At 40.8% G+C, this 69,209-nt stretch overlaps 6 protein-coding genes and 1 pseudogene across 10 annotated transcripts; 2 read left to right on the forward strand and 5 right to left on the reverse strand.

Moving 5' to 3' along the window:
• Positions 1 to 14,637: 14,637 nt before the first annotated feature.
• On the reverse strand, positions 14,638 to 19,465 carry LOC121996086 (replication factor C subunit 3-like). Its single transcript, XM_042549900.1, has 12 exons — positions 18,517 to 19,465; positions 17,829 to 17,939; positions 17,721 to 17,753; positions 16,457 to 16,625; positions 16,130 to 16,308; positions 15,883 to 16,019; positions 15,652 to 15,747; positions 15,493 to 15,562; positions 15,298 to 15,378; positions 15,149 to 15,212; positions 14,987 to 15,061; positions 14,638 to 14,901 (listed from the first exon to the last, which is right to left on the reverse strand). The coding sequence occupies exons 1-11, from the start codon at positions 19,156 to 19,158 to the stop codon at positions 14,991 to 14,993; spliced, it is 1,653 nt and encodes a 550-aa protein (XP_042405834.1). The 5' UTR covers positions 19,159 to 19,465; the 3' UTR covers positions 14,638 to 14,901; positions 14,987 to 14,990.
• A 325-nt stretch (positions 19,466 to 19,790) lies between these two features.
• On the forward strand, positions 19,791 to 23,586 carry LOC121996087 (UV-B-induced protein At3g17800, chloroplastic-like). Of its 2 annotated transcripts, XR_006115960.1 has the most exons (4): positions 19,791 to 20,040; positions 21,625 to 21,905; positions 22,054 to 22,953; positions 23,240 to 23,586. XR_006115960.1 is itself a non-coding variant. In XM_042549901.1 (3 exons), the coding sequence occupies exons 1-3, from the start codon at positions 19,897 to 19,899 to the stop codon at positions 22,838 to 22,840; spliced, it is 1,212 nt and encodes a 403-aa protein (XP_042405835.1). In that variant the 5' UTR covers positions 19,791 to 19,896; the 3' UTR covers positions 22,841 to 23,041. The 2 variants fall into 2 exon arrangements, 1 of the variants encoding a protein (XP_042405835.1); XM_042549901.1 differs by lacking the exon at positions 23,240 to 23,586 and having other exon boundaries at positions 22,054 to 23,041.
• A 396-nt stretch (positions 23,587 to 23,982) lies between these two features.
• On the reverse strand, positions 23,983 to 25,793 carry LOC121996089 (probable xyloglucan endotransglucosylase/hydrolase protein 30). The gene is made up of 4 exons (XM_042549906.1): positions 25,552 to 25,793; positions 25,367 to 25,467; positions 24,833 to 25,041; positions 23,983 to 24,733 (listed from the first exon to the last, which is right to left on the reverse strand). Exons 1-4 carry the CDS (start codon positions 25,736 to 25,738, stop codon positions 24,223 to 24,225), a joined length of 1,008 nt encoding a protein of 335 aa, XP_042405840.1. The 5' UTR covers positions 25,739 to 25,793; the 3' UTR covers positions 23,983 to 24,222.
• A 1,758-nt stretch (positions 25,794 to 27,551) lies between these two features.
• On the reverse strand, positions 27,552 to 28,955 carry LOC121994672. Its single transcript, XM_042548628.1, has 3 exons — positions 28,805 to 28,955; positions 28,458 to 28,699; positions 27,552 to 27,998 (listed from the first exon to the last, which is right to left on the reverse strand). The coding sequence occupies exons 1-3, from the start codon at positions 28,953 to 28,955 to the stop codon at positions 27,552 to 27,554; spliced, it is 840 nt and encodes a 279-aa protein (XP_042404562.1).
• LOC121996088 (carbon catabolite repressor protein 4 homolog 4-like) lies at positions 28,458 to 36,157 on the reverse strand. Of its 4 annotated transcripts, none has more exons than XM_042549903.1 (12): positions 35,954 to 36,157; positions 35,448 to 35,542; positions 34,832 to 34,872; positions 34,598 to 34,647; positions 32,614 to 32,683; positions 31,792 to 31,913; positions 31,200 to 31,321; positions 30,953 to 31,082; positions 30,439 to 30,586; positions 29,470 to 30,248; positions 28,809 to 28,889; positions 28,458 to 28,727 (listed from the first exon to the last, which is right to left on the reverse strand). In XM_042549903.1, exons 1-10 carry the CDS (start codon positions 36,010 to 36,012, stop codon positions 29,970 to 29,972), a joined length of 1,116 nt encoding a protein of 371 aa, XP_042405837.1. In that variant the 5' UTR covers positions 36,013 to 36,157; the 3' UTR covers positions 28,458 to 28,727; positions 28,809 to 28,889; positions 29,470 to 29,969. The 4 variants fall into 4 exon arrangements, with proteins under 4 accessions (XP_042405837.1, XP_042405838.1, XP_042405836.1 ...); XM_042549904.1 differs by having other exon boundaries at positions 28,809 to 28,963; XM_042549902.1 differs by having other exon boundaries at positions 28,809 to 28,982.
• Positions 36,158 to 36,316: 159 nt separating this feature from the next.
• Positions 36,317 to 39,859, forward strand: LOC121996090 (uncharacterized RING finger protein C4G3.12c-like). Its single transcript, XM_042549907.1, has 6 exons — positions 36,317 to 36,724; positions 37,277 to 38,212; positions 38,291 to 38,485; positions 38,587 to 38,741; positions 39,282 to 39,392; positions 39,564 to 39,859. Exons 1-6 carry the CDS (start codon positions 36,581 to 36,583, stop codon positions 39,628 to 39,630), a joined length of 1,608 nt encoding a protein of 535 aa, XP_042405841.1. The 5' UTR covers positions 36,317 to 36,580; the 3' UTR covers positions 39,631 to 39,859.
• A 14,128-nt stretch (positions 39,860 to 53,987) lies between these two features.
• On the reverse strand, positions 53,988 to 58,397 carry LOC121996091 (annotated as a pseudogene).
• Positions 58,398 to 69,209: the final 10,812 nt, after the last annotated feature.

The following is a 69,209-nucleotide window of genomic DNA, read 5'->3' on the forward strand; positions in this document are numbered from 1 at the left end:
AAAGGGATAGATGTCACTAGGGGTGCCTTGCATCAGTTGTCTAAGGACTTTGATCAGTTAGGACCTCGCCAGATGTCTTTAGCCTAGATTGAGCCACGTGACGGTGTTATGGTGTGGCGTCGCCGCCCTGGCCAGGATGATTCTGATTCTGATGATGATGCGGAGGAGGTTCCTGTTCCTGCTGCAGAGCCAGCACGTGCCTCACTACGGGAGTGTGTCTACCACTTGGAGGAGTTTGTTCGGGAGGAGTTTCGGAGCGTTCGCCAGCATCAGACAGAGATGTTTGATATGATGCGGCACTGAGATCTTTCCTACCAAGGCCCCCCTCCTCCTCCACCTTCCCATGATGATGCGTCGGCATAGGAGTTTGTTGTATTGCTATGGTGTCGGGTGACCTTTTGGCTTTCTTGTGCCTATCTTTTCTCACCTTGAATACTATTGATGCTGATGTTGTTGGATATTATTCACTCTTTTTCCTATGTTGTTTGAGACCTTTTATCTTTCTAGTTATGCATGCTAGTTATGTTTCTGGTATTATTTCTACTCTATGATTATGTGTTTTTATTTGTAACTATTCGTATACACATATGCTTCGGTTTACTCTTGTCGTGGTTCGATGAAATTGTTGCTTCTTCTTATTTTTTGATGTGTATCAAGGGGGATACAACAAGTTTAAGTTAAAAATACTTTTGATAGAGCATATGTTAAGGGGGAGTTTTAGATTATAAGGTTTTTTTTTTTTAATATAGTATATGTTAAGGGGGAGTGTATGTGGATCTCTTTATGCCTTATGGTTCATGATTTATATCATGTGATCCTGTCCGAATGCTGAATCAACGGACGCTGGGCACGGGGCACTCTTCGACTGCTGACGTGGATCTTCGACTAGTAGCACGAAGCTCCGGCGAACCTGCACAGAAGTCGGGCCGGGAAGGAGTTCCCGGTAGCGACCCTCCGACACTCAAGTCAGGCGAAACTCAAGAGAGAGAAAGTGGCTTCAAAACTCGTAGAATGCGTACCTCCGGCGAAGAATGAGTGTCTTTATATAGGGCAGCGAAGAAGTGAGTGTACACCTACCGAGGTGTACCCGTGTCCATGGCCCATACCCCAGTAAGGACTTGTCAGTGAGCTTCCCTAACCCCTACTGCTACAGTCTCAGCATGTCCTCGATGGGACAGCAGAATCCCCTGTCACAAGATTTGGAGCATGGCCTACACGTGAAACATACCTGCTGTCAGAAAAAGACGTCTCTTGTCCTTTTCTCCTTTGCTCCAGATCTGGCGTCCGGGCGGACAGCTCCCTCAACATCCGGCCGGACATATGCGGTGGTTTACTTGGGGAGATTCTCCATCACGTGCTTTATGGAGACTATTAGCAGTGTTACCTTATGGCTTTGGCCGAACGTGCAGTCCGCTCGGCCCTGCGACCTTTTCCACTGAGCGCCGGAACCCTGATTTCGACAGGGTGCCTTTAACCATCAGCTGAATACCGTCCGGTCGGCCCGCCGATCGGACCCATCCTCCGGACGTTCGATTCCACCGGACGGCCGGCCGGCCGGCCGGTCGGACCTGGCCCTCTCCGGACGGACAACTGCCACTGTGCCTTCCGCGTGGTGTTGACTCCACAGGGCGGGGTCCCTTGTTCTTACTACCGGATCACTTGCCTCCCCTTCAAGTCTAGTCGAAGGAGGCGAATAGTCCGACTGACTGGACTAAGAATCTGGCCGAGTGGTCCCTCCGTGCTGGTGTCCTCCGCTCGGCCAACCATAGAGGTAGCCTTAAGCGAATCAACAATGGCATTCACCGGATCTCCTCGTGTTCTGCGCCAATCTTCGACATTAAGGTTGAGCATGCTTTCATTAAATGCTCCGAATGATTGAATGCCACGTGGAGCACTGCCATCGGCGTACGACGGCGGTGGCATGGTGTTTTGATGTGATCGAAGCGATTCGAAATGGACAGCTCGATGCACGCTTTGATTCCCGTGACCTGGATCCAACGGTGGGGGCCGCCCGGCCTTCACCCTATAAATTCTTCGTTTCCTTCTCTCCCTCACTTGCCTCCGCGATTTCGACCATTGCCCCCTGCGCTTTGGAGCTCCGACGATCCTGTTTCTGCTCTTCGACGCTCTCCGGCGCCTTTTCCTTGATCCCTTTCCCCGCAGCAAGGTTTTATATCTTTCCTTCCTCCTTTCCGGTGTTTTCTCCGCATTTCTTTCTCAACTTCGACCCTTGAAATCTCCTTTCGTTTGCTGTTGTTTTTCCTCCTGCCTTTTTGCCTCTTGATTCCTTCCGATCGGCCCATGGCTAGCTCTTCCAATCCCGAAGATCAGTCGCTCGGCCCATGGTACACCACCATGCAGTCCCGATTCGAACAGCGGGACTTCGATATTTTGACAGACAATTTCGAAATCCCAGAGGATTTCGAAATTCGCTTAGCTGGTCCTTCCGCTCGGCCTCACAGGCCGCCGCGCGGGGCATTCTGTGTCTTCCGAGACCAGTTTACCGCCGGTCTTCGTTTTTCTGTACATCCTTTCATCATAGAAGTCTGTAACTTCTTCGGTGTGCCGCTCGGCAGTTTAGTACCCAATACCTTCCGTCTCCTCTGCGGTGTTGTCGTTTTGTTTAAGATCCACAACATCCCCCTCCGACCGGAGGTCTTCTTTTATTTCTATTATCCCAAGCAAGCCGAGCCGAGCACCTTCATGTTCCAAGCTCGGCCCGGCTTGGTCTTTTTCAACAAACTTCCTACTTCCAATAAACATTGGAAGGATTATTTTTTCTACATCCGTATGCCCGATCGGGCCAACTTCCCGACCCAGTGGCAGGTCAGCCTACCCTCCACTCCCGAGCTGAAGAAGTTCAAGACCCGACCGGACTATCTCTACGCTGCAAATATGCTAGCCGGTCTGCGACTTGACATCAATAAACTTCTCCACGAGGGAGTGATGTACATCTTCGGGCTGAGTCCTATACAGACTCCTCTTCCGACCGGCTTCGGTAAGAATTTTGGTTGGGCATTTGCTTTGATTTCTAATTGATTTCTTCCCCTTTCTTTGTAGCGGACATCGTCATGGATTCGGTCATGGCCGATGTTTTGAAGAGGAAGGCGGCCGCTCTGGAAGTCGCGGTTGCCAAGGAGATGGAAGCGCTGGGTATCCAGCCAGTCGGATCCCATGAAGGAGAGAGTGGAACTCAAGCTGAGTCGGCCACTCAAGCTTCCCAACAAAATGTGGCTAGCGGCGCCACCCCCTCAAGAGAACGAACTGCCCCCGAGGAAGGTTCCGCTCGGGAGGAGGAGCAGCCTCTACAAAAGAGGCGCCGAGTGGAGACTCCCCTGCGGTCGGCGACCTCAGCGGTCCAACCATCCGAGCGGGTCACTGCAACTGCTCGGGGCAAGGCGCCAGAGACCGAAACCATCTCGTCCGACCGGACGCCTTCGGATTGGGACGAGCCAGCTGCTCCAGTGGAGGCTGTTCCAATCAGCACCCTTCCGCCTGCTCGCCACTCAGGCCAGCGCTCGACCATTCATTCGCAGTTTTCTGCGCGTCGGACGACCTCGGTCATGGCCGCGATTCGGTCCTCTTCATCTCCCGTGAAGAGCGCTTCAGGCCGACCGTCCATCTGCACCCGAGCACACCATCACCTTGAAAGAGCCCCTAGCTGAGATGTGGGCCGATGCTCGGGCACGCACAGCGCTGATCCCCCTCGGAAACTTGGCCAATAGCCACATGCGGGAGGCCACGGGGGTAAGTTTGCTCTACGAAGTTTTGCATGCATTCTTTCCGATCGGCCGATAACAACTATAATTTTCTTTTGCCAGAGATGGGTGGAGGAAATTGCGGTTTCCAACCGCTTGGCCTTGGTGGATGAAGAGCTACGACAACTGAAGGCCGCAGTTGGGTCGTCCGGCCTCCAGGGCCCTTCCTATTTCGAGCTGCAAAAGGAGCTGAAGAAAGCTCAAACCCTGGCGGTAGGCGAGAAGAAGGCAGTAGGCCCATGCCCTAGCCGAGTCCGAGCGACAAGTCAAGTCGCTTGACACAAAAATAACCCTGGCCACCACTCGGAAGAATACAGCGATCTCCGATCTGGAGAAGAAAAACGTTGAGGCTCGGGGCCTGGAGCTGAAGATAAAGGAATTGACAGAGCAGCTCGACAAGGAGAAGGCAGGCCGCTCGGCCGACGCGACTAAGATTCAGAATCTGAATAAGGCCCTTACTGGCTCCCAGGCGGCGTTCAAAGAATATCAAGATGCCGAGCCGAGTCAAGTCGCGGCCTTAAGACAGAGCTACATCCGCTCGCCTGAATTCTCAGAGAAAATATGCGAGCGGATGTACACAGCCTTCGACTTGGCTATGACCGCCACCACCACTTATCTGAAGTCTAAGGGTCTTCTTCCGGAGTCTGCTGCTATTCCGGCCGGCGATCAGGTGGCACTTCTGAATAATATTCCTAGGGACCTTTATGATTATATTGAGTAGCTTTCTGTAATTTGGCCACTCGCCAGGATATCATCTTTTTTTGTAATTGGGCCGCTCGGCCTAAATCTTTAACTTTAATGCAATGTTTTCCTTATATTTGCTGTCTTTTTACATAACCAACATATGTGTTCATCCGCTCTCCCATTATCACCCCTCTGGTATTCGAAAGGGATTTTTACCAAGTGCCTGGCATTGCCCTGTCGTTCGGCTAAACATGTAATACTTTGCCTACTTAATTTTCCGCTCTGATAGCAGAGATCCTTCGCTATGTATCGAGCAAGTACTTTTTGGCTCTGAGCCGAGCGGAACGTAGAGACGATTTAATGATATTGAGGGTGAGTTTTTGGGGCAATTGTATTCTCTTTATAGGCATTCCCCGCTCGGAGGGTTTATAGACGCCGGCTCGTCTCTCGATATTTAACGTCGGAGCTCGACGGTCTTCCGCTCGGATTATTTATAGACGTCGGCTCGTCTCTCGATATTTAACGTCGGAGCTCGACGGTATTCCGCTCGGAAGGTTTATAGACGCCGGCTCGTCTCTCGATATTTAACGTCGGAGCTCGACGGTCTTCCGCTCGGAAGGTTTATAGACGCCGGCTCGTCTCTCGATATTTAACGTCGGAGCTCGACGGTCTTCCGCTCGGAAGGTTTATAGACGCCGGCTCGTCTCTCGATATTTAACGTCGGAGCTCGACGGTCTTCCGCTCGGAAGGTTTATAGACGCCGGATCGTCTCTCGATATTTAACGTCGGAGCTCGACGGTCTTCCGCTCGGAAGGTTTATAGACGCCGGCTCGTCTCTCGATATTTAACGTCGGAGCTCGACGGTCTTCCACTCGGAAGGTTTATAAACGCCGGCTCGTCTCTCGATATTTAACGTCGGAGCTCGACGGTCTTCTTAAGGCTAACTTCAATACAGCCGCTCGGAAACGATATCTTTCTCCCAACTCGGATAACATACTCCCGGCCGAACGGCTCGGGGTCTTCTTCGTCGAGCGCTTGGCTCGGCTACCATACATTAGGGAGATAGGCCGCTCGGCAAACCCATTGGCCATCCATTGAATTAATTTTGCCTCCTGCATTACAAGGGTACGGGCGACCAAAATATACGCAAAAATAAGTTACATTAGTGCACCTTTCACCCAGCTCGATAAGGCTGGAGATGATTTGCGCTCCACGACCGGTCCAGTTGACGCCCGTCTTCATCTTCCAGATAGTAAGCGCCCGAGCGGAGCTTTTCGATAACCTTGAAGGGACCCGCCCAAGGAGCTTCAAGCTTGCCGACGTCGCCGACCGGCTTGACTTTCTTCCAGACGAGATCGCCAACCTGGAATGATCTGGGGATTACGCGGCGGTTGTAGTTTTGCTTCATCCGCTGCCGGTATGCCATCAGCCGAACGGACGCCTTGGCTCGCTCCTCGTCGACCAAATCCAGCTCCATGTTCCTCCGTTCGGCGTTGCCATCATCATAGCTCTGGATCCAGACGAACTCAACGCCGACTTCGACCGGAACGACTGCCTCGCCGCCATACACCAAATGGAACGGCGTGACGCCCGTCCCTTCCTTCGGCGTCGTTCGGATGGCCCATAAGACGCCTGGCACTTCATCCGGCCAACTTCCTCTCAAATGGTCGAGCCGAGCGCGCAGAATACGAAGAATTTCCCGATTGGCTACTTCGGCTTGCCCGTTGCTCTGTCGTAGCTTTTGCACCAATCCTCTAGCATCTTCCCTGTGAATTGCCGCCCATTGTCGGAAACCAATCGGCGAGGGATGCCGAACCGACAGATGATGTGTTGCCAGATAAATTTTTTGACCATCTGTTCGGTGATCTTGGCTAGCGGCTCGACCTCCACCCACTTGGAAAAATAATCAACCGCCACTAGCAAAAATTTCCACTGCCCGGTTGCCATCGGAAATGGACCGACAATATCCATTCCCCATTGATCGAACGGACATGAAACTGTTGATGCCTTCATTTCCTCTTCCGGTCGGTGGTTGAAGTTATGGTACTTCTGGCACGAAAGGCACGTAGATACTGTCCGAGCGGCGTCTGCTTGTAAGGTTAGCCAAAAGTACCCGGCCAAGAGGATCTTCTTGGCCAACGATCGTCCGCCCGGATGCCCTCCGCACGATCCTTGATGTACTTCTTGGAGTATGTAAGCTGAGTCCTCCGAGCTCATGCATTTCAACAGCGGACGTGAGAAAGCCTTTTTGTAAAGCTGATCGCCGATGAGTGTGAACCGACCGGCTCTCCTCCTTAGCAGCTGGGCTTCATACTCATTGGATGGTGTGACACCCGAGCGGAGGAACTCTATGATGGGTGTCCGCTAGTCGCTTGGAAATGTGAGGCCTTCCATCCGGTCGACGTGCGCCACCAACAGTACTTTTTCAATTCGCTGCTGAATGGCGACCGACGTTATTGAGCTCGCGAGTTTGGCTAACTCATCAGCTGCTTGATTTTCTGCTCTGGGTATCTTCTGGACAACAACTTCTCTAAAATCGGCTTTGAGCTTCTCGAAGGCTTCAGCGTAGAGCTTAAGCCGAGCACTATTGATTTCGAAGGTACCAGAAAGCTGCTGAGCGGCCAACTGCGAATCAGCAGCCATACCGCAAGCTTACCCGATGCCGAGCTGCCTGCAAGCCGGCTATGAGGGCCTCATACTCTGCTTCATTGTTGGTAGCTTTATAATCCAGCCAGACGGATAAGTGCATCTTCTCTTGTTGAGGGGAGAGTAACAATATTCCAATCCCGCTTCCGAGCCGAGTGGACGACCCATCCACATATATTCTCCACATAGCTTTCGGTTCCGGCCTTTGCACCTCAGTCACAAAATCGGCCAAGGATTGCGCTTTGATCGCTGAGCGGGGCTGGTATTGGATATCAAATTCACTTAACTCGGTCGTCCATTTGATGAGCCGTCCGAATGCCTCTGGATTTAGTAGAACACGTCCGAGCGGGCTATTGGTTTTGACAATGATCGTATGCGCCAGGAAGTATGGACGAAGGCGCCGAGCGGCGAGGACCAGAGCGAAGGCTAGCTTTTCGAGCCCAGTGTAGCGAGATTCAGCATCTTTTAAAATGTGACTAAGGAAATACACAGGCTCCTCTCTGCTCGCCCTCACCAGTGCTGAGCCGATTGCCTGCTCGGTCGAGGATAGATAAATACAAAGTGGCTCCCCAATAGTCGGCTTGGCTAATACCGGGAGCGAATTTAGATATGCCTTTAAATCTTCGAACGCCCGGTCGCATTTTTCGTCCCAGTGAAATTTTGTAGCCTTGCGTAAGATCTTGAAAAAAGGAAGGCTCCGGTCGGTGGTTTTGGAGATGAATCTGGACAGAGCGGTTATCCGACCGGTCAAACGCTGCACTTCCCTTGTATTTCTTGGAGGCGGCATATCTTGTAGGGCTTTCACCTTGCTGGGGTTTGCTTCGATGCCCCGCTCGGTCACTATGTACCCCAAGAATCGCCCTCCTTTTGCTTCGAATAGGCACTTCTGGGGATTTAGCTTGACTCCATATTTGCGTAGCGTTCGGAAGGTTTCTTCCATGTCCTTGAAGAGATCGGCCGCTCGGACGGACTTAATGAGAATGTCGTCCACATAAACTTCTAGATTCCGCCCGATCTGCTCTCTGAATACTTTATTCATCAAGCGCTGATATGTGGCCCCCGCATTCTTCAATCCGAACGGCATCACATTATAGCAATAAGTGTCGTTGGCCGTCACGAAGCTGACTTTTTCTTGATCTTCACGGGCGAGCGGCACTTGGTGATAGCCTTGGTAGGCGTCGAGCATACAGATTAATTCGCAGCCGGCCGTAGAGTCCACCAGCTGATCTATCCGGGGTAGAGAATAAAAATATTTCGGGCAAGCTTTGTTGAGATCCCTGAAATCTATGCATACTCTCCATTTGTTGCCCGGCTTGGAGACCAATACTATGTTCGCCAGCCAACTCGGGAACTGCACCTCGCGTATATAGCCGGCCTCCAGAAGTTTTTCCACCTCTGCTCGGATGATGGAATTCTGCTCGGCGCTGAAGTCCCTTTTTCTTTGCTTTACTGGCCGAGCGTCCGGTCGGACATGCAACTCGTGCTGCGCTATGCTCGGCGAGATTCCGGGCAGCTCATGTGTCGACCAGACGAAGACATCATGATTTCTTCGGAGGCATTAGATCAGCTCCTCTTTCTGCTTCTCCTCTAGATCGGACGCAATAAAAGTCGTGGCCTCCGATCGGGTTGGGTGAATCTGCACTTCCTCTTTTTCTTCATAAATTAAAGAGGGTGGCTTTTCGGTGATGGCGTTTACCTCGATCCGGGGCGCCTTCCGAGCGGAATTGGCTTTTGCTCGGACCATCTCAATGTAGCATCGCCGAGCTGCTAGCTGATCTCCCCGTACTTCTCCCACTTTGTCCTCCACGGGGAACTTGATCTTCGGATGGAAGGTTGAGACGACCGCTCGGAATTCGCTGAGCGCCGGTCATCCCAAAATGACATTGTAGGACGAGGGAGAGTCGACCACCACGAAGTTTGTTGTCCTTGTCCTCCTGAGCGGCTCTTCTCCCAGCGAGGTAGCTAGCCGGATCTGTCCGACCGGCTGAACTTCGTTACCCGTAAACCCGTAGAGCGGAGTTGTCATGGGCAACAGCTCGATCGATATCTGATCGAACGCCTTCTTGAATATGATGTTGATCGAGCTCCTGTCAACAAATACGCGGTGAATAGTGTAATTGGCTATTATCGCTTTGATGAGCGAGCATCGTCGTGAGGTACTTCAACTCCTTCCAAGTCCACGGGCCCGAAACTAATTTTGGGTCCTTCCGCTAGTTCTCGACCGCATGAATCTGGAGCTGCCGGACGCTCGCCTTTCTAGCCGGTTGGAGTCTCCTCCGATCGGCCCGCCAGCAATAACGTTGATCTCGCCTCGGGAAGTATTGCTTCTATTTTCCTCTTCCCGAGCGGACGGTCGAGACCGTTCTCTGGACGCTCGGCGATTCTCCTGCCTTGGAGAACGATGCCGATCAGGAGTTTGTTGCTGTGGCCTATCAGCTCACGTCCGATCGGCTTCATGAGTTCTCTGTCGCCTGTCGACTGAGGGAGACCGTCGTCCGGCATTCCGGGGCACAGGATGAGCCATGAAGGGAAGACTTCGACAATCCCTTGTGTTGTGCGTATCCGTCCGGTGGAAGGAGCAGAACATCGGGGTCCATCTCTTCTTTGGCTTGGGCCGGGCGGCAGCTACCTCTTGCACATGGGACCTGGCGTGGGGGGATCGGATTGCTTCGGCCCTTGGTCCTCTAGGCGGCTGATGAGCGGCGTGCTGTTTCCGCTCGGCCGGAGGAGCCCGCTCGGCCGGAGGAGCCCGCTCGGCTGGAGTTTCCTTTTTCCTGGCCGCTTGCGCTTCTTCCACGTTGATGTATTCGTTAGCCCGGTGTAGCATGTGATCGTAATCTCGGGGCGACTTTCGGATGAGTGATCGGAAAAAATCCCCATCCACCAGGCCTTGTGTGAAGGCGTTCATCATGGTTTCCGAAGTGGCAGTTGGAATATCCATCGCTACTTTGTTGAACCGCTGGATGTAAGCTCGGAGCGATTCACGTGCTTCTTGCTTGATGGCGAACAGGCTCACGCTCGTTTTCTGATAGCGTCAACTGCTCGTAAAATGGTGGAGGAAGGCCGCTCGGAAGTCCTTGAAGCTGGTGATGGATCCGTCCTGCAACCTCTGAAACCACCGTTGAGCCGATCCCGAGAGGGTGGTAAGAAAAACTCGGCACTTTACTCCATCTGTGTATTGATGGAGAGTAGCTGTGTTATCAAACTTACCCAGATGATCATCTGGGTCAGTTGTCCCATTATACTCGCCGATCGTCGGAGGCACATAGTGGTTCGGCAGAGGATCTCTCAGAATAGCCTTTGAAAATTGGCGATTAATCCTCTCGGGTGATGCGTCTGCTCGAGGGGCTTTCCCCTTTCTGTCATCTCGTCTAGGCATCTCATCCGAAGAAGATCCCCTATCTTTATGAGCTGGTACGGCTTCGGGGGTACGGAATAGGGCTCGATGAAATGCAACGGTGGCCGGTGGTGCTTCCGCTCGACCACCAGACGCTGATGTTGCTTGCTGCTCCGGCCGCTCGGCTGTGGCTTTCTGTTTTTGCTCCACGAGCTTGGCGGCCCTTATCTCGATCAGAGCGTCGAGTTCCTCGTTCGAAAGCGTCACCATGTGTTGTCGTCCAGCCTCGTCCATTGCTTTCGATCGGATGCAAGAGCGTTCCCACAGACGGCGCCAAATTGATCCTGTCCGAATGCTGAATCAACGGACGCTGGGCACGGGGCACTTTTCAATTGCTGACGTGGATCTTCGACTAGTAGCACGAAGCTCCGGCGAACCTGCATAGAAGTCGGGCCGGGAAGGGGTTCCCGGCAGTGACCCTCCGACGCTCAAGTCAGGCGAAGCTCAAGAGAGAGAAAGTGGCTTCAAAACTCGTAGAATGCGTACCTCCGGCGAAGAATGAGGGCCTTTATATAGGGCAGCGAAGAAGTGAGTGTACACCTACCGAGGTGTACCCATGTCCATGGCCCATACCCCAGTAAGGACTTGTCAGTGAGCTTCCCTAACCCATACTACTACAGTCTCAGCATGTCCTCGATGGGACAGCAGAATCCCCTGTCACAAGATTTGGAGCATGGCCTACACGTGAAACATACCTGCTGTCAGAAAAAGACGTCCCTTGTCCTTTTCTCCTTTGCTCCAGATCTGGCGTCCGGGCGGACGGCTCCCTCAACATCCGGCCGGACATATGCGGTGGTTTACTTGGGGAGATTCTCCATCACGTGCTTTGTGGAGACTATTAGCAGTGTTACCTTATGGCTTTGGCCGAACGTGCAGTCCGCTCGGCCCTGCGACCTTTTCCACTGAGCGTCGGAACCCTGATTTCGACAAGGTGCCTTTAACCATCAGCCGAATACCGTCCGGTCGGCCCGCCGATCGGACCCATCCTCCGGACGTTCGATTCCACCAGACGGTCGGCCGGCCGGCCGGTCGGACCTGGCCCTCTCCGGACGGACAACTGCCACTGTGCCTTCCGCGTGGCGTTGACTCCACAGGGCGGGGTCCCCTATTCTTACTACCGGATCATCATGTTTACAATCTTCAAAGTTATGAGTTTATATTTTTTCATGATTTTATGCTTCATGATAACAAATATCAAAGTTATGTTTCATGCCTATATTATGATTGTAACTTTCAAAGTTGGTTTTATGTCTAATTTAAACATATTGCCACACATCAAAAAAGGAGGAGATTGTTGATACAATCGACCTAGGATTAAATATGGCGATCTTTGTTTTTGATGTGTGCGTCAAAGGATTTAAGTTAGACTTTACATTTGTTCTAATATGTACTTAAGTTGTGCAGGACTTGGTAGATTGCACAAGCTTGGAAAGTTTCATGGCTCAGGTTCTTAAGATTGGTGAAGGATGGTGCATCCGATGGACCACGGACAAGAAGCAAATGGAGTGAAGGGAAGTGAATCTCAAGGCAATGTGAAGGATGGCATGAAGAATAGCTGCAAGCTTGAGTGCATCTGAGGGACAAAGGCTGAGGAGGAAGACTTCAAGAGCAACTCCGGACACCAGTCGACTGATGCAGTCGATTGGGAGCGAACAGAATGCCTCTGTTCGCTCAGTCCACAGTCGACTGGTATAATGCCGTTGGGATGATGACGCACAGGATCTCCGCAGATTTGATTGAAACAGTAGCCGTTGTGTGATACCAGTCGATTGCATGTTTTAGCAGTCGACTGATGTCGCGAATTCCAGCATACTGTATATAAAGTTGAGAGCTTGGAAAGAAAAACTCAACTGATCCAAATTACTGTTTAAGCTTTCCAAGTGATCTTCAAGTCTTACAACTCTGATTCTCTCCTCCCTAAGCTCATCAACAACTTGTAAAAGGAGGAGATCATCTTGTAAAGGTTTCTCCACCATCACTCTTGGATTGAAAAAGAGAAGATCTTAGTGAAGCTTGATTGGGTGTGTGTGCGCCTTGGATTAGTCACATCAAGGAGGTGGAGACCAAGTAAATCTAGGAGTTAGCCATGTTCTTTTATTGTTTTTCAATTTCATTTCTTTTCGTGCTTCCACTAATAAATTGTAGGTGAAGAATTGAAGAAAGGCTATTCACCCCCCCCCCCCCCCTCTAGCCATACTCAAGGTCCTATCAAGTTGAACCTCTTGATGTAAGCTCTCAATGTCTCCTTGGACCCTTGCTTTATAGCGAACAAGTTAACGTTTGTCTTCTGGTAACGATAGCTATTGGCAAAATGGTACAGAAATACCGCCCGAAAGTCCTTGAAGTTGTGGATTGATTCAATTGGCAAGTGTCTGAACCACCTCTGTGCCGATCCAGAGAGAGCGGTGAGGAAGACTCAACACTTCACTCCATCGGTGTACTGATGGAGTGTGGTCGTATTGTCAAACTGAATTAGATGGTCCTCTGGGTCGATTGTCCCATTGTACTCTCCGATCGTCAATGGTGTGTAATGTCGTAATAGTGGGAATTGCATGTTGATCCGTTGGGAGAATCATCGATCCTTGGCGTCTTTCCCTTCCATCCGTCTTGGATAGATGCGTTGTTCGAGGAGGATCCTTGCTCTCTATCCGCTCGGCTTGATCCTCTGAAGGGGTGTGGAACATTTGGTAAAAGGAGATCGGTGCATTTGGTGCATCTCCATATGTGTTGGTCGGCTTCTTATTTGCCCTTCGAGCAAATATATTTTCCACTTGGTCTCTATGGCCGACCTGCTGTCCCATTGCTGATGTCGCGGGTTTATATACTTGGCGAGCGGTCATCACTTGCTATTGCTGCTCTACCATCTTGGCTGCCCATGCTTGTATCAGCATGTCCAATTCTTCCTTCGTCAATGTCACAGTCATAAGTTGTCCAGTGTCCTCCATCTTCACGTCTCAGGTACAGGTTAAGTTCCCACATATGGCGCCAATATGATCTTGTCCGGAAACGGTGAAGATAGCTGGCTGGGGATATGGCTTTGTGATTGACCGTGTGAAAACTTCAGCTCCGCTTTGCAAAACCAATAACGTCAGTGTCGGGCTAGGTGAAGGGGCCCCCGACGTTGACCCTCCGACACTCAAGTCAGTCATCGAAACACTAGAAAAGCAGCAAATAATAGTAGCAGCAATGAGAGCGTAAATACAAATAGTGAAAACCTCCGCCGGTACATGGACCCCCTTTATATAGTACCCCTTAGCAGACGTACACACCTTTCAATGCATGTGGACACTTTTCTTAATAGGACAGGTAAATCTCTGACATGACAGTGGAAGTTTATGCCGTACAATTTATCGACGGATCATACCTTATTCTTAACGACACTAACTTCTAGAAAGACATGAGCTACGCAAGGGGTTCCACTGTTTGATCGAGCGGAAAAGCTGCTCGACCAAGATTCCCCACTCGATCACTCAAGGCTATTCTTCTCCACGGTCACTCGGCCATCTTTGATGACCTGACAATTTCTTACCTTTAATTGCCTTAATTTTAATCTTTATGTCAACTATTATTCCTACCTTTAACTCATACTTGGTGAGCTCATTTACCACGGCATCATAAATGTTTTAGTTTAAATGGGATCAAATATTTTGCCATTAAAATAAAATTGTCGAACACATTTTGAGTACAAAAAAGACAGAATAGATTGCAAGAGTATGTTGGTGGATATGATAGTAGGCTGCGTTTAATTATTATTCTTTCAAAAATACATATACACACTAATTATCATATATTATTCATTAACAAAAAAAAATATCATAATCACAATGACAATCACTGATAAAATCACCTACTGCTAAGCCACTTTGAGTTGAATATTACATATTGTTCTACATTTAAAATCATTTGCATTTTTTTTAAATATATTCTACTAAGCTTTAGTAAAATTATTATTCTTAAACAAATACGGTCAGTGAATGATTTTATCTAATATTTGAATATTATAAATACTTCATGCATTTATCATTTGAGCTTATTCATTTCCAATACATTTAATAGAATAGGAAGCAGTGAATCCATTATAATTTTATTCAATACATTTAATAGATCTTAGCTTAATTTGATCTAACAATAAATTTTAACTAACACAATGCATTTCACGCAATTAATTAGCACATAGCATACTCGCAAACAAATGTAAAATAGACATGAATAATAATTATGAGGTACCACTTCTCAGCTACTGCAGTTAAGCATTTAAGTAGAGAAAATACTTGGTTCGATTCTGACAGTTTATGACGGGCAAAACCAAATTGCCAGCCTACCCATCCTTTCGAACAAATTACTGATCAACCCCAAAGGAGGAACCTTGAGTGAGATGATCGCCAATTCTTATTGTTCTACCGATTCGTACTGTGCCTGAATAAGGAATGTGCTTGTGAAATCATATAGAGAGGAAGTTAACAGTTCCAAGAAGCAGGGAGGCTGGTGCATTTGCTTTTACCTGTTCAGTGCTTGGGTTCGGTGTCGGTCTTCGTGATGAATGACTTGTACAAACTCATAAAATGAGCAGTAAATTCTGTAAAGACAAATCATACGCTACAATAATCTATTCGAATTTGATAATGCTGGTGAGAGTTGTGAGATAAATAAGTGAGAAAACTACCTTCGATCCTCATGAAGTAACGGAGGTTCTTCTTTGAGTCATTCCATTTGTCAGAATCTTGTTGCTACACAGTATCATATATGCACCAGGGCAGCAAAAGTTAGAGACAAAGAAGTACTAAGGTACTGAAATGAAATTTTCTGGCTTACATATTGGTATTTATGATAGAGGAATTCAGCCTTGGCTTTCAGATGTTCATCCAAATGTTTCTTCAGTTCCTCAAAAAGGGTCTGTAGACACAGGAATGGAAGAACATTAATCCTGTTCTCTTTGAAAAGGGAAGAAAAAAATTATTCTCGCTGTCAGCTGAAGCGTCAGAAGTCTAGGAAAAGCAAACACAATACGCTGAATATAAAATCTGGTGAAACATCATGCTCAATAAGATTCTTGAGCTTCCCACGGATGATATATAATCTGTCCAACAAAATGCAAAATCAACCCCTTTTCTCATTACAATATCATAGTTGGTGACAACGAGCACCATAGAAAGAACATGCGCATACTGTTTAGGGCTTTGCTCTTTAATAAGACTTTTGGCTATTCCAGCAATGACATCTTCCCAGCCAGTTAGGATGTCCTTGTTCTCTTTCAGTGAATAGCTATAATTATCAATCGCACAAATTCAGATATAAAGCACTATATAGGATGAATAACTAAAAGAAACAATTCCTCAATCTACATTGAGAAGGAAAAATAAAAAAAAAAATTCTCTTTGATAATAGCTAGTTGAATACTTTGATTTCCAGGATGCTTCGAATGAGCGAATTGCCTGTCGAAGATTGTTCTTTGAGTTCTCAGCAATTATCTTGGACATATGCTTTGGCAAATATATGGACTCTTGGTTTCCAATATATTCCAGAACTTGAACAATCTGAAAGACATGTCTTATCACCTATACTGATGATAACTCAATAAAAATTGATCGAGCTAAAAAGATTTTGTTGATATTCTTTAGGGAGAAAAATAGATGCATCAAGTTACCTCGTCGTCCGATGGTGGTTGGAGTTTTACTGTCTTGCAGAGAGGCTCAATGATGTGAAGCTTTGAGGCCTCTGAACAGCAGAAGAAAATCTTATTACAACCCTGGTACTTTTCCATGAGCCAGCTGACATAATGTTGAGCATCTGTTGAAAGATTGTCTGCATCATGGATAACTATCACTGCAACCCACAAGGATACCAGACAACAAATTTCATTAAACCTCAGAACATGCCTAATATCAGCCTAAGAGAATCCTCTTAGCATTTCAGATTCTCAATATTGATACCAGCTCACACAATTCATCAGACTTAGAAGAGAGATACATACCTCTGCAATTTCTACCATCACAGATGACATGCTTTTCTGATGATATATGAGACTCATTTATCAAAGTAACTAAGACATACTTCTCATATCCATGCATATCGGACAGATTAACCTCAACATGCCGTGAAGATGTTCCCATGCTAATTTCAATACTTGAAACAAATTCTCCCTGGAGATGGGACCATTCACTTGTAAGAAAGTAGGAGATTCAGGGAAAAGACATTAGTGATTAGGTAATTCCTGTTATAAAAAATTTGTAAAGTTAGACTATGTTTGTTACGATTCATTTAAATATTAACTTTTCACTCACTAAAGTCACTTAAAATTCCCTGCTTTTCTTTGTTCTATATGCTCCAAACCTGTAAATATCAACTATTGCATTCCAGGGAGACTAAGTAAACAATTAGCCAATTAGTCATGTGAATCAATGTTTTTGAGTTCATAAGTTTTTTCCACCTAAAATGACAATAAATCTGAATATTAGATAAAAGGAATCTTAGATTTACCTAGTCTAAGGCATACATACTCAGCTGTAATCCTATGATAATACTAAAAATATTTCATTCTTAATTTGTTATCAAAGATGATTTTCTTAGGGCTAAGTGTTTTTTTCTTTTCAATTTCCTTAGTAGGGCACCGCGAGTTTCATATGATAGTGCAGTCTCCCCTACCATCAATCTCCATGTCTCCTAACTAAAGTAAGTTCCTTATGATACTTACTTTGTGGTAACCATCTATTACTTACCTCGCCAACGAAGAACGTCTGCATGTCCCACCCACCCACCCACCCACCCACCCAAGGTATCACAAACCTATTGGTTGTCATCTCAAAAACTCAAGCTAGTAGGAAAAAGGCTAATATATGCATTTATATTCTTGACATTAAAGCCCCTTGATGTATGGATAGACAAACTGGGATAATTGTCAAGCCCAAACCGAGCACATGAGAGCTGATAAGTAAATTTCAATGACATAAAATTTGAATACAAGACTATTGCTATACCATGAGAAAAGATAGGTTTTATTTTGATAAAAGATATAAGGATTAAGGATTAATCTCTCTCATTTATTAGTTGTAAAAGTTAGGTCGTTCAATAACGCATTCAAATATTGCTTTTTCAAACACAACTTATTCCACAACTTGCCAATTTGAAATTTATATTTGTCTCAGAAGTGTCTGTAAACATCAATCCAATTTTTTTAGCATAATATATCTTGCAAATAAGCTTTTACCATGAAAAAGACAAATGTAATAGAGAAGTACCTTCAACTCAAACTTCCTTAGTTCCATTTTCACCTGTTAAAGGAATAGTAAAAGATGCATAAAAGGCTAAAATGTACACCATTTCTTGTCAACACAAATAATTATTACCTTAACATTCTCTGATCCAAACATTTCCCTTAATGTTGCTAAAATCATAGTTTTCTTCCCAACACCAGGAGGACCTTCAAAAATCAAATGACTGCCCTTTCCTGAACTGACCTATAAAGTAGCAAGAGACCAATTATGTCACTGAAAAAAGCAATTACAGACGTAGCTTACTCATTTATAATCCAAGATTTGTTAAAAAATTAAATGACTAATCAATCGGTTAGTAGTTCTTGCCAAAATTCAAGGAACAATATTCTAACAGTTCATTTTTAGTTAGAGTTTCTTGTTCTTCAAACGTAACAATAACTTTAGTGAGATAATAATACACAGTTCATTTCTTAGTGAAAGTAAAAACTGATCAACATTCCTTTCTGCATGCATTTATGACAGAGTTTCAGCATATTCAATAACTACAATACAACTATCATTCTTCATGATTAACTATTTCAAGATCTAGTTGAGAGAATAAGCACAACCACCTTCTCAACTTTGAAGTTTTACGATTCATAATTTTTATACAGTTAAAAATTTCATTTTGGTCCGACATAAGATTCTTTAAGTTCAGAGGAAAAGAATCAGTAAATTAGAGTTTTACCGTGGACATGCATTAGTTGATTCGGCAAAAGCAGTTAAGTCCTGTTTGAGTTAAGGCCCACTATGAAAAAGCACACAAGATTGTGAGGCATACCATCTGATGGAGCTCCAGTGCCTTGTCCTTGTTACAGATGAACTTGGTCAGAATATTCGGTCGGTATTTGTCTGCCCAAACATATCGCTTTTCCTCAACTGAGCCTGTGCTCCGGGCAGCCGTCATCTTAGCAGTGTCCTTATTTCCGGAACTGGCTATGGCATAAGCAGGACCATTGGAATCGTCCGATCGAGGGAGTACCAGTTCGCTCTCCATCAAGGACTTCCTCCCCGGTGAAGTAGAGTCAGTATCGGCCTTCGACCCACTCTCCTCCCCGCGCATCGAAAACTTCGGAATCGGGGCAAGACCAAAAAGATTGGCTGTAGGAGAGCTATCCAAGAGAAGTGAAGCCCCGCCGGAACATCGGTCGAAGAAGAAGGACAATCCGAGACGCTGGATGTCAACGGTCGATGCAGCGGAGGTGGGCACGGCGGAGCCGGAGCCCGGGAGATCCTGGCGGCGTCCAGGGCTGAAGCCTAGGCTCAGAAGGTGTATAACGGGGTGCTTTCGGAGGAACCGCTCCTCCGACAGAAAGGAGGAGCGGGCGGCGGAGACCTCGAAAACCAGACTTCCAAGCTCGGACGAAGAAGCGATGACGGGTTCGGAGGAGAAGCGGCGGATGGTATCCACAAGGGTGTTCATGTTGTCTGCGGAGGCGCCGGCGATGGTGGGGGCACGAGAACGGAAGAGCGGAGCATCGTGGGGAGGGGAGGGTGGTCCGGCTGGGAGGGAGAAGCTTTTGAAGGCGAAGACCTTTCAGTCACATTCTGTACCCTTCTTTCCATTGGGCATAGCTGTGGGGTCCAACATGGGTTCGCTTCTACAAAAGCTGGTATCCCTTTGAGTTACCGTTGAGGTTGTAGGTTGGAGGACATCGAGCCGGCGCGGAAAACGAGGTGAACTAGCAGAATGGCGGAATGATCGGATGCAGGCGTGCTTTCTTAAAATGATCCAAAGCTGTGCATGCTGTCTGACCAATTTTGTGAAACTTCCATGCGCCACAGGAGCAAGTATTGGAGCGGATCCGACTCCAAAATGTTCGAAAATGTTAGACAGTGACGTCTAACAGTCTCCGCTAATGATTATTTAGAAATTAATTATATAGTAAAAGGTAAATAATATTATTTATTTTAGTTAAATGTATAATTTATTACCTCTCATTGCCTCATTGGAAAACTAGCCCCTTGCTTAATATCAAAAGGAAGAAACAATAATAATTATTAATAAATAATAAAATAGTAAATATATATAATATTTATTTATTATGATAAAAATTGTCGATATGGCTGTTTCTTCTCGGCGTTTGACGCCCAGATTAAAAGAAAGAAACGAGACGAAAAAGAAAAAGAAAAAGCAAAAAACAAAGGAAAGGGGAAAAAAATGCCGGCTGGGAGTGTCGCAGCGGTTAGTTCAGTGTTACTCCCACCGTCTTCCGTCGCCGGATTCAGAGCGCCTCCGGTGGACTTCAAGCTCTTCGCCTCCTCCTTCTGTCGATCCGATTCCAGGATCCATCTCTCCAACAAGGTAAATTTGTTTCCAGCTTCACGGCTTTTTGTTCTTTCATCCTCTGGTTTCCACCCTGTTCTTTGAGAAAGGGGATGAGTTCCATGAAATCTGATAAAAATAAAACCTTCACGTTTACGGTTGGAATTCATTGAGTCTCTGTTGGTTCATTCGGAGACATCGGAGCTCAACTTTGTCTTTCTAGGGTTCAGCTTGGACCGAAATCCTTGGATATCTCTTTTTGCTTGATGCCTGCTGATTTAATTCTCCTTCCTTTTTACTTGGGTCATTGTGTTTTTTTTATTAATCATGGATATTATTCACCTTTGTTTGAGAAGTGTGTGGGGGCGGAGTTTACTGAACTGGAAGGTCGTTTTGCCCTTTTAGTCATGTTATGTGAGCAAAAGATATAACTTTCGACTACTCTGTTTGAATGCGTATATCAGTTTTCAATTTCTCAAATTTCAGTGACTTTTAAGCATTCGCTACGTTGTATTGAACGGAAATCCAAGCGATGATACTAATTGGCAGTAGGCGTAACTTGAAATGGGTTAAGAGTTGTATTATACCTTGGTTTCTAGATTAATGTGTAAAGTTTATGTGTATGGATATAACCATATATTTTTATGTGATTAGGTTTCACTAGTTGTATTACATTAAGTTCAGAAGAGGAGTAAGATCCATATAGTTGAGCTCAAATGATTGTGAATCATGGCTTGCTATTATTGCTGTTATTTGATGAAGACATTGTCTTGTTAACTAAATTATTAAGACCAAGGCATGCATCTACGAGTATGTGGAGTTAGATTTCTAGAGAGAGAAGAAAACGTTTTGGTTCTTGAATATGCACCATTACTTTTCATTTTCTACACCATGGACTGATCAAGAATACAAAAGAATGCTTACATCAATCCGCTAGACCATTAGTTAATTTCTCTACATCTTGAGACATCCTATCAGAAGAAAGTTAGCTAGAACTAGGGGGGAAGGCCATCTACCTCCAAATTTACCCAGTAAACCAATCAAGGGAAGGCCATCTACCTCCGAATTTACCCGGTAAGCCAATCAAGGGAAGGCCATCTACCTTCATGATTAGTCAGGTGACACCTGCATCATCACAAAAAATAACTACTTGGGGTTGATATGTTAATGTATGCTATTTCCCTTTTCAAGTAGCAATGTGATCATTCAAAAATGTTTGCCTGAATAGTTGCTGAATGATATTCAAAGTATATGATTGTGGCTTGGATAAAATGTGCCAGAAATACAAACCATTATGGAAGCCATAAAGTTTCTGATGCTGAGTGCTTATATCTATCCCCCACTTTTGATTGTACTGATGGCATATAGGAGAAATTTGTACATTTATACAATAACAGGAAGTATTGTTTCACAACTAGTTCAGCAAGCATTGTTTCACAACTACTGGGGGTCCATAGGATAATATAAATATTTTATTTTCTCTTTTTTCCTCTTACATCTGTGTCTGACAGTCCAGGTTTAAGTTCTTTTACCGGGTCAAAGAACTCGCTTCCTCTTTCTGTCTTTTGTTGATGTAATCTGTTCATTATTTCTTATTATTTATTGTCCTCATGTTTTTTCAAGATTTGTGCATCTATTGGGTGGCCGAGAATAGGATTTTATGGCAGAAATCACAGGGCAAGAAGCTTAAAGTTGAGGGCAGTGGGAAATTCTAGTGATGGTCAAACACCAATTGCTCCCCTTCAATTTGAATCCTCAACAGGTCAGTTTCTGTTTCAAATAATGCAAACCCACCCACATCTACTCCCTGCAGCCATAGATCAGCAGCTTGAGACGCTTCAATCTGATGTTGATGCTGAAAAAGCAAAAACTCCATTATCTTCCCAGGACCTTCTCCTTTACAGGTTGGTGAATCAGTTAGAGAATTGTTAACCTTTTTGGATATAATTCCACTTCCAACAGTCAGGGAAGTGTAACAATATATTATGTTTCCCAAGGTTATATTTATCTGCAGGCAGCTTATTAGTGAGTTGTACTCCTGACAATATACAGGAGAATTGCAGAAGTTAAAGAGAAGGAAAGGAGGAAGACACTGGAGGAGATTATCTACTGCTTGATCATACAAAAATTTATGGAAAACGAAATTCAAATGATCTCTACTATAGTAACCTCCCCAGACCCTACATATGTAATGGACTCATGGCCCAATCAAGAACATAAATTGGAAAAGATACACTCTCCCGATGCACTGGAGATGATACAAAATCACTTATCTCTTATTCTTGGAGAAAGAGTTGTCGGTCCCCTCATTACTGTCGCCCAAATTAGCAAACTAAAGCTTGGGAAGCTTTATGCAGCCTCCATCATGTATGGGTATTTTCTCAAAAGGGTTGATGAAAGATACCAGCTTGAAAGGAGTATGAATACCCTTCCAAAAGCCAAGGGACCGAGAATGTTTGGTGAATTAAAACCTAACCCACTATGGGACTGGGAATCCATGGTGCAGATTTCAACAGACGAGGATGATGATAGTAGTGACTCCAAGGCTTACAGGTTGAGATCCTATGTGATGTACCTAGATGCGGAGACATTGCAGCGATACGCAACCATACGATCGAAGGAGGCTATTTCATTGATCGAAAAGCAGACACAGACCTTGTTTGGGAGGCCAGACATTACAGTGTTAGAGGACGGATCTCTCAAAACTCAAAATGATGAAGTGGTGGGGATAACATTTTCGGGTCTGACAATGCTGGTCTTGGAAGCAGTTGCACTAGGGACTTTCCTTTGGGAAGCTGAGACCTACGTTGAATCAAAGTACCACTTCGTCTCAAATTGAATTGGGTGACAACATTATGGTTGTTATTCCGAGCAAGGACTCATTCTGGGAGAGTTTTCATCAGTACAACTGATCTTACTGGAGAAAAGGAGGGAGAACTAATCATGTTTAAAGTATCCTCTTTGCATTTTGTTTGTACAAAATATATGACTGCAAAACTGGCACAAAATATATAAATGTGAATTACTTCAAAATTTCAAAGTGTTGTTGTTTTTCAAATTTAATAATTGCTTGTAAATTGGTTTAGGAAATTTCAGTTGTTTAAACTTTTTGTTTTTAGGAATTAGTTCATTTAGATAACATATAATCATACATTCTAAATTTTCTCAAATGTTTTCTACTGGCCTTGTATGTTTTATTAGATCCACTTGCCTATTTGTATTTCCTAAAATTGTACAGGACAGATTTGCTACTCCATGTTCCCAAGCTTCCCTCCATCCCCCATGTTCATCTTTTGGGGGCATTTTTCTCTACTTGATGTGGACTGCTGTGCGATACATGTTCAGCAGTTGGCTGATACCTTCAACGACACGAGTTGAGCAAGGGAGCATGTTGGTTGCTGCGACGATATATGCATGTTCATGCTGATAGCTTCTGACTCACTTAAGCCTCGTGCTATGACCCACATGTATATGGTTTAAGGGAATCATATCATATGGAATGTGATGAAGCCAGGCCAATTTGCAAAAAACAAAACAAAAAAAAGGTGAATAAATGAGCAAGGAATTAGTTAAAGAAGTAACTCACATGAAGAACAACATCATCTTGCCTCAACTGCCAATGGACGCAATGAATTGAATGGTGGCAGCAGGAGGAATAGGGTCCACACCACATGGATTGATTTGTCCTTCCTCATCCTGTCAGTTTTGCGATCAAAGAGTCCAGAAAGCAGTTGATTGTTGAGTCAGCATTTGGAAAAATAAAAGTTGCCAAACTCAAATTTGTCAACCTTTCAAAGAGAATTCCTGTGAAAAATACTTCCTTCAATAGACTTTGAGAAAAAGATGGAAGTTCATATCAAAATTGCATAGTAACAATCTACTCGCTTTGTGGGGTGTGTAGTTCCTACTTCTTTGTTTTCCATTCAATTCAATCCCACCAACTTGCAGAAGTTAGGAAAGAGAAAAAAAGGCACATGAACATGTCAACAACTATCCACCAATCTTTAATCATCAATTTATTGTCCGACAAGTTCTTCACCATCCTAACAGCCACCCACCGTCTCCTTTACATAAATTAATTTAGAGGACCGCCAAGCAAGAAAAAATTGAAGAATCAAGGAATCCAATAGGTATTTTTAAATACTATGTAACAAAATAAAAAAAAAAATTACTATGTAACAACAAAAAGAATATGCGCTAATTCACAATTGAATTGAGGCATTAATTGCTAATCTCGCCGTCGGGCGTGGGCTTCCGGCTCTGGCGGCGGGACCTCCGGAGGTCGTGGCGGAATTTGGAGTTGCCGGAGTCGAGGAATCGGGTCTGCTCCGAGGGGACGATGTCGCAGTCGGGGAAGGGGACGGGGTAGCGCTTGGTGTCGTAGCAGAAGGAGTATGTCATGTAGCGTTTCCGGAAGCGCCGCATGGCGTCGCGCTTGCGGGGGGTCATGACGGCGATGGGGGAAGCGCGGAGTTCGTCCTGCGCGTCCGCGCAGCGGCGGGCAGAGTCGACGAGTTGGATGGGGTCGACTCGGCAGCCGCGGAGGACGAAGTCAGAGAGGTCGGCGGCGAAGGGGGCGTACTTGTAGTTCACCTTGTACTTGCCGTTGGCCGTCGCCCACGTGGAGCCGTCCCAGATGGTGGCGTAGACCGACATCGGCTTCGACGGGTAGTCGCCGCCCATGGCGCCGCTCCGCACCACCTCGCGGATGGGCACGTCGTCGATGTAGAACCTGCAGAAGGGCAATCCGTGAACAATTTTTAACTACCGTTCGATCCAGAAGCTAGCTGTTGAAGAAAAACATCAAACAGCTTCGGTGCGGATTACTTACATGATGCGGTCGGCGGTCCAGAGGATGGAGTACTGGTGAGCCTCGGCGGTGGGATCAAACGGGAGGACGTAGCGCTCCTCGCGGCCGCGGCTGGTGCTTCCGTTGCCGTAAACGTTGGTCTGTATCCTCCAATCGCGGCCGCGGATGTTGCCTAGGAACTCGAAGTCGAGCTCGTCGTGCGTCTTTTCGAACACGTCGCCGTTGGAAGTCTGAATCAAAAATACAACACCGCACCAAAACATTCAGCATCACAACCAACCTTGTCGGCAAAATCGATCGATTAATGTATTAACAGAGTCATGTGCCAAGATTCCTTGATGTTTACAGTTGCCTCGATGTGTTTCATACGATGTATGTTCAAGAATCCATTCAATTTCTAGGGTTTCTATGACACCATTCAGCCGATTTCAGTTCTAACTTGTTTCGATTTCAATTCAACAAAAAAAAAAAAAAAACCCTTTCCCATCTACTTCGATTCTTAACCGAACAATTTTCTGGAGATTAAAACACAAGAAAACAGAGGAAAATACTCACATAGAAGGCGACAACGACGCCGGCGGTGTAATCGGAGGGCAATCTGATGGAAGCGCTGAAGAACCCGTGATGGTAAAGATCACTCGAAATGAATCCCGATCCTAAACCGCCACAAAACGCCTTCTCAATCACCAAACCAATATTCGATTCGATGAAAACGCGAACTAGGGACCGAGGATACGTACCGGAGTAACGATTGAGGGTGAGGCGGGCGCCACGGCCGTCGCCGGAGCGGACGAGATTGTCGTTGCCGAAGAGGTGGGAGAAGCCGTCGTCGAAGGGCAAAGTCGTCAAGTTAAACGCCGCCGTCGCCGCGGACGCCGTCGCTACAAGCGAGAAGAGGAGGAGGAGGAAGCCCGTAAACATCGCCATCGCTGCTGCTGCCGCCGCTCGGCTTCGCTGGTTTCTGGTGTCATTTCAGCGTGGTCCGCACCGAATTTATATACGCGCACCGATAGCCGCACTGACCTGGCTGGCTCCCACTCATTGAAGATTCTTTTTACTGGACAGTCCACCGTTTTCGGTTTGAAATTCCGACTCTACCCCCGCGCGCCGTGCGGTGGAAGTTCGAACTGTAACCCACGACGCGTTCGACAGCGAGTCGTGATTGGGCAAAACGCGGCTCAAAATGTTTGATTTCCGTGACCGTTAATTATAATCCTGGGGTGTAGCTTAAATTTAAAATTTATCTAAATGGATCGTCACTACGAACCCTTTCCTCATGTGAGAATATATTTAAAATAAGAGTATTTTTTAATAATGATAAATATATTCGCTGTAAATGATGATTTTCCATAAATAAACAGATTTTGCATTAAATGTTTGACGCGTGACACACGGCAATGCTTTCTATTTCAAAAAATAAATCAAATCCCGAATCAAATTTAACCAATCAGCAGTAATTGAAATTCACTAAATCCATGGGCGTATCTTTTATTCTCAATTTTTCTAAAAACAATATAATTAAAATTAAAGCCAGTTTGCAAAGCGAGATTATTTTGACACGTCTTTTTTATGGCCAAGCCCTTATATTATTGCACAATTTAGAGGGTGAGGTTGAAAATAGTTTCAAGATTACTCCCTCCCTTCGAGCGACAGTCAGGGACAGGGGACCCACCCAATTGATGAGTTGAAAGTTTGGGTGGTTTTAAATAAGAAGTGCTTTACAGATGACCTAATAAATAAAGGATGATATATCGACTTATTTGACGAAATAAACACTTGACATGACGTGAATTTTAAAGCAATTCAATAACAGATTTTGATATATCAACTAGCAACTAGCGTGGCTATTGCTTGGAAAGACAAGGCAAAGGAGCGATAGCTTCTTCTGTATTGGCGCACTCCCAAAGCACGACTACCACAATCTCGTGTTGATAATGATCCCGAAAAGCCTGTTGTCGATACACACTGAGGCCCAGGTTCAAAGTTGTGTCCAAGATGAGTACTCGAGGAGACACCTAAGGTGTCGACCCAACTTTGCCTGAGGTCCCGTAGTGAATTAGACTTTGTGAGAGACGACGTAGTACGCCAACTACAAGTCTTCTACAGTCCAACAGAGGCGTGGTATTTTGAATTGAAGCGACGGCACATTTCAGCTTTTATGGTCAACAAATGCATGTATAACAGTAATAAAAATCAAGGAGAGAACAAGGTGGTTGCCTTCACATGGGCAATAATTAAGTCTCAACCAGAAAGTCATACCTGTGCACCAAAGCCACTAAGGTTTTTTTATGGTCAATCTTTAATACAGCCAGCCAGCCAGCCAGCCAGCCAAGCAAGACACCATGATTTGTTCACGCTGTTGACAGAGAACAAATCAGATGAGAAGTGTTTGTAAAATAGTGCTTCTTTTCTGCCATCTTAAAACCGCGCGACAAACTGAAACAAATTGAATTTATTCCTGTAAACTCATTCATAATTAATACACGACGATTCAGTCATGGAGATGCTGAAATTATTGAAGGGGGACAAATACCAACTCTGGCGAACTAATCTCAATCAATAGCATATCGAAGGGGCTGGTGGATTCGAGGTGTTCCTTGGCTTAAGGGAGAGAGGATCCCATGATACTTCATGGCCACATTGCCCTGTCTTTGTAGCTGATATTAGTGTTCTGGTTTTGAGAATTGCAGGGTTTCCTTCGCCAGCAGCTGATGCTGCCACTGCCTTTAGCCTAATACGCTCAGCTCTCGATCCGATGGTCTGACCTAGGATTGAGGCTGCAATCGTAATCGCCGGCTGCCTTGGGCATCAGCACGGATTTCCTTAGCATTGCAATGAAGGGTACAGCCGCATGGACTGCCATGACCCATTGGGGGGAGAACTTCTTGGTGTGCTCCCGCCAGACTCCAAGGGGAACATTTGCAGCCATACCCAGCAAGGCTATGGCTAACATTTTTGCTGGAAGAGGTTGTGGTCGGAGATTCTTTACAAAAGAAGCTCGAGCGAGCGCTGCACGGGCAGCCACCACAACTGGTGGACACCTTAGCTTCATGCTGGGGGGAGGCTTTAGAACATTTGCAACCAGGGGAAGTACAGCACTGACTGCTCTATATGACTTTGCTATTGGACATTGTCCAGTTTCCAGCCACTCATTGCTCCGTGACTCGTGTGCTGAATCGCCTCTTTTCTGTAGCATTTTCCAAAGACATGTTAACGACAAAACGACTTATGGAAGGACATTGCGACTCTGATTGAGATTAAAGACAATAAAAATATTCCACCAGAACCAATTTGGGACTCAAGTTAACTGCAGAAAACAATTAACTAGTATACCTTCACAGTTTCAATTCTTTATGAAAGTTGGATTCAGATTTACATTTAAAGACAAATAATGACAGAGCAGTGAGAAAAGACAAGGATGCATCGAGTCCCAATAACTATCTAAACAGAGAAATATTTGCATCATATTGAAGAAAAAAATATTATACATTTATACTACTAGCTCTAACCCTGACATGATTTACGTTACACTTATTAATGGTTCACAATCTATGCAAACAAGCACTAGTAAGATGCAGTCAAAATGTGTGCAGGATGTTCAGGAATTAGTTCCACTCTAAAGGCTAAGAAATGACAATGGAAGTACCTGAGAATTGGATGATCTACCATTCTGCTTCTTCCACTTGTTTGAGAAGAAATCAAAGCCAAAAGGTCCTCCTGGTCCAAAAGCTGAAAGGCTGATTGTGGCTGCCTTTGCTGCTAAGGGATTAAACTCAGGTGAAATCTCAGGCTCTAGTTTCTGATCAGGCACAAATGTTCTTCCTGAGAGGGGAACGACCCCATTATGTCCATGGAAAAGCCTGAATGCATTGTCAAAATTTGGTCCATCTTCAAAGATTGGACCATGGCCTCATACCTAAATGAAACCAAGAGTATGTATGAGTTATTAATACATCTAATGAATATGTGAGCTATCCTGAAGTTCATAACAACTTACAGGGGTAGAAAAATTGACAGCTGAGAAGGAGAAGCTAGTAGGTTGATGGATGTTTCTCAAGAATGGACATCTCTGAATATCCTGGTTAGCAAAGGAAATATCAGAAGAGGACGATTCACTAGGTTTTCCCCTCAAACCAACCTCCATTACAATGCCTAGCAGTAGAAACAAAACCTACAATAAGAGGTGGATAAGTATGAAATATAGCTTCAAGAAGAAACCAGGAAAAAAAAAATCCTAATTCTGTTCAACTCAAAACAATCATACTTCTTAAGATATAAAATCGAATATGATCAAGCAACTCCTCATTGCAAATCTACGCTAGAACCGATAAATTGAAAGAGATAACAAATTGTTGTATGTAGTTAGATGGCATCAGTCGAAAAAAGTTCTTTTTTCCAACCAAAAGATTTGACTATGACATGGAGACAAGCAACACCATCTAACGAAATCATAATAAAGGCGGATCCAGCTTCCTCCTTAGAGGAACGATTAAATCATGCTTTTTTACATCTACGTCCGAACAACACATACACAAATCAATATCATGGAGAAAACCATAATTTTCGCAATTTCTTTTCTAATCGGAAAAAGAAGGAAAGAACGAAAGAAAGAAAAAACATACTTTAAAAGGGAAATCAAGGAAATAAGAGAAGAGTACCTCACGCGACGAAGAACGTAGTGAGATCGCGAGAGGGAGAAGAGCGGCGAATCGTAATCCCAATTCCCAAATCGCGTGGCCGACACGACGAAGCCTCAAGCCCTTCCCAACTGCCCATTATTAGAGCCGCGGCCACGGGGCCGGACAAGTTGACAGCCTACCCGCGGTCATTGCTGACCCGGCGCTTGGAGAAGGATAATCAAACCTGGGCCCAGCCGATTTGATCAGATTCAACCGTCAGATATGGGTCGTCGGATGATGATGGACGGTCGTGTCCCGACGGCGGCCGCCTCGCTCGCCCTTGTCCGGGTCCCTCATGAATAATAGGGGCCACCTCTAATTATTAATCTCTAAGGCACTCCTAACTTTGTTTTTCACAATAATACACCCGTGAATTAACTCAGTGAAGGAAACAAACTGTCATCAAATTTCTGTTGTACAAAATATGGAACGCAGGTTCCTACCATCAAATTTCTGTTATACAAAAAAGCAAATATATATCATGAAGAATGGAGGACTAAAAACTCGGCACCGATTGGTAAATGATCGCTGGGATGGTGGTAGTTGGGCAACCCTCCAACGATGTCGGGCGAGTCGCGGCCTGGAACTTCTAATAGGCTTACTGGTTTCAGACGACAAGCTGAGAAAAAAATGTAATCCAGTGTTCCAGTGAAATCAGGGGTGCAGTTTGTAAACGGTGGCTCTCCCCCGTTTGTTGCATAAAGACTGCTCAATTTGATAGGGGCTGCTTCTGAAGCTGATACAATGTACTGATAGACCTGAAGGAAATCAAGAAAACGAGGATTGTACAGGCATACTTCAAATAGAAAACTGATCAAGGCATGGGAAAAGAAAACTTCATAAAGGCATTCATATCTTTGTACCGACCAATGATATCATATAACTAACTGGGTAGAGAAATTAGAATAAGCTACTGAGTTAGGCAAAGGAAGTATAATGAAAACTGACCTCATCTCCAGGAGTAGAATTGAAGTCACCAGCAACAAGCACTGAAGGGGTACAAGTGAACTTAGTTGAAACAAGCTCCTTAAACTGTGAAAGTCTTGATAGAAGATACTTAGCCTGTGCAAGCTTTACATCGATCCAGTTTGGATCCCTGCGAGTCCCAGATTTAAATTAAATTAATCAAGCTTCTAGGCTCTGGCACAAGTAAACAATCTGTAAATAGTCATTAATAAAAAATATTCAAAAAAAAAAGATAGCCCGGTGCACGAAGCTCCCGTCATGTAGGGTCCCGGGGAAGGATCCATTGTACGCAACCTTACATTGCTTTTTGCAAGAGGTTGTTTCCAAAATTTGAACTCATGACCTTTTGATCACATGGCAACAACTTTACCGTTGCGCAAGGCTCCCCTTTAAAATTGATAAAATTAGCAAAAAAAAAAAAAGAGTAAAAAATGGGCAAATATGAAATTAATATAAAGACAATTGGCAATTATTAATGCATGTTGACTTCCATTACCAGTAAATATGAGTGTCTGCCACTACAATAATGTGGCCAGAAGGATCATTTAGCTTAAAAGCTGCTAATAATCCCACACAATCACGTTTTAATCTCACAAGCGGATCATTAGATTGCTGCTTCTCAGAATCTGTTGAAGTAGATTACCCAGTGATTCCAAAACTTATATTCAATTTGAAGAACACAAAAGAGCTAATGAACATAAGATAACATTGTGCACAAAGTGAACATCAATTCATAAGCATACCTTGTATTTGTGCATCCTTTTCTTCAAGATCCAATATTTTATTGTTCCTAATTGCACTAACCGTATTCGCACAATTGGCAAGATCATTGTAATCAATTTCCTCCATTTCAAGCAACTGTGCACTGAAGAAACAGTGGGTTGTTGCATTACTTGACCAAACAATATAAAAACATAAAACATGCAATAAAAATTTCAAGGAAGCTCTGACGTTAATTCCTTATTTTGACATAACTTTAAACATAACATTTTCTTGTATTTGCAGGATTTAGTAGGATTGACCAGGAAAGCTAGTAACTGGTTAAGAGTCTGACCAACTGGGTGTTGTGTATGAATCGGCAACATACTAAATAAGGACCAGATTAAGAGAGCACGCTAAATAACCAAAAAGAATTGTTGAGTGAATTATTTTGGTCTCCAGTATAATAGGGGAACTAGAACAAAGAGAACTCCATTAAAAAAAAAAATAGTAATTAGAAGGTACTTCTGAACTCCAAAAAAAAATTACAAGGTCTTTCTGAAGCATTACTTCCACATCAACAGACAATGGAAAACAATTGTGCAGAGTAACAATGCAGCCAAGAGTTGATAATACCTGCTTGGCTTGTAAAAGATTCCACATCCATCGCGTTTCTTCCCAACTCTTTTAATATAAAGGCTTGAATACCCAAGGCTCTCCATTTTGCTTTTGTAGAAGCTATTATACTCATCCAACTCCTATAATTACAGACAACAATGCATGATAAACTAGGGGGTCTGTGAAATTAGTAGTTGAAATTATCAAGTGGTGAAAAGAAAAGACAATTTAATCAGCATGCAAAGTGAAAGCAACAAATGAGACCAACATTATGTTCATCATCATCCTTGTTTGTCCCAACTATTTGGGTTTGGCTACATGAATCTTATTCCTCCATTGAACTTTATATAAAACTAAGATCACTAATAATATTACAATTAATAAAATTATTTTTTACTATATGACTATTCTTTCAACCTTTCCTACTTTTTACAAGTTTTGACTCTTCTAATTATATAAACTATAGGTCATCTTTGAACATATCTATACCATCTTAATTTTTTCTCATTTTGACTCTATAGGTCCAGCTTCAGAGGAAGTGCTGGAATTTCATATTGGAAATATGTTTAGTTCCATATTAAATATTGTTATAGGGTGTTATAGTTGGTGCCTAAATCTGATTGTTCTCAATAACAATACCAAATTTCAGCACTCTCAACTCTATTCATAAAATAACATATTGGAAATGCAACAAATTGCAGTGCTTAAAGTGCTATTGGATAAGGGATCTCATGATCAATGATTCTAAAGACAGTTTTTTAATGATCAAGCCATACAAGATCAAAATAAAGGTGTGATGTCTTATTTTCGAAAGGAGACATAGAATGACTAGTAAATCACCTGTATACAGAAAAAATCAGCATTTAAGTTCTTCAAGTCAGTTAGAACAGATTCTGAACGTGCTTTCCACCTGTAACATTATCTGCTTATTAAGCAAACATCAGCTGGATGAAAGAGGAAACATATTGATTGATTGATTGAAATTTAACACAGAACATTTACTGGAGACGGCCATCATATAATAGAGGTAAGTACAAAATTCACAAATTAAAGTATATAGGGATCATCACTTAAAGTTTGAATCATTACCCAAAGTTTATCCTCTTCTTCCAAATTCCTCCAAAGTTTCAAAATCATCAAAGTACCACAATAATTCTCAAACTAATATTATTTCACCCCAAGACATTAACACCATTATTTTAATCAACAGAGAAGTGACATGGCACATGGCATACCTGCCATGTCGTTCTTCCATTAAAATTAAGAGAGTTAATGATTATGTTTGTGATTAGATTTTGAGAACTCCAAAGGAATTTTGATGATTTTGGAACTCCCATACATTTCTAAAAAAAGGTAGAATTTGGAGGGGAAAAGAAAATTTTCCTATTATACAATATGATGAAAAAAATTGTAATGAAACAGGATTGTGCGTCCTGTTAAATAGTATAAAAATATTAGATGTCTTTCCCTGACTGAAGGATTATGTCTCTTGTATTTAAGTTTTCTCTATAAGAACAAGGAGCACGTGGCATGACAAATGGAGGGGTCGTACTTCAGCTTCTCTAGGAACAAGGAATGGGTTTCATGATCAACCCATCAGGGAATGAGAATATCATTGGATTTTTTTTCTTAATTATGTGCTAATATTAATTAATAATCAGTTTTGCTTAAAAATAAAATTGAACTAGATAAAGTTAAACCCCAAGATCTTAACTCATCCGGTGTAATTGGATTGGGATATCATGGCATGATGGATGGTACCGAGCCATCACTAGCTGATGGTTTTGCCTTGCACCATTGATGGCTGATCACAGCACCGTAATGGCTGATCGTAAGTTGTCTGGACACACGGAGAAGAATCGGGACTGTGGAGTTGGGAGAGAGGAAGGAAAGTGATTATGATTTTGAGTGGATGAAAAATAAGGAAAAAAATAATCCGCTAATGGAATTAGAATTCATCTAATTTTAAATTACGTAAATGAGGGAAAGTATCTCGACTCTTGTGCAATCCTCTTCCCTCTCAATGCATTGTGTTCAACCAATAGGTCATCAAAAAATAGATGAAAAGGAAGGCCAAGCCATAGAGAGAATTTAAAGGGATGAGAAATAATCAAATCATAGAAAACAGATTATGATTTTGTTTATGCAACTTTATTTCTTGTTCTAAAACTTAAATGATGGTCTTGGGTAGAGAAATTTTCACCTACAAATATTGCTTCAAAAAACAAGCATCATTCCAAGAATGTTTTGTTGACTGAAACATAAAGAATATCTACCAAATGAAAACATACATCACTAACAAAAGTAATAACTAAGCAATTGGCACTTCAATTAAAATATGAGCATGCAGATCAACTAACCACACAAATGAAATCATAAGATTGTAGCATTGCATCAACAAGCTATTAAACAAAACTTGTAGTATATTAAGCATAATAATCGAAGTATATCTCACATATTATGAGAAGCACAATCGTGACTGAAAACACCCGTCTAACTGATCAGGAAGTTCTTTTTGTGCTCTCAATGTCATCCATAGAACAAAGAATATTTCGCTTAAAAAAAAACAAGAACTTGGAAAACAATTTTGAACTAGACATCAAGAATACGTTCTCCACAAAACTAATCTTATTTCCCAGAAAAATATTGTGTTTCTTCATCCTTCGATTAACAGTCAGTAAGTTAGGGAGGTGGTGACATCTTGCTGGCCATTATAGAAAAGCCTGACTAGCTAGATTAGATGTTAATATCAAATTGCTAAAAAAAAGTAGGAAGCTAATAACTTCACTCATGACTAAGCAGAGTAAAAGTGATTCATACTTACTTGAGACAGGAAGATGGAGAATGTGGAAAATAAGAACTCTTTACATAAACCTGCAAACCAAGACAGTTTAATAGATAATCCCTTGGAGGATAACTACAAAACAATGGGCTATGGCATTGCAACATGTTAGAACTAAAATAAAACAAAAGATCTGAAGTAAATCAATTCAGATATCAACAACATAAAGAAAAACAGATTGACAGTTCAATTTGGAATGACATGTTCATAGAATACCTGGGCCAAAATATTATAGGAGATGAAGCTGAACTTGAATCCTAGAAGAAAGTATAGACTGAGTGAAAAGAGAATCTTTTATTATCAAAAGACAACATAATATGTATATTAGCTGAAGAAACCCTCCGAATTATGACAGAGAATAGGGGCACCAAAGGGATAAGAGTAAAAACAAACAAGATAGGAAATGGGTGATGCCTTCCCTAAAGAGACAAGTGTACCAGAACAAAAAATCTAGAGATGTATAAATCCCAAAAGATCTCTTATTGTAGTCTACCGGACACGCAGCTCTAACCATAGATGACTGAAAATAAAACAAATTGCTAAATCAATAACTATGACTTTTACTCTCAATGCATCTGAAACAATTACCAAGTCATAGAACCAGTTCTAAGCAAAATTGATATCAGATCTTTAGATGTTCTTTTATGGTGACCAAGTTAAATAACTTGTCAAGCAATACAAGCAGAGATATATGGATTTGTTTAGGTTAATCATTTGTCAAGCATTACAATTGCAGATACATAATTTTGCTAAAAAAGAATCCATAAATGCTCCCTGAGAAGGCAAATGCAACAATAAAAATCCACATAGAGTAGTACAATGCAGTATATACCATCTGAAGTATTCATTACGCCTTCATAATTGTCAAGAGGAACAAACTTTGAGCACACAGGCTTAGCCATTGTACTTACTCCATTGCTGCAAACCCTGATTCAAAAGTAATGAATTCGTAAGGTTCACTAGATACAACCACAATATAACTTTTAATGATCCAACAAAAAACTAGAATTAGAAGCCAACAGGAGATTAAAAATCTAATAATCCTCAACCTTTAACACATTGAGCTTAGAAAATCGCGTGATCTATGAAACCGAGACATGACAACTTTTGGGGAAAAAATAGTTTTTTATTGACTAAAAATATAGCCAAATCAAGTGTCCAAAGGTTGCGTCTACAGAGATTGGGTGGTTGCACTAAACGACGCCAAAAGCGAGAAGCTCGGGCAGAGATTTTTCTAATCAAATCCCAACATAATCTGGAAAATATCAAGTCAAGAAAGCAACTGAAAAGAGGTCTCATTCTAGCAGAATCAAGCGATTGGAAAGAAAAAACAGTTACCAGGGCAGCGTCGACGCGAAGAAGGGCGGCTTGCGGAGTAGATAGGAAGGTATACGCATCACGCAATCTCTGACCTGTCTCCACGGCGATACTTATTTTAGGGTTTCAGAGTTGTCAGGCGATAAGAGTTACGATTGAGAGGCGGCGAGAGCAGGAGAAGAAGGAAGCCGTTTCCGCTTCAATCTGGAAGCCCAGTTAGGAGTTGGGAGCAGGGATAATGGTTAGCGGAGTTAAAACGTGTTCAGCCCGATTATAGATGCCCGACCCGTCAATGAGTCGGATCCGGGTCGGTTGATATCTGATTCTCGAACATCGTAGTCCATTATTATACTATCGCTGTTGCCACTATATGAATCCGTCCGCATACTTAATTACTCGAAAAATAACAAAGACAGAGACAAGGGTTCCCCTTTCCCTTCGTTACGCACTCCTCTCTCTCCTCTCTCTCTCTCTCTCGTCGTCCCGCATTTCCCTCTTCGGTGGTGGATCGCGCTGTCCCCTTTCACCTGCGCTTCCTCTTTCTCGTCTCCTGCTTCTTCACGTCTTAGCTCCTATGGGGATTCTTGTCGCATTGCGCTTATCGCATTCGTAGTTGCGGCGTTAGCCAAGGATTGCGGCGGCAGACGCATGGGATCCGGGAGCAGCAAGGATGCTTCAGCAGAGGCCTCTTCCTCCGTCGGGAGCTGGAAGTCGAGATTGAAGGGGCTTCGGGTCGTCAACTCTTCCTCTTCCTGCTTTGGTCTAGCCTCCATCCTGTCGGATGGCCGTCAGGTGGGCGATCGCTTCGTGTGCCTTTGATTTAGATCTCTGTCCCTTTCTTGCATCCTGTCTGGATATTCACTCCTGATCTTATTTGTCATATGCTCGATCTACCGCCGACAGGGCGGGTGTGTTTGCTTAGTAATCTTGTTATTCCGTCTGAAAGGAAATCCATGTTTCTTCCCCTTTACTTTAAAAAGCAATCTTTGTTATTCAAGACTTGAACTCTTAGAATCATCTCTGCAATATCCACTTCAATATTTGCCCTTCTGTGTTGCTAATATGATTGTACTTAGCTCCATTCAAAAGATAGTTGGCTGGATTCCTTAGATGCTTTCCACCAATTGATTATTTTTGTGTGAATGGAGTTTCTTTGTCTAATGGCGTCTAAATGGATTCCCTTTGATTTCTTTTTTTCTCAAATCTTTGAGCTTAAAAAATTCCTCTTTCTGTCAACAACCTATTCAAGTTCCTCTTTCAATTTCAATCCGAATGATTCTGTGGCTGTTGTTTGTCCATGTGCATCTCTATAAACTAAACTATTGGCATCTCCTTTGCTTACAGAAGATAGAAGTAAAAGCAAGATCCAAAGGCTCCTATTGTGAGGATGAAGCAGAGAGTAAAACAGTTGAAGGAAATGACCATGCTTCTGAAAAAGTTGGGCTGCCTCGTTATGATGGCTTGCCCTTGTCACGTGCTTCTAGTGGTGAACAGTTTGGAGAAGAAAACGAGGGTACATCACGGATTAATTTTAATATCAATAGTAGTTCTGTTATGAACTATAGAGGTGATCGATTGTCAAATACATCAGGAAGATCACATTCTCGTTTTACTTTTATACCTGATGGGATTAGCTATCGGCTCAACAGAGCAGTCAGTTTAGGATCACCGGGAACCCATTCTCTTTTCTCCACTGGTGTGTCTGTTCCAAGTAGTGATCTTGGACAAAATGATAATGCAGATCACGATCATGTTGATAGTATACAAAATTGTAGCACAATGGAAACTAGCTCTTCCCTAGATGTGGCTCAGCTTAATGAAGGAACAGAGACTACAATCGACAGGTGTTCTAGTGGTAGCTTTGTGGAATCAAGAAATGCAAGGCATTCTCAAAGAAGACTGGGAACACAAGAAACTATAGAAGGTAGTGTACGATTTAGTAGAACACGTAGTGTAGGAAGGCTCCGAGATAGAGTTCTCAGAAGGACTGCTCTTTCTGATGGTTTGTTTGATTCTTCTTCCCTGGACGATAGGACTGTGTGGCCCAGTGGGCAGCCTATTAGAAGACGAGCACTGGGTGGTGTTAGAAGAGCTTCCTCTCCTAGAAGGACTAATGATTTGTTGCCTGATTCCTCAAGTAGTGTGTCTTATCAGGAATCTAGATCTATGAATAGCAATGATGAGAATGTTGCAGATGCTCAACAGCGGAGAGTTGGGAATCATGATGTTTTTGAGCACAGATCAGCTTTCCTTGAAAGGAGAAGAAGGATAAGGTCTCAGGTAGGATTATTTGGATTATGGTTTCTAATTGCTTATATACTCGTTATATTCTTAAGGAAAATCAACTTCTATTGTTAGGTTCGTGCTCTTCAGAGACTTGGTAGCCGATTCGAAAGTTTATCAGGTCATGATAGATCATGTATACTATCTGGCCAGCATAGAACAGGCCGCTGTGCATGCAGAACAAGTAACCAAAATGCAAATCCTGATGATGACACAAGTGCAAGGGCAAGCATATCAAGAATCGTCGTGCTAGCTGAGGCACTGTTTGAGGTATGACCAAAGTGAATACCAAACTGGAAGAAAATGTTGGCTTGTTGACTACATTTTCCTTGTTAGGGAAAGTCAAATAACTAGTGCATTCTTTTTTTTAGGTTTTGGATGAAATACACCAGCAGTCTGTTGTACTATCCTCTCGACCATCTTTTTCATCTATTGGGTCTGTTCCTGCACCAAAAGAGGTTGTTGAGTGTATTCCAGTAAAAATATTTAGCAAGACATCGAAATGTCAAAATGAGGAGGCTGCACAGTAAGAGTCTTGTACCTCTTTATCAGGAACTTCTATCAAATACCCATGGAACTTTCCTAAATGCTATGAGAACACCTTTTTTCCTGATCAAAATAATTCAACTGAAACTCATATGAAATGAATGATTAGTCATTATAGAGGACAGTGCATTATTGAGAATTCTCATGCAGCTTTTCTGTATTTAGATACTTCAAGACTGAGAAGACTACTTTTTTTGGTCTCTAATTGTTATTGATTCTGCTATGCTGAAACAAAATGAAATATAGTGGTTGCATTGCTTTATGCAAAAAAGCTCATCTGATCTTTATCATATCGCCTCCTCTTAACCTGAGTGTTTTTTATCCATTTCAAATCCACAATACTAGTGTTCGCTTTCATCAAATTTTCTTAAATGTTATAGATCTATCTTTCTGTTTTTTTTTTTTTATTTTAAATTTTCTTATTTGTCTAAAGAGTTCCATGGAAATTATTTTGTATATGATGAATGGGTATTTAACTCGAAGTTTCATTGTTCTCTTTTTTATTATTTGTTTTGTACAGATGCTATATTTGCCTTGTGGAGTATGAAGAAGGAGATTGCATGCGGTTGTTGCCTTGCAATCATGAATTTCATCGAACATGCATTGATAAATGGCTGAAAGAAAATCATAGGTATTCTTATAAAACAATCCTTTCATGGTGAACTGTCTTCTTTGTTTAACATGTTCTAATTTGCAAAACATCCTTGTTACTACAACTGAATCTTGTAAATTTGTTTAATATATTCCTTCACATAAATGTGATAATTCTTCTCGAGTCATAATTTTACCAATTATTGTCTAGGGTGTGCCCTCTATGTCGCCGGGATGTTTGCACATCAAATGCATCAAATAAACAAAAGCCCAGCTAGGGAAGCAGCTACATCCTGGTCATGATTCTTACCTGAAGGGTTCTCAGCTTCAGCTTTGGATTTCATCCGTCTTGGTGCACAATTCGGTAAAGTGTGCAACTATCAGATAAAACGTGTACTTTCTTAATTAATCTTGTATTTTGTAGATGAAACAATGAGAGGTTCATTGATTTGTCAACGTCATTGTGTTTCTCTTCAAGCTTATTTATGTTTATTTCCTCCCTGGAATTCTATTTCGTAAAAAGGCAACCACGGGGAGAATTGTATTTGTACCTGCACTTGGTGTTATCAAAATCGTGGACACTTTTTCGTAAAAAATAGTTTCCTGTTGCTGTAATTATTTCTTTCTTATTCATCAGCCTTCTGTAGAATATATATATTATATGCTAATCCATCAGCATGTGGGAAATAAAAAATAAAATATCTGTTTATAAAACGATTTATTCTTTTATTTAGTTGGTAAGATTGTTATTAGAGATATATAAAGAATGATTTTTCTTTAAAAGAATCTACATGATTACTGTGGTCGACTGGCATTATTTACATGATTTATGTAAAACTGCTTCTCAGCCTGATTGACTCTATTGATTCATTCGATCCAATAAATTTGAAACTTGTAAATGTAAATTATTTTCTTATGTATTTTAGTGTACGGTTAAATAATATGTTAGCATTTAAAAAAAAGTGGATTCTCAAAACCCTCTGAACAACGATTCTTACATCAAGAATTTTTTCCTCGAGAGTGAGAAGTGAATCTAATAAAATTAACAGGATTATTATGACCACTTTTTAATTTATGTTGATGATCATAAATTTTTTTTTTCTAATTTATGTTCATAATTATTAAAAAAATTTGTGAGACTCGATGGATTAGATTAATTGATTCAAATAGTTGGATAGTTAATGTCGACTAATTCATATGCTAGTAGATTTAATTATCTTCATAGTCATGTTACTTTTTTAATATATTTTTAAAAGTGTAAATTATTTTTTTTTAAATATTAAAAAAAATTAGAATTTGTTCAACGGACCTAAGAATACTGGTGATACAACGTGAACGGGTCCAAAGGTAAGGTGTGAACGGGTCCAAAGGTAAGGTGGAATCAACAGTCAAGATGAGTAGCGGTCAAAGTTAAGATGAGGTGGCAGGTAAATCAAGGTGTACATGTCGACTACCATCACTGGCGAGGGCTCCTAGCATACATCAGTCCCGTCTCATAGCCGATCAGACATCCAGATTCAGTTCCTCATCTTTTCATAGGACGACACCCAGCATATATCCGCTCTGCTCCAGAGTCGGTCAAACCTCCTGAACGCGGCTTCCAGCATATATCCGCTCGGCTCCAGAGCCGGTCGGATCTCCAGAGTTGAGCTTCTCACTTTTCTAAGGTGCGGCTCTCAACCTACATCCACCCGACCTCAAAGTCGGTCGAATCTCCTCTATGAGATAACATTATAAATGAATCCTAAGAATATTCTTTTATATATATATATATATATATATATATACAAAGATGTTACGCTGCAGACTAAATCGTGCGGACCGGTGCGGACAGCCCTCGTGGCAAAGGCCGCGTCACGCGTTTTAATTTCCTTCTCGCCACGAGTCACGCGTTTTAATTCCTCCCGACCCGACGCGGTGCCATAGCAACCCTCTTCCTCCCCCGACGCAGCCCCAAATCAGTATCCTCTTCCTCCCTGTGCCCTAGGGCACTACTCGCCGCATAGAAGCCCTCCTCTTCCTCCTCCCGACGCTAGGGCACTACTCGCCGCAGAGAAGCCCTCCTCTTCCTCCTTCCGACGCTAGGGCACTACTCGCCGCAGATCCTCTTCCTCCCGACACTAGGGCACTACTCGCCGCAGATCCTCTTCCTCCCGACGCTAGGGCATTACTCGCGCTGCAGAGAAGCCCTCCTCTTCCTACTCCCGACGCTACCCCCTGCAGAAGCCCTCCTGTTCTTTGATCCGAAGTGCAGAATCACAGCAAGGAGTGGAACCTCTCACAGGCGCAACATATCTCGCGGTCCTCCTCTTTGAAGCTGTCCTCACTAGCTTGTGTAACACCTCGCTGTCCTCGTCCCTTCACAGCCGGTAAAATTTTTTAAAAAAAAGTTGATTTTGCATCTATGTTATACCGGCATAATAAAGTCCAAGTTTTTGGTAACTAATTGATCAAGAAATATATTTTTCCGCGTCATGTTTGGACCTATGAGGTGATGAACGGGATAGATCTCAGTTTTTTTAGCTATCAGTTTTTTATAAATTGTTGTTGATTGATAGAGTTCTTTAGCTATCAGTTATATATTTTTCCGCATCATGTTTGGACCTATGCAGTGATGAACGGGATAGATCTCAGTTTTTTTAGCTATCAATTTTTTATAAATTGTTGTTGATTGATAGAGTTCTTTAGCTATCAGTTATATATTTTTCCGCATCATGTTTGGACCTATGCAGTGATGAACGGGATAGATCTCAATTTTTTAGCTATCAGTTTTTTATAAATTGTTGTTGATTGATAGAGTTCTGTAGCTATCAGAGTATGCTAAAATTCCCTCTCTTATTTTTTGATAATTTACAAGATTATGTTGAATGTCTATTAGTTGTTCTATATTTGAATTCAGACCTCCTATTAGTTGCAAGATTATGTCAAATGCCTATTAGTTGTTCTGTATTTGAATTCAGACCTCAAAAGTCAACTGAACCAACCGATTGTTGGAGCTAGTTTTAAAAATTAACTAATGATCAAATTTGTTTATATTTCTGTTGCAAATTTCATCAAGCCATATTTGTTTACGATATTATTTACGATCCAATTTATTTTTATTTATGTTGCAAATTTCATCATATTGTTACAACAGTTTTATTGTTACCATAGTATTTCTGTTTCTATTTTACATTATCTACAATAAATTGTATTTTTTATTTGTTTAGCTAATTACCTATTGTCAATTATAATGTGAGGGTGTCCAGAAATGGAAGAAAATCGAGTTGATGATCAGGAATATATTCCCCAAGTTTCAGATGATCGAAAACCAAAAATTGGAATGGAATTCTTATCACTAGATGAGGCATATTCATTTTATAATCAATATGCACGAGAAGCTGGGTTTAGTTCAAGGATGCACATGAGCAAGACAAATAAGATCACAAATGAAGTAACGGGGAAACAAATTGTATGCTTTAAAGAAGGACATACAGATCTAATGCGGTGGAATAAACATACAAAAGTTGATCAACCGATAAAAGAAAGAGCACGTGGCGCAGTTAGAACGGGTTGTAAATCAAATATTACATTTGTGAAGAAACAAACTGAGCCTAATTGGGTTGTTTAACTTTATAGAAGCCCATAATCATCCACTTTCTACTCCATCCAAGGTGCATTTGCTACGCTCACATTGTAATGTTTCGGCAGCAAAGAAAACATTGACGAAACAGTTTTCAGAGGCCAATGTACCTACTTGTCAACAAATGCAAATATTGGAGATAGAGTATGGAGGACCTGAGAGAGTAGGTTGTACAGAAAAAGATATTAGAAATTTTGAGAAAAATCTAAGAGATGAGCAAAAGGGTATTGATGTTGAAACACTGATCGAGTTTTTTATATCTGAGCAAGAGAAGAATTCTACTTTTTTCTTTGATTATGAGACTGATTCAAATAATAGATTTAGTAGGTGTTTTTGGGCTGATCATATATCTAGGCGTGCATATAGTGTATTTGGTGATGTAGTTGTATTTGATACAACATATAACACCAACAAATATGACTTGATTTTGGCACCTTTTGTAGGAGTTAATCATCATCACCAGACAATTCTATTTGGTTGCAGGTTTCTAAGTGATAAGAAAACTGAATCTTTTGTTTCGTTGCTTAAAAAGTTCATAGAAGCCATGCCTAAAGGTTCACCAAGTGTTATCATCATTGATCAGGATCCTGCTATGACAAAAGCAATTGCACAAGTTTTCCCTCAAACAGTGCATCGATATTGTTTATGGCATTTACTGAACAAATTTCCAAAAAAATTAAATCCTTTGACTTTTCAAAACCATTACCAAAGTTTAAAGAATGTCATTGCAAATTCTACAACACATGATGATTTTGAAAAGTCATGGGAAGAAGCAATCAAGTGTGCTAACTTAGAGAATAATGATTAGTTATTGTTGATATATGAATTACGACACAAATGGGTGCCAGTATATTTTAGACATTTATTTTGTGCTGGAATGTCAAGTAGTCAAAGATCTGAAGGCTCACATGCATTTTTCAAGAGATATGTCTCAAATAAGAACTCACTGATGAATTTTATCACCCGTTTTAATAGAGCACTGAGACATCAAAGACATAATGAGTTAGTTGCTGACCATATTGACATGAATGAGCATCCGAAAATTAAGACAAATTGGTCAATGGAAACTCAAATGGTTAAGCTGTACAAAAAAAAATGGCTGGATTTTCAAAGTGAAATGAACGAGAGTCATGATTATTGTGTGCAACAAGCATTTACAGGAGTTGATTCAGTAGTTTACCATGTGATGAAATTTCAAAGTTCTTCCTCCTCGAAACCAAGGGTACTTATGCATGACAAACAAAGGGATTACATATCGTGTAGTTGCACTAAATTTGAGTTTGAGGGCATTCCATGCAGACATATGCTAGCTTTTTTCCGTATCAACCAAGTGTTTCATTTGCCTGATACATATATACTCAAACGATGGACACGAGATGCAAAAATTGGAGCAATATATGCTTTGGGAGAGCAAAATTACATTAATGATCCAAATCCAGAAAGGTGTTTGATGTCTAGACACTCAAGGTTATCTTATAAAGCTTCAATATTAATTGATGATGCATCTTTGACTAATGAGGGGACATCCTTTTTGGATGAACAATTCGATTCTATCTACAACAAAATTCAAGAGATGAATATTAGTAGAACATGCAATGATAGAAGTCAAAAGAAGAAATCTTTGGATAAGGGCCTTGGTATTATTGATCCTTCTTTAGTAAGAACAAAGGGATGTGGGAAGAGATTGAAATCATCAAAGGAGAAATCAACCTCAAATTTCAGGCTATGTCATGGATGCGGACATCGAGGAGTGTCACATGATAAACGCAATTGTCCAAATTTACAACAAGGGGGGTATGTGTCGATTAATGATGCATTTTTATTGTAATTTTACTTCCAAACATAAATTTATTTCATTACATTTTGTAAGTATGACAATGTGCCAATTATCAGATCGACTAAGATACTAATCATAACATTGTTGAAGACACGTATGAACCAGATTTGAGATCTATAGCAGGTACTATTAAAATTTTAATATGTTAAATTATAGTGATTCTTTGAGAAAATGAAGTTAATAATTGTATTTATTGTTGCAGGTTCTAACAATATGCACTAGGATGATACAGTAATGATTCATTGCACTATAGTTGCATTTGAAGCAAAGGTATGATTAAAAACTTTCACATCCTTATTTGCATCCATATTTTCTGTACATGGAATTGTATTTTCAGAACATAAAAATTTTAATCATATTTTCTGTATATGATTAAAAAATTTCCATATTTTTGTTGTAGTGGCTGAACATATCATTATCAACAAGACACGTTCTGTACTAGTTGTCTCAGCTTTTGCTCATTGTCAGAATTCCTTAATGCACAATGCACAAGTAGCAACCACGCTTGCAGGCCATGTTTTTTCTGTTATTATATAAGTGCGTGCCATGGTTTTTTAATTAAATTACAGAGATGTTAGAGCTAGGACTATGTTATTTAAGGATCTTCCATTTATATATTCTTGAGTTTTGTTATAGGATTGTAATTTTTTTCCTTTTTTGGCAGAAATCACAGACGACTTGGACACTACTGAGGCTCCGAGTTCACGGTCAGCACACAAAAACTACTAGAAGGAGGGGAAAAACTATTGATGTCTCTAAGAAGCGATGAACTTGATCTTGTTTTATTTTCCATTGGATCTTTACTTCCATGTCATGTTTGCGTGGAGCTTGTAGCTTCAGACTGAAAGTTTTAGATTCTCATATTCTGAAACTATTTGAGAGCAATGTTTATGTATTCTGAAACTATTTGAGAGCAATGTTTATATTGGTGATTTTCATTGTCAGGGATCCTGATTTCTCATGAATACGTTGGACTTAAAATTTTTCCTTACAATATTTGAAGTTACGGTATTATTCTACAACATTATTAATTTGAAGGTAATTTATGTCAGTGTCCAGAGTTTTTGATCAAATACTTGAGCAAACTAAACGCCAGCATCAACAATCTGTTTCATTTCAGCCTCTTGCTGAATGACAGAGAGCTTTGCTTCCACCAATGTCTTAGAGTCTCTTTTGATCTTTATAAGTTCTTCCTCTGCAGAATCAAGCTCCATGAGGACAACTGCAAGTTGTTCCTTTGAACTATCCAACTTCTGTTCCCAGCTTCCATCCTGGTCAACAATCTCGACAGAACCCGCATCAAGTGTCTTGATTTGATTTTTGGCAACTTCAGTTGCTTCTAGAGCTTGCTCCTTTCCCTTATTTGCAACATTGAGTTTCTCGGTGAGTTCTTCAACAATTTTTTTTAACTCTCTCCTGTTGGTGCAATATTCCCTAGGTCAAGGTTGACCAAGTTGATTGAGCTTGAATTGAGTCATGCTCGAGTCTTGATGTTTGGATTTCGATATTTGACAATACATATAGACAACACATGAAGATTGCAGGTGCAATTGTTCATGTGGGGAGATTATGAAGAAGAGTCAAGTAGGTCAAGGTTGACTGGATACTTGACTGGAAAATCCTAGTGAGTGAAGCTAGGTAAAAGTCTTGGTGAGTGAAGCCAGGCAGAAGGAAAATCCTAGTGAGTGTAGCTAGGTGAAAGTCTTGGTGAGTGAAGTCAGGCAGATGAAAAATCCTAGTGAGTGAAGCTAGGTAAAAGACCTAGTGAGTAAAGCCAGGCAGAAGGAAAATCCTAGTGAGTGAAGCTAGGTGAAAGTCCTAGTGAGTGAAGCTAGGCAGAAGGAAGTCCTGGTAAATGAAGCCAGATAATTGGTAAAAGTCCTAGTGAGTGAAGCTAGGCAGTTGAAAGTCCTGGTGAGTGAAGCCAGGCACAGGAAATCCAGATGGATCAAGTTTGATCAGACATCTGGTATTGGGAAGCCCAAGTAGGTCAAAGGGATTGACCGGATACTTGGCACGGGAAATCCAGGTGGATCAAGGTTGATCGGACACCTGGTGAAGATAAGTCCAAGTGGGTCAAAAGGATTGATTGGACACTTGGTGAGGGAGTCCTAGCAGGTCAAGGGTGGCTGGATGCTAGGCATGATGTACCAACAGATCATGGTTGACCGGATGTTGGTTTAGGGGAGTTTGGACTTGGTTTTGGGCAAAAACCATGAGCTGGATCGATCAGTCGATCGATTGGCTCATGCCCAATCGATCAGCTGATCGATTGGGCGAGTCCCCACGACAAGCCTTCTCCCAATCGATCAGTGGATCGATTGGGAAGAAGTGTCGCGCAAACAGAACAGCTCTGGATCGATCGGACGATCGATCCAGAGCCCCCAATCGATCAGTGGATCTATTGGGAGGTTCGATTCTGCGCGATAAGCCCTGGATCGATCAACTGATCAATCCAGGCAATTTCTGAGAGCACAGAGGCGCTCTAGATCGATCAGTCGATCGATCCAAAGCCTCCCCGATCGATTGGGAGCAATCCAATCGATCGGGATCCGACCGTTAGCGTCGATTAAAGCCGTTGTCGAGCTCTTTCCTCGGCATTGCTCGCACTGTTCACTCTCGATCTTCACAGCAGCTTCTCCACAGCGTTTTCCACTCTCACCACCAGTTCTTGAAGAATCTTGGAGAGACATCCAAGCCAAGAGGCGTGACTACAACAAGAGGAAGCATCTAGGGTTAGGGTTTTCTTTGCATATCTTGTAAGAGATTTATTGTATTTGTCTTCTCTTGCTTTCTTGTTGTATTGATAGTATTGTAGGGCTTCTCCGCCTTTGGTAGTTACCATAAAGGAGTGTTTTTACTAGTGGAGGGTGCGTGAGTGTGTGAATCCTTGGATTAGTCACCTATTCTTGAGATGGATACCATGTAAATCCTTAGTGTTAGTGTTGTGGTTGTTTTCTTTGTATTTTCCGCTGCATATCCTTAAAGAAACAAGCAACGAAGAGCACGATGAGTGCGACGAGCTATTCACACCCCCCCTCTAGCTACATAATCGGTCCCAACATCTCCAACTCAGCAACTGCTTGATTCCTAGTTTTTTTTAGCAACATTAAGTTGGTCCTTATACTTGTTCAGCTTAGCATTACCCGAAGTAGTAATAGCCTAATCTTGTATGAAAAAAAAGATGAAAATTTAGCATTAGCAAGAATTTCAGAGAAAGCCCCAGAATCAAATCTTTGTAGTTTAAAACAAGAAAAATTTAGAGAAATAAAATTAAAAAAAAAATATAGAACAAAAACCAAAGGTGCTTTTGTCATACCATGATATTAAGATTCTGATTTTAAAAAATGTGGTAGTACTGGTCTCTTAGATAGGAGTCAAATAATAAATCTCAAAATCTTTTGTGTCATATTTTGGGATTGCAGTAAATTAAAGTAACACATCATCACTAATTTTGACCGTGATCTTATAAATCTCAAAATTAACAAAAAATAATAATGGTTTACACTTTTGGGATATTAGAAATATAAAGTTGTCTATTTGCACTCATTACTTTTAATCAAAAATGCTTGAGGGTCTAACCCTAACAGAAAAAAAACATAAACAGTGTCAAAGGAACACAGCAATATCTGTTCAACACAAACTAGATGTTTTTTAAGTCATTAAACTGCACCAAAATTAAAGAAGCATCTTGAGGGACTACAAAACAGCTCATAAAAAGAGTAACATTTGGAGGGATGCTCTCCACCACCAACAACAATTTTGAAATGAAGAATACAATTTACAATAAGAAGAAATAATAAGCATAATGATTCTAGATTGCAAAAGGGAACAAGTATGTGAAGCATACAACAACATATTAAGATAACATAACAGATGTTTTAAATTTTGATACACCACTTGCAACACCATTGTTCAACTTGAACTCAAATTAAAAATATATATATAAAATAACACCAACTAGGAATTGGAAAGCTGCACTATTTTTTTTTTAATGTATCCTTCAACTTAGTTCTTTTTTCAGAGCTCAAAAGTTGATTGTCTAAATTTGAATTTGATCCCGAAGTTGAAGTTGCACATGATGAAATGGAATTTGGTGCAAATTTTTTATCTAAGTGCGCTTGAAAAGCTTTTTGTGCCTCCATTCTACTTTTGTATAATTGATGTATAGCGCCTTTAAATCCAATAACTTGTCTTGATGTTTCTATCCACGTTTCATAAATACTCATATTATATCCAACAAATACAACATACGTTTTTCCCTACATTAAAACAATAATCAGAATTTTGTATAAATAAAATATTAGAACTTAAAATGAAATGATTTACCAATCGTTGATAAAAGGAAACGTTGTTTTACAACTTTCCTGCATAACCGATATGAAAAACATAATTAACAATATACATAATTGACAATAGATGACGATATAACACAGAAACAAAACAAAGATTCAAATCATGTTTTAAAATTTACAACAAAAACAACAAATTCATTAATTTAAAGATATTTGAACCACAACAAGATTTGGGGTTTTTTTAAAGACCCAAGCATGACTCAATCCCCTAACACTAAAATTGTTGGTAAACATATAACCAATTTCCAAATAACTTTTTTCTTCTGCTACAAAATATAAATAATTCTGCTGTGTTGTGTATTTCAAAACATATGCTTACAACTTATTAACTCTATAACCGTATTTCAAAACTTCCAAAATTTTGAAGACAACCATATATACAACCCTCCGCAACATATGAATTTGAAGATATTAATTTCAAAGGATGAAAAATAAATTTATAAAAATAATCTTTTACCAGTAATGAAGGGACGAGGACAGCGAGGAGTTACGCAAACTAGTGAGGATGACTTCGAAGAGGAGGACCACGAGTTATGCTGCGCCTGTGAGAGGTTCCACTCCTTGTTGCGATTCTGCACTTCAGATCGAAGGGATTTTCTGCAGGGAGGGAGAGGAGGGCTTCTGCAAATCCTCGGCGAGGGTAGCGTCGGGAGGAAGAGGTGAGGCGCTAGGGCACTACGTCGGGAGGAAGAGGCGCTAGGGCATAGGGAGGGAGGAAGAGGAGGGCTTCTCCGCGGCGAGTAGTGCCCTAGCTTCGGGAGGAAGAGGAAGTCGGGACGAAAGGATGCTGCGACGAGACGGGGCAGCGATGAGAAAATAGTGCGGGAGAAAGAGGATTTGCAGCGCAGAGTTGGGGCAGTGCGGGAGAAAGAGGAGCTAGGGGCAAACCGTCTGCTCTCGCCGAGAAGCGAATAAAAACGTGATTAAATGTTGTGACGCGGACTTTGCCGAGGAGCTAGGGAGGAAGAGGATCTGCGGCGAGTAGTGCCCTAGCATCGGGAGGAGAAAGAGGAGGGCTTCTCTACGACGAGTAGTGCCCTAGCGTCGGGAGGAAGAGGCGAGCGACGAGCTAGGGCACAGGGAGGAAGGGAGAGGCGCTAGGGAACAGGGAGGGAGGAGGAAGAGGAGGGCTTCTCTGTGGCGAGTCAGGTCGGGAGGAATTAAAACGCGTGACTCGTGGCGAGAAGGAAATTAAAACGCGTGACGTGGCCTTTGCCACGAGGGCTGTCCGCACCGGTCCGCACGATTTAGTCCGCAGCGTAGCATCTTTGTATATATCTTACTATTTTATTAAAAATCTTCCCCCTTTACTAACTAACTTTGGTGAAGCCTAAAATACATTTACGTTAATGTTCTTTTTTCTATTTACACTAAAAATAATTCCAAGGTTTATTAGTAATTCCACAAGCGAAACAACCAGTGATCTAGAGTTCGAGACTCAGCTACAGCGTATTATTATGAATTTTTCTCATTATTAATTTTCTCTGGTTGTTTTATATAAAAAAAATATAGTTCTCTTTAGTCCCATATCTTAGAATTGACAACACTATGATCAAAGAAGCTTCTATAAGTATTTTAGGCCGACGATGTTAAAAAAATATACTTTTCTTAGGATTTTTTACTAAGACAAGTATAATATTAAAGTAAAATAATTTTTTGCATAGGGAAGTCCGTTACAGTAGTTTGTTGTTAAGATTCTCTAGCGTTACTATTATATGGGTCTGACAAATCTTACCCAAATAATTAATTCTTGGTTTATAAGGGTGACACTAGAAAATCCAAACAATTCGGATTTTCAAAGACCTAAATAATTTATATATTATTATATTACACACGCAACCCGTGTGCATGATCACACTAGTATATATATATATATATATATATATAGAGTTGTGATATGTTGCGTCGCGCAACATATCAATTTTTTCTATTTAATTATTATTTTCTTAATATTTTGAATTTAACAAATTTAACATTTCTTTATATAAAATCTTAATATATAGATATATCCCTTAAATAGATTACAATTCTCTGTAAATATTTAAATTTATTTTATTTTTAATTTTTCTTTTAACTAAACTCTATAACCCAATTGGGAAGTCTGAACCCTAGAGATAAAATCTTTAAAAAGAAAATTAGCTTAAAAATTATAACCCAATTGGAAAATCTGAACCCTAGAAATAAAATCTTAAAAAAATATTTTAATTATTTTTTTAATTCAAAATTTAAAAAAATTTAAAAAAACACAGACATTTTGGATTTAAAAAAATAATAATATTTCTTTATATAAATTTAAGATATCCCCTTAACATATTATAATACTATATAAATACTTAAATTTATTTCATTTTTAAATTTTCTTTTAACTAAATATTATAATCTAATTAGAAAATCTAAATCCTAAATTTTCTTTTAACTAAATATTATAATCTAATTAGAAAATCTAAACCCTAAGAAAAAATCTTTAAAAAAAAGAAAATTAACTGAAAAATTATAATCTAATTAAGAAGCCTGAACTTTACCAATAAAATCTTGAAAAATATATTTTATTTATTTTTTAATCAAAATTTAAAAAAAACAAAAAAATCTTGATATACTACGTGACGTGCAGAGTAGCGGATTGCAGCGTCGTGTAGTATATTAAAATCATGTATATATATAATGGAATCTTCCTGGTCTTAAAATAGGGGGTCATTGATGAAAAATTTTTATACGATTAAATTGGTCATCTTAAAAATTAATCGATCCAGCAAAACTGGATTCTAATTAAAAAAAGCTTTTTAAATGACTACGCTAAGGGTCATTGTCCTCGATTCTTAATTAAATTTACTTCTTCCAGCGTCTAAAATCTAAATAATACTCACTTGTAGCCTACTAAGGCACAGTTTAATTTAAGTGGCAAGGTAACAATGGCGTCAATCAGAACATTTGCCATGATTAATTTTACAAAGTTCATGATTGTCATATCTCTAGGTGCTTTTTCAGATATATCCTAATGACATATGAAAATATCTAAATTATAAAAATAAATAAAATAATAATAATACTCACTTGCTTAAAAAATAAAATATAATATATACTGATCCTGTCCGAACGTTAAATTGATGGACGTTGGGCACGTGACACTCTCCGAACTGATGACGTGGATCTCTGACCGGCCGTATGGAGCTCCGGCGAATCTACAAAGAAGTCGGGCCGGGAAGGGGTTCCCGGGGACGACCCTCCGACGCCCAAGTCAGGCAAGAGGAAACTAAGGAAGTGGCTTCGAAGATCCAAGATTGCGTACCTCCCGCGAAGTATGAGGACTCTTATATAGAGTTATGAGGAGGCTGATGCACACATATCGAGGCGAATACGTGTCCTCTTACCATACCTCAGTATGGGCTTGTAAGAGGAGCTTGCCTGACAACATACCGCTACAGTCCGAGCACCTCTCTAATGGGATGGCAGAACATTCTGTCATAAGATTTTGTGCATGGCTTGGTCTTCGACCATGCTGGTTGTCAGAAGGTGTTTCCCGATGTTTCCCTTGTCCTTTTGTCTCCTTTGTTCCTGTGCCGAGCGGCAGGCTGCTCGGCAGCCCCTCTCATCCGACCGGACGTAGGTACGGATCTACTCGGGAAATTCCCAGTCGTGTGCTCGGATGAAACTGTTCACAGCATTGCTGCTTTATGCCTCGGCCGAGCGGCCTACCCGCTCGGCCCGGCGACCCTGTTCACCATAAGCGTCGGAGATCCGACTCCCCGTCGGGTTGTCTTTGCTTCCGCTTAGTCTCCGTTCGGCCGGTCGGCCCCCCTTTCCCGGTCGGGCGTTTGACTTTTGACCTCCACGTGGCGTTGACTTCCCTCAAAGGGAGTCTCCCGTCATTACCGCCGGATCATATACAATTGCATATTTTAAAAATGAATACCTAAGTTGTAACTTTTTGAAAATAATATATTTTTTAAAAAATTATCAATTTTAAAATGTAGCATATAAATCAAGAAAATTAAGCTTTACATTTTAAAAAATTTATCAAAAATATCTATCTATATTTTTTAAATAAATATAAAAATTTTGCTGTAAAATTTGAAAACTTGTACATCAGCTACGCATTTAAAAAAAAAATCAAAAAATATTATAAATTAAAAAAATTATCAAAAAAATTTAAAATAATTATGCATTAATTAAATACTTATTATAAAATAACAAAAATTAAAACAATATAAATTGTGTACATCAAACGCAACTCAATGTTCAGCAAATAAATAAATATTATTAATAATAATTTTAATTAAAACTGACTATAGAAAATTTATATACTTATTGTTTCTACTGTGTGATTACTTTAATATATTAAAATATATTATTTATTTATTGTAGGTCAAAAGATCTACACACATTGTAGGTCAAGTTAAGAAATTAGAATATTTTTTTATTTCAAATTAATAAAAAAATCACCTTTAAATATATTTGAATACAAGAAGCTTTTTAACCCATCAATCCAAGTGACTTTAATTTGTTGGAACAAAGGGGGTACATCCCACTTTTCTACGCCTACAAATGTAGGCATGCTTAATTTTTAATAAATCTCATGAATTAATAAATATTTTTTTAATAAATAATTGATCTAACAATGCTCATAAAATGCTGAGTATTTTTTAATTTATCCTAAATTTTTATAAAATCAAAACAGTTATTTAAAAATTAATTGAGGTAAGTTGAATATCTAATATTAACTAAAATAAAATTTATAAAAAAAAACACCTACAAGTGCATAATAATCTACTGACAAAAATGTCAAAAATATCTTCCTTGGAATATAATTCCAGTCGTATATAGTTTTAACCAGTCAGTCTGTAGCCACTAATTCACTAGATACAGCATCACAGTTGCGTAGGAAAAGCCAAAGAAGATTTACAAAAAAAAAAAAGCCTAAAACTTCTATTCCATAGATCACATTACAACATGAAACAAAAAATTTTCTAAAACTAGAAGAGAAATTGCTGGAGACAGCCTCAAGCTCGGCGCTTGCTCAAACGCCACGAGTTAGGCTCATGATATCGGTCGTGGAGCGGCTCGATACGCTCCTGCCGTTTATGTTTACTCATTTTCGTAGGATCTGATGTCCTATAAAATGTTGGCGCTAATTCCACCAACCACTTGGGGTCGATGACCGTAACTTCCCTCATGTATTCCTTGGTTGTCATGAGGAGCTCATGATAGATCACCCAATCTGGTTGCCTTTGAAATAGAGCACTGCTGGGGTGGATGTACACAGATTGCTTTTCGGCTAGCGTCCTGTACCCTTCTTGAGGGTCCTTCCTTGCTGCGTGAAAGAAGAAGCCCGCTGTGATGGCCTTACTTATCTTTGTGAAATTTTTTCCAGAACTAACAACATCGAGCTTATATCTGAAATGTAAAATAAATTATGAGTTAAAAGTTTGGCAATGACAAGCTGCATCAAGGTGTGAACAATATCACAATTTGACAAGGACAATAAACCCAAAACATTTACGTCTAGTATTATACGAATAATGACTTTCTCAAATGACTGTTTGCATAGACTATTCAGACTCTAACTGGTCGATCATGAGTTGCAAGCTTAAATCAAAATGTATTTATGACATATTTAGTGAAGACCTCGTAACAAATCATTTGCAGATTGCAAAAGAGTTGATCCATGAAGGAAACCCATGTCAACCAAGGCAAAGGGTCTTTCTAAAAGCTTTTACTCTTCTATATCGAAGCCAGTCAATGATATGGCTGACTCCAATTTATCACATGGAATTCCACAACACTGATTGCTTCGATGTCCCAATCAATCACATGGAATTCAATTACATCGACTGCATCAGTGTCAGAGATCAGATTCTTCTCTCAAAAAGATCTAGATTTCTCTACTTATCATGGGAGGGATGTGCCAATTTTGACAAATATAATGTAATAGCAGTAGTAAAAAACAATGAAAATTAGACATTTAGTGGTGAATTAGCAAAGAATGTGATAGACATGGCAAACAAGTCTGTTAGATAATGAATGACATACCTGTCCATGATAGTAAGAAGTTGTTTCCTCACATCCTGAGCTCTCCTAAGCGAACGGGACTGCACAAAATTCTCAAAGCACCAAGGCCCTGAAAAGTTTTTATCTCTCCATGCCTCGTATACAGCCAGCAATGTTAAGTGATCCCCTTCTGGCTGAAAGAATTTTGCTCTTTTTTGATCTGCCTGGGCTTGTTTCTCTCTCGGTCTGTAGAAAATGTTCCCAGTCGTAATCATTGCTATAATGGTCAAAATTTCATCACTGCATCCAAGGTCCACACTAGCGAGAAGCATTTTTGATAAAGGAGGATCCAATGGGAACTCAGCCATTTTTCTACCCAATTTTGTCAGGAGTCCTTCCTCATCAAGAGCTCCAAGACTATATAGTTGTTCCATAGCAGAAATGAGGGCTTGAGGTGATGGAGGATCCATGAAATCGAAGGATAGTAAGTCATTTATACCCATAGCCTTCATATTAAGAGTTGTCATGCCAAGATTGATCCTCTGGATTTCTGGAATTGTTGTTGGAGACATTTCATTTCGGTAAGCACTCTCTGTATATAGTCGGAAACATTTACCAGGACCAGTACGCCCAGCACGGCCAGCACGCTGCTTTGCTGATGCTTGTGAGATGGGAGTAATAACTAGTGAATCAAGCCCAAGCTTGGGGTTGTAGACATTTTGTTTAGCAAAGCCAGGATCCACGACATAGTAAATACCGTCGATGGTCAACGAAGCTTCTGCAATGTTGGTAGCCACAACTACTTTCCGCTTCCCAGGAGGAGCAGGTTCAAAAACTCTGGACTGCATTTCACTGGGAAGTGCACTGTATACAGGCAAGATTATCAACTCAGGCACATTTTTTCCTAACCCTTTAATTCTCTCATACAGAGACTGGCAGGCATGATCAATCTCTTCTTGGCCAGTCAAGAAGAGAAGTACATCTCCTTCAGGTTCCGTCAAATGTATCTGCAAAACAGTGATTAGTGCTGCATCAAGATAATCGGTTTCGGTTGCTTAGCATAAAGTATCTCCACTGGGAAAGTTCTTCCAGGAATGGTGAAAATGTTGCAATTATAGAAGTAGCCAGAGAATTTCTCTGCATCCAGTGTAGCAGATGTCACAATCAACCGAAGATCTGGTCTTCGCTTCACAAGCTGCTTTAGCAACCCAAAGAGAACATCAGTATGGATGGTCCTTTCATGAGCTTCATCCAACATAATTATTGAGTACTGTGATAGAGTTTCATCAGCTAAAATCTCCCGGAGAAGCATACCATCTGTCATGTATTTGATCACAGTCTCAGGGCCAGTACAGTCTTCAAACCTAATAGCATAACCAACCTCCTCACCCAGGCGACAACCAAATTCTTCAGCCACCCGCTTTGCAACAGACATGGCTGCCACCCTTCGAGGTTGTGTGCACCCAATTTTCCCTCTTGTTGTGTATCCTGCCTCAGCAAGATACTGAGTCACCTGTGTTGTCTTCCCTGAGCCAGTCTCACCAATCACAACAAGAACCTGATTGTCTTGCACAGCTTGAACCAACTCCTTTTTCAATTTATAAATAGGAAGGCTCTGCTTTTGTTCCTGTATTGGCAACTTTGATCTCTGCCCAAGCGTTACCGTTTTTCCATAAGCATCTTTCTTCCACTCTGGCATCTCATAGGCTGACAATCCCACTCCCCTAAGTTCCTGTGCAAGATGCCGCTCGCCAGTTTCCGGCATTGGATCTTCCCAGGGACGATTGAGATCTTTAGGAATTGAGTCTAGCATTGTCCTCTGCTGCTGCTCCCTTAACTCCCTTCTCTCCTTGATGAGAGCCGACTGCAGTGCAGCAGCCCTGCCCAAAGATCCCTCCGGGTTCTTGAAAATTTTGACAGGCGACATATCAATCGAAAAACGACTCCGCCCCTGCAAGAAGGCAGGTTCATCCTCATTGAGCTCAATCTCTATCTCCTCCTCAGCACCCTCGTCCTGATACAAGATCCCATCTCCATCATCATCGAACATTGGATAGTCACCGGCATGCATACCAATAGCAGCTTTGAACTGATTTGCCTCCCATCTATCAAGCGAGCTCATTCTCTTGAGCGGCCGCCTTGACGGTCCATCTTCATCCTTCTCAACAATAGTAACCCCTGAAAGACCTAACCTCTTCGCCGGGCCTCCTTTCCCACTTGCTGGGTTCACCATATGTGCTTCATTCTGCGAGCTCTTCCTCATCGGAAGAAGATCTTTGCCAGTTTTCTGATCTACATCCCTCATGGATAAGCTAAGCTTCTGCCCTGACGCTGGAATGACCTTCACAAAAACTTCTTGGCCCCTCTTAACTGCATCGTTTGCATTGGCAATCCTCCTACCGGCAATCTGTGAGACATGAACCAGACCTTCCTTTCCCCTCAAATCATTCAGCTGGACAAAGCACCCAATGTCCATAACCCGCGAAACTCTTCCTTTGTAGATTGCATAAAGCTCTGGTTCATCAGAAGTTCTGCGAGGTTGAGCAGGATGCCTCCTCTCTATGTGCTGCTCCTCCTCTTCTTCATCTTCGTCAAGAACTCTATAATCGCTGTGATTCTTCCATCTATGATCCCTCTCTCTGTCTCTGTTGCAGTCTTCCTGATCTCTGTTGCAGTCTCGACTCCGATCTCTATCTCTGCCCCTATGTCGTTCTTTTTCACGATAGTTTCTGTACCGTTCATTCCGCTCACGGTCACGTTTGCAGCCCCTATCCCGATCAGATTTCCTGCGCTCGTCCTCCGCATTGCGATCGGCGTCCATCTCGATCTCCAAACGGAGCTCCCTGGCTCGATAGCGGCCGTCTGGGCGGGAGAGAGCGGTGAAGGCGGATGATTTCTCGTCAGGAAAAGCCTTTTCGGCGGATTTATTGCTGGTCTTGAAGGTGGGGGGAAGGATGGCGTGGATCGTGGTGAGGAGGGAACGAACGAGGTAGTCCGGAAAATTGCCAGCCCCAAACTCCTTTAGCTTGGATTCAAACTCGTCGACGGCCTCAGAGTTGCGGCCGAGATCGGTGATGAACTCTGCAAGAACCTTGTCGCCGGAACCGACGTGGGATTCCAGTTCCTGGCATACGTAAGAGAGCAAAGAGAAGTATTCCAACCTGGTTTCCATCGCCTTGCCCATCGCCGAAAGTAGGTTTCGCCGGAAGTAGGTTTCGGCGGTATCTCAAGGCTTTTTGCCGATCCTGTCTCAAAACGTCCGACCTTAAACCCCTTTTTATAGAGACGATTTATTCTTTAAACTAATAAAAAAACTTAACAGACTTGTATAAAAAATCTAAACAACTTTTTAAGAAATCCCAATTAATTATAAAAATTTAATAAATTAAATTCTATTTTCTATTTTTTTTAAAAAATTAATGTCAATATTTTATATATACAATTAAAAATTAATTAATTAACGAAATTAAGTTTTGGAGATAATCGAGAATTGGGAATCAAATTTATAACTGGTGTTTTATATTTATAACCTTGCACTGTAAATATCATACCTTTCGTCCCTCAATGTCTACCAACAAAAAATTTAAATTAATCAGGTTGAATAATAACGAATGTCCAGTATCTCTTAGTTGCATATTTTATTTGAAAAAAAAAAAACTCCCTACAAATACGTTATAACTGAGAACTGAATCATAGGTGTCTGGGAGACAACTGAGCGCTTTTACCACTACACCATAGCCCCCACAGGTGGATCCTTTGGTCCGCAATTTACGAACCAGAGGGTGGTCCGCAAAATCTGATTGGTGATTGTGATGGACCCTACTTGTTAAACAGGTGATGTCCATCAAATTCAACCAATACATGTTGTGGATCATTCTCTGGTCCGTAATTTGTGGACCAAAGGATACGTCCTCTGGCCCCAGAGGCCCTCAATGTCTACCCCAGAGCATATGGAATGGGGGTAAATCATTTTGGATCATAAAGACACTAGAGGAGGGTGAATAGCGTTTGTCGAAAATCACGATTTTAAACAAGTTACGCAGCGGAATAAAGAAAACAAATATAATGCTAACACAGCTAAGTTTTACTTAGTTCGGAGCATGTGACGACTCCTATTCTAAGACCTACGATTGTCGATCGCTTTTGTTGGCAATCACTATCAATTTGAATAATGAGTTATAAAAATTGAGTACAGGAACTGAAATTAATTATTACCGACAAATAGAAAGGAAATTGAAATCTTTTGTTCTTCGAACTTTGGAGCAGTCTTTCGGTGTTGTCGGAGCAATTTTGGAGCAGCACGCAAGAATGAAACTTATAACATATGTTATATTGAAGTTGCTGGTTGAAGTCTTTAATATATGCCTATTATGGGTGCCTGGAACCCCTCTGAGCACCTGGACCATTGTTGATGTGGCGTCGTCAAAACTTGATTCGTCAAATTTATCCACTTCCGAGCGCCCGAACCCCCTCCGAACGCCTAGACTATCGACGTGGATTTGGTCATCATCGCGCTCCAACTTAGTTTCTAGATGAAATTTATGGTCCGAGCCCCTGAACCAATCTCGGGCACCCAGACCGCTTGGGTGCTTGGCCAGGCCGCCTGGGTGAGGATGGTCCGAGCGCCCAGACCAACTCCGAGCGCCCGGAGTGAGCAGTCCTTTTCTGTAAAAATGTCTTAGCCTAGGCAAATAAAAATATATTTATATTGTAAAATAAAGTTAGCACAACACAATAAGATAACAGTAGTAATTATATCATGTCTCCCCAAGACCAAGATCTAATCAAGGTCTCAACTTAGATTTCCCAAATGAATCTAAATTGAACCGACGCCTATAATTTTCTTAACCGAGTACGTATTCTTATTGGATTTCTCCTCTAATTGTTTATCTTTTACTGGGAGAGGTTTGAATAAATGTTCAGTTTTAAAAAAATTACAATATGAAAATTTTTTAAGTATAAAAAAATTTCTAAGTGCATTGAAAAAAATTCTATGTAAAAATTTTTCAAGGGCACCTGGTTAATTTTTTTTTAAAAAAAAAAATTAAAGTAAGCATTTGAAAAAGAATTTCAAAGTAAATTAAAAAATTTCTGATTAAATTTTTTGAAAATTTTCTAAGTAAATTTTTGGAAAACAAATTTTAGTAAACTGTTTTTAAAATTGGTTAAGTAGGTTTCTTTTAAAAAAATTCCTAGGTAAACTTTTCAAAAATTTATGAATAAATATTTATAAAGTAATCATAATTGACAAAGTAATTTTAACGAGATATTTTTTTAAAAAAATTAAGAAATATTTTCAAATAATTTCTGGGTAAAGCTTTTTTTAAAAAATTTGTCATAGTAAGTTTAAAAAATTTTCAAAGTAAGTTTATCAAAATAATTTTAAAGAAAAAATTTCTAAATAAGAATTTAAAAATATTTTTAAAGAAAAAATTTCTAAGAGAGATTTTTTTGGTAATTTTAAAGAAATTTTTTTAAAAAAAATATTTCAAAAAAAATTCAAAGGAAAATTTTAAAAGAAACACTTTCAAAAATTTTCTAAGAAAGTAGGTTTTTTTTAAAAAGAAGGCAAATATTTTCCAACAAAAAATTTAGTAAATATTTTTTTAAAAAAATTAAGTAAGAAATATTTTAAAAGTACTCTTGAGAGTATGGATTCAAAAGAATTTTTCAAGTTTTTTTTTTTAAAAATATTTTTTAAAAAAATTTTAAAGTTATGTATTTTTTAAAGTAAATTTTTTTAAAAAAATATTTTTAAGTTGTCTAAGCAAATCCTCCTATCTGATATCTTTATTAAAAAAAATAATCATTTAATTATCAATATCCTTAATACATGTCTAACCGTTAGTTACTAACTATCTACCAAAAGATAATAATATTCACTTAGCTAGTCAAGTTAAGCAAAATTTGATCCAGCTTATTATTATTAAGAGAGTGTTTGGCTAAACCTATTAAAAACAGCTTATAAACTCGTATAACTTATAAGTTGTTTTAGGAGCTTATAAGTTGTTTGGTTTTATTTTAAAAATAAGTTGTTAAAGTGTTTGGATGAACTTATTGCAATCAACTTAAAAGTATTGATGTGTTTTGTATTATAAGATCTTTTTATTAATAAAATTACCAATAAGGGTATAATACTATTAATAGAGGGTTTTGGGTTTTTTATTAATAGAGGGTTTTGGGTGAATTTCTGCATCGGGGGAGAGAAAATTGGAAAGAGACGTTAGCGAAGAAGATGACACAACGTTGGAAGAGAAGTCAGCGAAGATAGAAAGATATTAGGTTCATAAAAATTTATGAAGGATAAGATGAGGATTTATGAAATTATATAAGAATATTTTAGAGGGAAAAAATTATTAAAATAAGATATTTTTTTAAAAAGTAGGGTCTTCCATACTTTTTTTAAAAACAACTTATAAGCTCCAAAATAGCTTATTTTGACAGCTTATGAGTTGTTTGTAAAAAAAAAATTCAAACAAATTTGAAGAGCTTATAAGCTCCAAAACAGCTTATAAGCTCATCCAAACACCCTCTAAGAAGGATTGCTTAACTTAATCACTGTATTTTGATATTTCTCGCCTATACTTATGTTAATGCACTGATATAAATATCTGAAGTCCAAGCAAAAGGTCTGCACATCTTATGTCATTCTATCTTTTTAAATACACAATCAAGATAACCTAGTATGTTTGTGAGATGCTCGATTCCTAGATATATAGGATCATGCTTTATATGAGTTTGATCTAAACTAAGGCCAAAATAATTTTGCAACACTAGAGAAATAGAAAATTTTTAGAAAACATAAGTAAATAATTTTCCTAAAATTTGCAAATTACTTGAAAATTTATTTGATAAAAAAAGTCCTAGTCTATCATGCACATTCCCAGTCGTCTTCATAGATTACTGAATTTAGATTCTGGTAGTGGTTTAGTGAAAATGTCAGCCAAATTTGACTTGGACTTAATATAGTTGAGTTGAATGTCTCCTTAAGCGACATGATCTCTAATAAAATGATGTTTAATTTCATTATATTTGGGTCTTAAATGATACAGTGGATTTTTAGTTAAGTTAATGGAACTGATGTTATTAATATGGATTTTTATATTTTTATATTCTAGGTTAAAGTTTTTTAATGTGTGCATTATTTATAATAATTGTGCTATATACTCACTCATTGCTATGTACTCGGTTTCAGTAGTAGATAAAGAAACACAATGTTGTTTTCTACTAAATCAGCTGACAAGTGATAGTCCAAGTAATTGATATCCACCACTTGTACTTTTACGATCTAGTTTACAACCGGCATAATCTGAGTCAAACTAACCTAGTAGTTCAAAACTAGGTATTCTAGGGTACTAAATTTATACATTTGGTGTGCCTTTTAAATATCTAAATATTCTTTTTACATTAGTTAAGTGGGATTCCTTAACACAGGTTTGGTATCTAGCACACATACTAACTGCAATAAAATATCAGGTCGACTTGTAGTTAAGTATAGAAGGTTATATATGACACTCATATAATATTTTAGATCTACAGGTTTTTCATTTGGATCACTATCTAAGGCTATGTTAGTTGCCATTGGTATTTTTATTTCTTTGGTATTTTTCATTCTAAATTTTTTAAGTAATTCTTTGATTTTTTTTGTTGGTAGACATAATTTTCTTCATTAGTTTGTTTAATATGTAATCCTAAGAAATAAGTTAGTTTACCTAGTAAGCTCATTTTAAATTCTTGTTCCATTAATGTTATAAATTCTTACAAAAATTCTAAGTTGGTTGAAGCAAAAATTATGTCATCTATATATACTTGGGCTATAAAGATATCTTGTTTAACTAATTTTACAAATAGAGTTGGATCAATTTGACCTTTGTTGAACCCTTTGAAAATTAGATAGGAGATCAACCTTTCATAACAGGCCCTAGGTGCTTGTTTAAGACCATCGAATGTTTTCTTTAGTAAACACATGGTCAGGATAATCTATACTTTCAAACCCAAGTAGTTGACCTACATAAACTTCTTCTTTTATTAACCCATTTAAGAAGGCGGATTTAACAACCATTTGATAAAGCTTAAATCCTTTATGGGTTGTATAGCTAAGTAGCATTCTAATATACTCAAATCTAGCTACTATAATATATGTTTCATCATAGTCAAGTCTATCTACTTGACTAAACCCTTTAGCTACTAGTTTAGCTTTGTTTCTAATAATTCCCCCATTTTCACTTAATTTATTTCTAAATACCCATTTTGTTTCTATTACCTTTTTATTATTAGGTAAATGTACTAAATTCCAGACTTCATTTCTTTCAAACTATGCTAGTTCTTTCTGCATGGCTATAATCTAGTATGGGTCAAGTAGGGATTCTTCTACTGTTTTTGGTTCAATTTTAAAAATTAAAGATACTTGACTTAGGTTTCTGAAAGATGATCTAATTTGAACTCTTAGATCTTGGTCACCTATAATTTGTTCAATTGGGTGGACTGAGCTGACTATTATTGTTCTAGGCTCAATTTGTGTTTGTTCATTTTCTTGTGGTTGATTTTGTTAAACTTCATATTCGTCTATTGGATTTTCACTTGCTCTCCCTAAATCATTGCTAGCTCTAGCGAAATCAATTAGTTGGTATTGAGGTTAAGTTGAGTTAGATTCTTTAGAGTCAGTAATTTTGTCGAATTTTACATTGGTTGTTTCCTCAATTATTAGAGTCATTTTATTATAAACTCTATATCATTTACTATTTAGGGAATACCCTACAAAGATTTCATTTTCTACTTTTGAGGTAAATTTTCTAAAATATTTAACATGTAAACAGGACATCCAAATACCTTAAAGTATTTAATACTAAGTAATTTATTATAGTAAATTCCAAATGGAGTTTTATTATGTTTTTTATTCATTGTTGTTCATAGCAGGCTATACTAACAGCTTCTGCCCAAAAATATTTTGGTAATTGATATTTGCTAAACATTGTTTTAGTGTTTTCTTGGAAAGTTCTATTTTTTCCTGTTGGTGCAATATCCCCTAGGTCAAGGTTGACCAGGTTAACTAAGCTTGAGTTGGTTCAAACTTGAGTCTTGACATTTGAGTTTCGATGTTTGACAATATATAGAGATTGCAGATGTAATCGTTCGATTGGGGAGATTATTATTGCAATTCCCCTCTGGTCAAGGTTTGACCAGTTAGATGTGAAGAAGAGTCAAGTAGGTCAAGATTGACTGGATACTTGACTGGGAAAGTCCTCACTGGAGGTTAGGCAAAGGCAAGTTCAACAAGAATGTTGGCAGGAGAGAAATCCAAGTGGGTTAGTATTGACCAGACACTTGGTGGTGAAAATCATGGTGAGTGAAGCCAGGTGAAATCCTGGTGAGTGAAACTAGGTAAATGGAAAATCCTAGTAAGTGAAGCTAGGTGAAAGTCCCAGATGGATGGAAAGGCCTAGTGAGTGAAGCTAGGCAGTGGGAAAATCCTGGTGAGTTAAGCCAGGTGAAAATCCTGATGAGTGAAGCCAGGTGAAAGCCCTAGTGAATGAAGTAAGGCTGTGGGAAAATCCTAGTGAGTGAAGCTATGTGAAAATCTTAGTGAGTGAAGCTAGGTGAAAGTCCTAGTGAGTAAAGTCAGGCAGATGGAAAGTCCTAGTGAGTGAAGCTAGGTAGATGGAAAAACCTAGTGAGTGAAGTTAGGTGAAAGTCCTGGTGAGTGAAGCCAGGCAGATGGAAAAGCCTAGTGAGTGAAGCTAGGCAGATGGAAAGACCTGGTAAGTGAAGCCAAGCATGTGGAAATCCAGGTGGGTCAAGGTTGACCAGATTCCTGGTATTGGGAAGTCCAAGTAGGTCAAAAGAGTGACCGGATACTTGGCACAAGGGAATCTAGATGGGTCAAGGGTGACTGGACATCTGGTGGAAGGAAGTCCAAGTGGGTCATGGAGAACCGGACACTTAGCACGAGGAGAAAAGTTCAAGTGGGTCATGGAGGACCGGACACTTAGCACGAGGAGAAAAGTTTAAGTGGGTCAAAGGATTGACTGGACACTTGGTGAAGAAGTCCCAGCAGGTCAAGGTTGATCGAATGCTAGGCACGAGGAGTCCTAACAGGTCACGGTTGACCAAATGTTGGGTTCGGGAGCCCTAGACTTGACTCGGGCGAGCTAGGGTTGGTCAATTTGATCAAGCGATCAAATTGGACCAAGCTCAATCTATCAGCTGATCGATTGGACATAATGTTACGACAAACAGCATCCCAATCGATTAGTCGATCTATTAGGTGCCTGAATCGCGAGCACAGAACGGTCCCCAATCTATAAGCCAATCGTTTAATCCCCCAAGGAGCTTCCTGGAGTCAGGGCCGAGGTAGCTGAGCACAAGCTTCATCTTTTGCCAGATTCTCGGTCGGTTAAGCAGAAGAAAAGAAATTTCTCGGTCGAGTAGAATAAAATCATCTGAGCTAAAGTTGACCAGCTCTTAAAAGCAGGGCACGTTACAGAGGTGCAATTCCTGCCCTGTCTTTCTAACGTGGTCCTAGTGTGCAAACCCAACAATAAGTAGAGGGTATGCATCGACTTTCAAGACTTTAACCGGGCCAGTTCCAAATATTGTTACCCTCTACCAAGGATCGATCAAATGATGGATTCAACCTCGGGCTGCAAAAGGATCTGCATGCTTGATACTTACCAAGGATACCACTAGATCCCTCTCGCCTGGGAAGACCAGGAGAAGGTTAGCTTCATCATGACAGACGGTACTTTCTGTTATACAGTTATGTCATTTGGGTTATGAAATGCAACGACCACTTACCAAAGATAATGGACAAGATATTCTGAGAATAAATAGGGAGGAACATGGAGGTCTATGTGGACGAGATCCTTATCAAGTCCACCTTAGCGATAAACCTAATTTCTAATGTGAAGGGGACTTATGGCACGCTGCGATAGTATGGGCTAAAGCTAAATCTACTAAAATGCCTGTTTGGATCCCAAGGAGGGAAATTCCTAGGATATCTCATCACCGAGCGGGGAATCGAAGCTAACCCAGAGAAGGTCCAAGCACTCCGAGATATGCAGGCTCCCCGAAATTTAAGAGAAGCCCAGAAGTTGGTGGGTAGAATCACAACACTCTTCAGTTTTATATCCCAATCTGCAGATTGAACGCTCCTCTTCTTTAGAATACTTTGGCAAGTTACAAAATTTCAGTGGGATGAAGAATGTAACAAGGCTTTTGAGGAGTTGAAGTAGCACTTAGAGATTCTACCTTTATTATTCAAGCCTATCGTGTGGGAACTGCTCTAGGTTTATTTGTTAGCTACCCTTGAGGTCGTGGGGGTAGTTTTGGTGAATGAGCAAAATAATGTACAACGACCAGTGTACTTCTTTAGTCATCTATTAAAAGGGGTCGAGTCTCGGTACACGACACTTGAGAAGTTGGTCTACGGGTTTGTCCTCATGGCTCGCCGCCTGAGGCCATATTTTCTAGCACATCCAATTACCGTGCTGACCAATAGTACCATGGGGAGAGTCCTTACCAACACAAAAATAGTTGTCAATATCATCAAATGGGCAACCAGGCTGGGAGAGTATGATATACGGTACTAACCCCAGACAATAATCAAACACAAGCCCTGGCTGATTTTCTGATGGAAATCCATGAGCATGATTCTGAAGGAACATGGAAGATATATGTAGATGTGTTATCCACTCAGCAAGGGAGTGGAGTGGGGATACTCCTTATATCCCCTTAAGAAGATATCATACAACTAGCTGTTTGGCTAAATTTTTGAGCTACGAATAACGAAGTAGAATATGAAGGGTTACTGGCTGGACTACAAGCAGCTTAGCATGTAGGGGCTACACGGGTAATCATTTACTCATATTCTCAGTTGGTAGCTCAGAAAGTGGCTGACAACTTTGAGGTCAATACTGAGAAGCTACAGCTTTATAGAGAAGTGTATGAGAAAATTAAGAAAGGTTTCGAGGAAGTCACAGTAATTAAAATTCCCCAGGAAGACAATCAAAGGGAAAATGAATTAGCCAGAATGACCAGCTCTTTGACTACTTAGGTACTGGATAAGTCGATAGCCTAGAGTTTTCTAATAGCTCAAATCGACTTGCAGAATAACTTGGAAGAGTCAATCGACTGGAGAGCTCCAATGATCATGTATCTTCAGCGAGGTGTCTTACCAATCGATGCTGAAGCAGTAAGATTGACCAAGAAGAGAGCTCATTCCTATACACTAATCGGGGATGATTTGTATAAGCGGACATTCTCTCATCCATTACTCAAGTGCCTAGGCCCGGACGAGGCAGAGTATACTCTGCAAGAAATTCACCAAGGATGTTGTGGCAATCATGTGGGAGGAAGGACGCTAGCTCGCAAAGTATTGTCAGCCAGATATTTCTGGCCTGCCATGCAGAGAGATGTCCAGCAGTTAGTGGCCACTTGTCTCTCTTGCTAGAAGCATCAGAACCTGTCCCATAAGCCGACCAAGATTTTGAAGACCTCTATAGTCTCTTGTCCCTTTGATTAATGGGGCATGGATATCGTAGGGTCATTTCCCGTGGCCCCAGCTTAAAAGCAATTCCTGCTCGTAGCGGTAGATTACTTTTCCAAGTGGGTAGAGACAGAAACCCTGGTCATGATTACTGAGAGAGTGGTCATCCAATTCCTATGGACAAATATCCTATACCGATTTGGAATCCTACACAAACTGGTCTCGGACAATGGGCGACAGTTTCAAGGGCGCAAGATCCAGGAATGGTGTCAAGGGTTTGGTATAACCCAAGACTTCACTTCCGTGGCGTATCCTCAAAGCAATGGATAGACTGAGGTCACTAATAGAGAGATAGTCATGGGGCTCAACGTCAAGCTAGACCACGTGGGCAGTGATTGGGTTGAAGAGCTCCCCAGCATCCTTTAGGCGTACCAAACAACTTCACGAGAAAGCATGGAGCTCACTCAGTTTCACCTTATTTACTACAACGAAGCAGTCGTGTCGGTCGAGGTCAGGCTCTCATCTGCCCGTCACCTACTATACAACCCTAATAATACCAAGTGATGGCTTTTAGAGATGGATCTTATCAATGAGACCAGAGAGAGAACAACCGCCTAGTTAACCACGTATAGACAATGGATGCAGCAAAACTACTAGAGGAAAGTGATCCCCTGCTTTTTCGGAGAAAGGGATTTGGTATGGAAAAGGGTAAAATCAGTGGGAAAAGTAACTAAGCTAGCACCTCAGTGAGACGGTCTATATAAGATCATTAAAAAGCTCACGTCAGGTGCCTATTACCTATAGAATGTTCAGGGTAGAAAGTTGGAACGCCCGTGGAGTGCTAATTACCTTCAACCTTACCGTGCCTAAATGTGTCATTCTTTGTATGGACTTTTGTTTGATAGAAAGATCCAAGGTTGGGGAGTAAGCACTACTAGCATATGCACAAGAGGCCCGGTCAGGAGAATCCTGCCAGGATTATGCTTGAGCCTTCCAGAGAGTCACAAAACCGAGGTACTCCTAAAGTCCTCAACTCATAGGACCTAGTTGGGTCCTAATACCCCTCTCCTTGTGCAAGCCACAAGTAGAGCTCCTCTAGACCTCGACTGACTGCCTGAGCCTAGTCAATCAGAGATCTAAAAATCTCATTCACAATTAGCCCGTGCGACTCTTAGCGTAACAAGTTCCGCCCCACTCACGCTCACTCAATAACCCAAGCTAGAAAGCATTCTCGTGACAGGGTCTAGCTTATGGAAAAATAGTGAGGCATGAGCAGGGAGCAGGGTTCTGCCCTACTCACTCTCACTCAACGACCTAAGCTAGAAAGCATCCTCATGACGGGATCTAATCTATGGAAAAGTCGTGAGGCATGAGTAGAGAGTAGGATGTAGGAGCCAAAAATAAGCTTTTATAACCAATGGAGGTAAATACACAATAGATATACTAGATAGAGAATTATTTGAACTCTGAAAAAACATCATCGGACATTTCTTTAATGATCCGATGGTGGTATAGGAAGTCCTCCGGAGGGTCGGATGACAGCAAGTACCCTCTTCTAAATTGTTGGACTACTC

This window comes from Zingiber officinale, chromosome 6A (genome assembly GCF_018446385.1).
Source record: "Zingiber officinale cultivar Zhangliang chromosome 6A, Zo_v1.1, whole genome shotgun sequence".
NCBI classification, from domain to species: domain Eukaryota; kingdom Viridiplantae; phylum Streptophyta; class Magnoliopsida; order Zingiberales; family Zingiberaceae; genus Zingiber; species Zingiber officinale.

What these genes read in the sequence shown, in the direction of transcription:
- LOC121996086 (XM_042549900.1), bottom strand. Translation starts at nt 19,158, where the DNA reads ATGAACACCCTTGTGGATACCATCCGCCGCTTCTCCTCCGAACCCGTC. An exon ending in AACCACCATCGGACGACGAG is followed by an intron (nt 16,020 to 16,129) that starts GTAACTTGATGC and finishes CATGTCTTTCAG; the next exon opens with ATTGTTCAAGTTCTGGAATA. An exon ending in AAAGAGCAAAGCCCTAAACA is followed by an intron (nt 15,563 to 15,651) that starts GTATGCGCATGT and finishes TTTGTTGGACAG; the next exon opens with ATTATATATCATCCGTGGGA.
- LOC121996088 (XM_042549903.1), bottom strand. Translation starts at nt 36,012, where the DNA reads ATGCGTATACCTTCCTATCTACTCCGCAAGCCGCCCTTCTTCGCGTCG. An exon ending in ATCTTTTACAAGCCAAGCAG is followed by an intron (nt 31,322 to 31,791) that starts GTATTATCAACT and finishes CTGTTTCTTCAG; the next exon opens with TGCACAGTTGCTTGAAATGG. An exon ending in AAAGGATGCACAAATACAAG is followed by an intron (nt 31,083 to 31,199) that starts GTATGCTTATGA and finishes CTACTTCAACAG; the next exon opens with ATTCTGAGAAGCAGCAATCT.
- LOC121996089 (XM_042549906.1), bottom strand. Translation starts at nt 25,738, where the DNA reads ATGGCGATGTTTACGGGCTTCCTCCTCCTCCTCTTCTCGCTTGTAGCG. An exon ending in GCGTCGTTGTCGCCTTCTAT is followed by an intron (nt 25,042 to 25,366) that starts GTGAGTATTTTC and finishes TTTTTGATTCAG; the next exon opens with ACTTCCAACGGCGACGTGTT. An exon ending in TGGACCGCCGACCGCATCAT is followed by an intron (nt 24,734 to 24,832) that starts GTAAGTAATCCG and finishes GCCCTTCTGCAG; the next exon opens with GTTCTACATCGACGACGTGC.
- LOC121996090 (XM_042549907.1), top strand. Translation starts at nt 36,581, where the DNA reads ATGGGATCCGGGAGCAGCAAGGATGCTTCAGCAGAGGCCTCTTCCTCC. An exon ending in TCCTGTCGGATGGCCGTCAG is followed by an intron (nt 36,725 to 37,276) that starts GTGGGCGATCGC and finishes CTTTGCTTACAG; the next exon opens with AAGATAGAAGTAAAAGCAAG. An exon ending in TAGCTGAGGCACTGTTTGAG is followed by an intron (nt 38,486 to 38,586) that starts GTATGACCAAAG and finishes TCTTTTTTTTAG; the next exon opens with GTTTTGGATGAAATACACCA.
- LOC121996087 (XM_042549901.1), top strand. Translation starts at nt 19,897, where the DNA reads ATGCCGGCTGGGAGTGTCGCAGCGGTTAGTTCAGTGTTACTCCCACCG. An exon ending in GGATCCATCTCTCCAACAAG is followed by an intron (nt 20,041 to 21,624) that starts GTAAATTTGTTT and finishes TGTTTTTTCAAG; the next exon opens with ATTTGTGCATCTATTGGGTG. An exon ending in CAGGACCTTCTCCTTTACAG is followed by an intron (nt 21,906 to 22,053) that starts GTTGGTGAATCA and finishes GACAATATACAG; the next exon opens with GAGAATTGCAGAAGTTAAAG.
- LOC121994672 (XM_042548628.1), bottom strand. Translation starts at nt 28,955, where the DNA reads ATGGAGGTTGGTTTGAGGGGAAAACCTAGTGAATCGTCCTCTTCTGAT. An exon ending in CAATTTTTCTACCCCTGTAA is followed by an intron (nt 28,700 to 28,804) that starts GTTGTTATGAAC and finishes CAATCTTTGAAG; the next exon opens with ATGGACCAAATTTTGACAAT. An exon ending in GTAGATCATCCAATTCTCAG is followed by an intron (nt 27,999 to 28,457) that starts GTACTTCCATTG and finishes AAAATGCTACAG; the next exon opens with AAAAGAGGCGATTCAGCACA.